Source organism: Elephas maximus, chromosome X, assembly GCF_024166365.1.
Source record: "Elephas maximus indicus isolate mEleMax1 chromosome X, mEleMax1 primary haplotype, whole genome shotgun sequence".
In the NCBI taxonomy this organism is placed as follows: domain Eukaryota; kingdom Metazoa; phylum Chordata; class Mammalia; order Proboscidea; family Elephantidae; genus Elephas; species Elephas maximus.
Genome location: NC_064846.1, coordinates 20,754,689 through 20,807,643, shown reverse-complemented (window position 1 = coordinate 20,807,643; position 52,955 = coordinate 20,754,689). Strand labels below are relative to the sequence as shown.

General features: G+C 42.1%; 1 protein-coding gene across 1 annotated transcript; it reads left to right on the top strand.

Annotated features, from left to right (window-relative positions):
- The first annotated feature begins 25,250 nt into the window (after nucleotides 1–25,250).
- On the top strand, nucleotides 25,251–51,686 carry LOC126069275 (zinc finger protein 75D-like). The gene is made up of 4 exons (XM_049872450.1): nucleotides 25,251–25,586; nucleotides 35,389–35,919; nucleotides 36,378–36,504; nucleotides 49,632–51,686. The coding sequence occupies exons 2-4, from the start codon at nucleotides 35,506–35,508 to the stop codon at nucleotides 50,339–50,341; spliced, it is 1,251 nt and encodes a 416-aa protein (XP_049728407.1). The 5' UTR covers nucleotides 25,251–25,586; nucleotides 35,389–35,505; the 3' UTR covers nucleotides 50,342–51,686.
- The last annotated feature ends 1,269 nt before the right edge of the window (nucleotides 51,687–52,955 follow it).

The window sequence follows — 52,955 nt, the reverse complement described above, 5'->3', positions numbered from 1 at the left end:
AAGTGCTTGACTACTGGCCGGAAGGCTGGCAGTTCAAACCCACCCAAAGATGCCTAGGAAGACAGGCCTGGCAATCTGCCTCCGATAGATAACTGAGGTGAGGGGAGTTAATAGAAATGGCAAATATACAGTGACAAAAGTCAATCATGCTAATGAAGGCAATCCTCAGTGAGCATTTCTACTCCCTCTTGATGATTTCCCATCCTCTGGATGACCTGAAAGGAGCCCTGCTTAAGCACTTGGCTGCTAACCAAAAGGTCTGCACCCACCAGAAGCTCCGTGGGAGAAAGATACGGTAGTCTGCTTCTGTAAAGATTATGGCTTTGGAAACCCTATGGGGCAGTTCTACTCTGCCCTTTATGATCACTATGAGTCCGAATCAACTCAGTGGCAGCTGGTTTTGGTTTGGATAATGTCTTAGTCATCTAGTGCTGTTATAACAGAAATACCACAAGTGGATGGCTTTAACAAAGAGAAATTTATTTTTTATCACAGTCTAGGAGGACAGAAGACTGAATTCAGGGTGCCAATTCCAGGGGAAGGTTTTCTCTCTCTGTCAGCTATGGGGAAGGTCCTTGTCATCAATCTTCCTCGGTCGAGGAGTTTCTCAGCACAGGGACCCTGGGTCCAAAGGATGCACTATTCTCCTGGCTCTTGTTTCTTGGTGGTATGAGCTTCCCCTGTCTGTCTGCTAGCTTATTTCTTTTGTATCTCAAAAGAGATCGACTTAAGACACAACCTAATCTTGTAGATTGAGTCCTGCCTCATTACTATAACTGCCACTAATCCCACCTCATTAGCAGCATAGAGGTATGATTTACAACACAATGGAAAATCACATCAGATGACAAAATAGTGAACAATCACACAATACTGGGAATCATGAATTAGCTAAATTGACACATTTTGGGGGGACATAATTCAATCCAGAACAGATAACTTGACAGGAATCCCTGGGTGGTGAAAATGGTTAAGTGCTTGGCTACTATCCGATAGGTTGGTGGTTTGAATCCGCTCAGAGGTCCCTCAGAAGAATACAGTTCTACTTTGACACATGGTTGCCATGAGTCAAAGTCAACTTGACGGCAACTGATTTTTTGGTTTGGACAACTTGACAAGTTTCCTCCTAAAAAAAAAAAAACAGCACACTCTTAATCAGAGGAAGTCTTGAAGACACTCCTGAAACAAAATGTGTCATTTCGGCAACCAGTTGCAGTGCAATGATTTGGAGCAAATCTACTTATCAAGATCCACAGAGAGCAAGTTTAAGACTTGCATATTGATACTGCATAAGGCACGAAGAAGGGGTAGTGGAGTCTGCGTAAATATTAAGCAATGACCTTTCATTTGGAAGTTAGAAGCAATATCTCACACAGGCTTTTATGCATTTAAAATTATTTCTCTGGGTTCTAAGGTGCAGGCAGATTGTAATGGGAATAAATAGTATCATGATCCCAAAAACTGGAAAAAAAAAAAAAAGATCTACCAGCAGAAAAAGAAGTTACTGCCCCAAGTAGATGGCAATTTCAGAATAACAGGACAATAATTTAACAATTTTAGATTTTAAAAATAATGTCTCTACCACGATTATAAAAACTCAAGAAAAGGTTTAAACACAGAAGAAAATATTGTTTGATGGTTATGAGGCTGGGGAAGGAGACAGAGGGGAATTGACTAGACAGTAGGCAAGAATTACCTTAGGTGAAGGGAAGGACAACACACAATACAGGGGAAGTCAGCACAACTGGATTAAACCAAAATCTTAAGAAGTTTCCTGAACACAACCAAATACTTCAAGGGACAGAGTAACAGGGGGAGGGGTCTGGGGACCATGGTTTCAGAAGACACCTACGTCAACTGGCATAACACAGTTTATTAACAAAATGTTCTGCATCCCACTTTGGTGAGTGTCATCTAGAGCTTTAAAAGCTAGTGAGGGGCCACCTAAGATGCATTAATTGGTCCCAACCCACCTGGAGCAAAGGAGAATGAAGAACACCAAAGACACAAGGTAATTATGAGCCCAAGAGACAGAAAGGGCCATGTAAAACACAGACTCCATCAGCCTGAAACTGGAAGAACTAGATGGTGCCCAGCTACCATCAATGACTGCCCTGACAGGGAACACAACAGAGAGTCCCTGATGGAGCAGGAAAAAAGCGTGGAGCAGAACTCAAATTCATTTAAGAAGACCAGGCTTAATGGTCAGACTGAGACTAAAGGAACCCCAGAAGACATGGCCTCTGGACTCTCTGTTAACCCAGAACTGAAACCATTCCTGAAGTGAACTCTTTGGACAAAGATTAAACTGGACTATAAGACATGGACTAAATGGGCAGCTCCTGTCTGGAGGCGAGATAAGAAGGCAGAAAGGGATAGGAACTGGTTGAATGGATACCGGAAATCTGGGGTAGAAAGGAGGAGTGTGCTGTCACATTATAGGGATAGCAACTAGGGTCACATAACAATGTGTGTATAAATTTTTGTATGAGAGACTAACTTCAGCTGTAAACTTTCATCTAAGGCATGATAAAAAAAAAGTCTCCAAATATCATCATGACTTTAGAGGATGTTTAGTTAAAATTCTAGTTTTAAATGCCCACTGAGTGTTTAAATTACTAATAGAAGGAATATGTACGATCCCAAATAAACCAAGTTCTTTGTAACGAAACCATTTTAATAAAACATGCAGTCCAGAGATACCAAACCCATTGCTGGTGAGTCAATTCCGACTCACAGCGACCCTATAGGGCAGAGTGGAACTACCCCATAGAGTTTCCAAGGAGTGCCTGGTGGATTTGAACTGCCGACCTTTTGGTTAGCAGCTGTAACTCTTAACCACTACGCCACCAGGGTTTCCTCCAGAGGTACAGAGGTATATTAAAAGACGGTTTTGGTAACAGTTCCCTTGAAAATATGAGCACAAATGCCCAAAAGCAGTTGAGAAGTTTGCTTCTGCTCAAACAGAATGTACTGGAGAAATTTTTTCATCTTGCAAATATGTAAATTGATAACTTACATTTAATTTTCCCTTATCTTTATTGTAAAATCTTGTATATCAAAGTTACTCTTACGTGAATTACTTCTTATTTAACAAAATTTCTTAGTATAAAATTGTAGCCCCTTAACCTCAGAGAAAGGCCACTAAAAATTAGACTTCTTGTTAGGTGCCGTCAAGTCAGTTCTGACTCATACTGACCTTTTGTACAATATAATGAAACACTGCCTGATCCTGTGCCATCCTCACAATTGTAGTTATGCTCCTTAAGGGCTTTCCTCTTTTTCACTGACCCTCTACTAAGCATGATGTCCTTCTCCAGGGACCGGTACCTCCTGATAACATGTCTAAAGTACGTGAGACAAGTCTTGCCATCCTCACTTCTAAGTAACACCCTGGCAGTACTTCTTCCAAAACAGATTTGTTCATTCTTTTGGCAGTCCGTGGTATATTCAATATTCTTCACCAACACCATTATTCAAAGGCATCAATTCTTCTCTGGTTTTCCTTATTCATTGTCCAGCTTTTGCATGCAAATGAGGTGTCTGAAAATACCTTGGCTTGGGCCAGGCACACCTTAGTCCTCAAGGTGGTATCTTTGCTTTTAACATTTTTTAAAGAGGGCTTTTGCAGTAGATTTGCCCAATGCAATAAAACCTGTTGCCGATGAGTTGATTCCGACTCATAGCGACCCTATAGGACAGAGTAGAACTGCCCTATAGGATTTCCAAGGAGTGCCTGGTAGATTTGAACTGCTGACCTTTTGGTTAGCAACGGTAGCTCTTAATCACTACACCACCAGGGTTCCCAATGCAATACTTCATTTGATTTATTGACTGCTGATTCCATGGGCATTGATTGTATATCCAAGTAAAATGAAATTCTTGACAATTTAACAATATTTTCTCCATTTATCACGATGTTGCTTATTGGTTCAGTTGTGAGGATTTTTGTTTTCTTTATATTGCGGTGTAATCTATACTGAAGGCTGTAGTCTTTGATCTTCATCAGTAAATGCTTCAAGTCCTCTTCAACAAGCAAGGATGTATTTTCTCCCTATCGAAGGTTGTGAATGAGTCTTCCTTCAATCCTGATGCCCCGTTCTTCTTCATATAGTCCAGCTTCTTGGACTGTTTGCTCAGCATACATATTGAATAAGTATGGTGAAAGGATACAACCCTAATATACTCATTTCCTGATTTTAAACCATGCAGTATCCTCCTGTTCTGTCTGTTCAAACAACCGCCCCTTGATCTATGTACAGGTTCTTCATGAGCACAATTAAGTGTTCTGGAATTCCCACTTTTTGCTATGTTATCCATAATATGTTAAATTCCACACAGTCGAATGCCGTTTCATAGTCAACAAAAGAGAGGTCTTGTCTGCTTTCATCCAAGACCCATCTGACTTCAGCAATGTGCTCTTCTGAATCTGGATTGAATTTCTGGCAGTTCCTGTAGACGTACTGCTGCAAATGCTTTCGAATTATCTTCAGCAAAATTTTACTTGCATATGATATTAACGGTATTGTTCGATAATTTCCACATTCTGTTGGATCACCTTTCTTTGGAATGGGTACAAATATGGATCTCTTCCAGTTGGTTGTCCAGATAGCTGTCTTCCAAATTTCTTGGCATACACAAGTGAGCACTTTCAGCATTGTATCCATTTTCTTTAAACATCTCAGTTGGTATTCCATCGATTCCTGGAGTCTTGTTTTTCACCAATGCCTTTAGTGCAGCTTGAACTTCTTCCTTCAGTACCATTGGTTCTTGATCATATGCTACCTCCTGAAATGGTTGACTGTTGACCAATTCTTTTCAGTACAGTGTCTGTGTATTCCATCTTCTGTTGATGCTTCCTGTATCATTCAATTTTTTGCCCATAGAATCCTCCAATACTGCAACTCAAGCCTTGAATTTTTTCTTCAGTTCCTTATAACCAACCTAATTTTAACCTGAATATATATTGCTCTTTCACAAAATTGCCTTCTCAACTGAGTTTTCCCTTTCCCTGGGAAATATGTTTCCTTCTGAAATGGATTCTTTATCTTGTGCTGCAGATTTAGTAAGCAATTTTCCGTCATTAAATCTATCAGTAACAAGGTTTATTATCTTGCATTTAGAATTTTTCCACTCTGAAATGTATGTTGTTAGGTGCCATCAAGTCAGTTCCTACTCATAGTGACCCTAGGTACATCGGAACAAAACAATGCCCAGTCCTGCGCCATCCTCACAATCATTGTTATGCTTGAGCCCATTGTTGCAGCCACTGTGTCAATCCATCTCACTGAGGGTCTTCTTCTTTTTCGCTGACCCTCTACTTTACCAAGCATGATGTTCTTCTCCAGGGACTGGTCCATCCTGATAGCATGTCCAAAGTACATGAGATGAAGTCTTGCCATCCTCGCTCCTAAAGAGCATTCTGGCTATACTTCTTCCAAGACAGATTTGTTCGTTCTTCTGGCAGTCCATGGTGTATTCAATATTCTTCTCCAACACCATAATCCAGAGGTGTCAATTTTTCTTCAGTCTTTCTTATTTATCATCCAGCTTTTGCATGCATATGAGGTGATTGAAAATACCATGGCCAAAATCTTTTTATATTACTTTAGCTTTAAATAGAATTTAGATCTTTCAAAAATTGTTGATGAAGTATGTATGAATCTTACTCAACAAACCCCTGTTCCAGAAATATAATTTTAATTTCTTAAGTGAAACCTGTTTGTTTCCAGTATCCATCCTCCTGAGCTTGCAGGAAACTTTCTCTCAGTGGTTTGAAGATTACACTCACCCCTGTGAGCAGGCCACAGCACCCCAGGCCTTGTGCAGTGCTTTTTGAATCTGACACAGTGCCAAGGCTGGAGGTGAGTGTCCAACATGGCCTCAATTCTTGGCTCACTGGAGAGGTTAAGGGATGTGCCCAATGTCACAAAGCTGGGACTGAAAAACAGACAGCCTGTCTCTTGAACTTGTGCTTCTAACCACTTCTCTATGCAGCCTCATTTTACTTTGGGGAAATGGCAATCCCTCACCCCACCATTACCCAGAGGGGTTGGGGTTTATCAGTTTGATTCATTCATGATGGCAGATAAAGATGCTCCATCATGTTTGTTTATCTGTATGTTCTGCCTCCCAGACCACTGTGGTTACTCTGAGCAGCCACAGTTTCTGCTGGGGTAGCAATTAGTCTGGGCAAGGAAGGAGAGGGAAGAAATTCATCTAATTTTTCTGATTCTTGGAAGAGAGAACAAGGAAGGAGAGAAAAAATGCTCTCTCCTTCCCCCACTCTTGTTCCGTAAGTCCTAAGACATGATTGGTTAAGCACCAAGAGGAGTCATGATGACTCACAATGGCCTTCAGAACCTTGAGACCACACCTGATGTCAAGCTCCAAACACCGGTCACTACTACCTGGGTTACTTCTGATTCAGGACTGAATACGGTGAGTGGGAGGTGCTGGAAGAGAGGGCAGATATTACCCATGGATAGCATCTGTTTATCTACTCCCTAGATATGCTATTCAGCTATCTTGACCTCAGAGCTCTTCCCTGGCTCATGAATATCTCTCTGCTAAACTTCTCCTGTGTGTACAGTTAACAGCACCCATTTCATTTCGACAGGTTCACTGGGGTTGGGATTCAGTGATTTTGGGCTCACGATCCAATCAGAAATGTAGTTCCAGGTAGGATTCTTTACTCTTCCTGGATCTCCGGATCCAGCCTTGGCCATGCTCTGAAATTACTGCTTTTACAGTGCACAATTCACATCATAAATGGGGTGTTTAGTCATAGAAATGTTGTTCGTGAGTAGTCGTACTTCTCGTGCTATATTATCCTCCAAGTCTCTGATATAAAACAACTCTCTTTTTCACACTAAAGTGTGACCCATGTGGGTATTATCTAGAAATAGGATGTGGATTTTTACAGGATGTCAGAGAGATGACATGCGATCAGGGCTTTGTCATTTTACTAGTACTGTTCTACTGAGGCTCTAACATGACTACTATGATGAGATGTGACATATTCCCCACTGATTGCCCTACTATGGTCAGTCTCACATGGCAACTGAAGAAATCGAGGCATGGAGGTCTGTGAGAAGGCTCCAGATCACACATTCCCTTTTTTGAGTGGCAGAGAAGGCTCAATCATTCAGGTTACCTCCTTCCTCATATACGACCATGTAAAGACACTCTGAAATCTGTGTCCTATGTCTAAAACAGATCAGAGAGGAATGAGAATCATTATTAGTATATTTTATTAACCAAAGGAAGTGTCAAAACTGTCTCTCTTCTTCAGGGATTGTCCTCTTAGAAAAACCAAGGTAATCACCTACGAAGCAGGTCGAGACAGGCTGGAAGATAAACGTTAAACACATAAAATATAGACTTTATATTTCTCTCTAATAATTAATTAGGAAATATAAACAAAATATTCAACTCACATTGCTCATAAACATTATAAAACACCTACCAATATGATTACCAAAAATATAGGGAAAACGCATGTGAAACTTTTTATGAGCTTCCTGTTTATACACTAAAAGAATACAAAATATATTTTTTTTCTGGAAAGGAAGACTAATTTTTGAAATGATATCAATTCTTCCCCAAATTAATACATGAATTCAGCATAATCCCAATCATAAATCAGAAGATTGTGTGTGTGTTTGCGTGGAGTTGGATAACTAGATTATAAATTATCCTGAGTAAATGTGAGGGATTATCTGAGAGGTTGTCATATTAGATATCAAAATCTACTCCATAGGATTTGAAATTGAAACTTGAATTAATGGAACAGAATACAGATTTTAGACATAGACTCATGTATATATGGGAAGCAAAGAACTGCTAAGGTTGTCATTTCAAATCAGATGATGCCCCAAAGCAAACTCTTATGACTCTGTGTGTGTGTGTGTGTGTGTGTGTGTATGTGACAGAGAGAGAGGTAGGGAGGTCAAAGTGCAGAAGGCACTTCTGGGGCTACTTAGTATCTCCCCTACAGGTAATTTTGGGTTTCATCATCTTTTTCAGGCTTTTTCTGTTGTATTGTCTTCCTGAAATCATCTGTGAAATCAAGCAATAATGGATAAAGGACACTTTGAAATGAGTCCCAGCACGTCCGTACCAAGTATCAGGAGGAAGGCAGACGAATACTTAAAACCCAACCTGGCCCCCAAAAATGTGGTCAGCTTTTTACTTGGTAGACAACTGGGGAGACACAGGAATGATGCAGACGTGGCAAAGTGGTTATGGATGCTGACTCTGGCAATGCCAGGATCAAGTTGGCCATTGCCGAAATAGCATATGACTTACCCACCTAAGGATTATGAAAAATCCACGAAAATGTTGTGGATCAACAAATCCTTCCCTTAATGAGACCATTAAAATTGAAACTGTGTCTTCATTTCTTCTGGTTTGATGTGTTTTTTTATTTTTTGCCTACGTAGTCTCTTTACTTTTGATCCATCTCCGTTCTCCCCAAAGGCATCAATCACGTGAACTCTGGCTACTCACCCTCAAGAGGGTATTTACTAACACTGCGGAGTCTGGGGGAATTGGAATTGAGAGGGGCCCTCTTTAGAAAAACTGGAAGGTCTCCTGAGTTTACAAGAGGAAAATGCCCTGTACCTCAAATTTACTAGGGGAATGCAGGTTCATGGAGGCCACTTGGTCTCCATTTGTCTCTCTTGAGGTTTGGGGGAGAGTGCAGGCAGAAGTCAGAATTATAAATAAGAAATTTAAAATTAGAGTGGAAGAAAGAGACAGAATGAGAACAAATTGGCTGGAAGTCTCCTAAAGGGAGTTCTCTAAGAGATCTACATGGAGGCCATATATCGGGGAAGTACCATGAAAGCTCCCACCAAGATAGAAAAAGTTAGATTTAAACAGTTATTACAAACTGGGAGAAAATATTTGCAAAACACATATCTTATAAAGAACTTGTAAGATAAACAAAGAATTCTTAACACTAAATAATAAGAAAACAAATAACATGATTACAAATGGGCAGAAGATCTGAATAGACACCTCACCAAAGAAGATATAAAAAAAAAAAACCCAAAAAAGCAAATAAGCATATGAGAAGATACTTAACATCATCATGTCATTAAAACCCATTGCCTTTCGGTCGATTCCGACTCATAGCAATCCTATAGGACTGAGCAGAACTACCCCAAAGGGTTTTCAAGGCTGTAATCTTTAGGGAAGTAGACTGCCATATCTTCCTCCTGAGGAGTGGCTGGTGGGTTCATACTGCCGAGCTCTCTGTTAGCAACCACGCCCTTAACCGCTGCACCACCAGGACTCCTTAACCAAAACAAAAAAAAACCCTGTGGAGTTGATTCCGACTCATCTTGACCCTATAGGACAGAGCAGAACTGCCCCATAGGGTTTCAAAGGAGTGGCTAGTGGATTCGAACTGTCAATCTTTTGGTTAGTGGCTGAGCTCTTAAGCACAATGCCACCAGGGTTCCTTTATACCTATTAGGATGGCTAAAATCTAAAACCCTGACAACACTAAATGTTGGCAAGCATGTGGAGCAACAGGAACTCACCCATTACTGGCAGGGATGCAAAATGGAAAAGCCACTTTGGAACACAGTTTGGCAGTTTCCTACAAAGCTACACACAGGCTTACATATGATCTAGCAATTGCACTCCCAGGTATTTACCCATATGAATGAAAACTTATGTCCATACAAAAACTTGCACAGGAATGTTTATAGCAACCTTATTCATAATTGCCAAAAATTGGAAGCAACAAAACTGTCCGTCAATAGGTAAATGAATAAACAAACTGCGGTACATAAAAAGAAATGAGCTATCAAGCTACAAAAAGCCATAGAGGAACCTTAAATGCATATTGCTAAGCAACAGAAGCCAGTATGGAAAAGCTACACACTGTATGATTTAACTATATGATATTCCGGAAAAAACTAAAGTATAAAAACAGTAAAAAGTTCAGTGGTTGACAGGAGATGGGGGCGGGGGGCAAGGAGTGTTGAATACGTAAAGCACAGGACATTTTAAGGGCAGTGAAACTATTCTGCTTGCTCTTGCAATGGTGGTTACATGATACTATGTAGTTGTCAAAATTCACATAACTGTACAAAAAAGAACTATGTAAACTGTGGACTTTAATTATTAATAATGTATCAGTATTGGTTTATCAAGTTTAACAAATGTGCCAAAGTAATGCAAGAAGTTAATAACAGGAGAAACTGTGTGCAGGGGGAAGAGAAGGTATGTGGGACTACCTGAATTTTCTGCACAATTTTCCTCTAAACCCGAAACTGCTCTAAAAATAAAGTGCATTAAAAAAGAGATATATAAATGGACCATATCTCACAATGTTAAAACCTACCTGACAAGAATAGAAAACGATAATAGTTATGAAAGAAGTACCAGCGGGCCAGAAAACGGTTTAAAACTTTCAGGGACCATTGTTCCTGATGTAGCGAGGTTCCTGACAGAGACCAAACTGCCTGTTACACAAGGAGGATCCCCACAAGCCCCGGAATGACACTCCAACCCCCTTCCCGGGCTGGGCCCCAGCAAGGCCAAGAACACACCACGCACACGAGTGGGGAGACCGCTCCGCCCCTGCGAGCCAATATCCACCAAGCTACCCCGGAACATTCTGAAACCCACATTTGGCGAAGCCGGGACACAAAGTCGCTGCACTCTAAGCAGGCTACCTCACTTCCACGTGACGAGGCATTTCCGGGGCACCTCTAAGCTTCCGGCGGCATGAGGACGAGGCGCTATTTAGTCTTGTTCGCTTTCAGGGCTGATCTGTTGTTAGAGACTGGGTCCTCCTGGCCGTACAGGACCGGCGGCACACTTGCTGAGTGGCTGGGCTGAGACTCCATAAGGAGAGGGGGCGGAGTCAGGAAGAGGGGGGTTGTCATGACGTCGCCGGAAACGCACCTTCCCTTCCGGGTTGGGCTCCGGTCTACCCACCTAGACACCGGAAGTGTGCGTTGAGGTAGGGTTCCGGAGGGAGAGAGGGGTGGAGGTGGAGAGCAGGCGAAGATTTTCCGAGGGTCTCGGACTCTGGAAGCCTCAGAGTTTCGCTCACCAGACGTAAGCCTAAGCCGTCGCGCTCTTTTCACACACCGCCTCCCTGAGCGGTGCAGAGGCTGAGAGCTGTGTTCCCCAGAGCAGCGGGGAGGGGTGGCGAGTTTGCAGTTGTGCCAGAGAAAGAGGGAAGTGGCCTCCACGGATGTCAAAGCTGTCTGGAGGTAACCAAGAAGCTGACTTTCCTTTGGATTCGGTCAGGAGACCCCTGAGAGACGCCGGCCGGTGCTGCCATTTGCAGCCTTTGGGGCAGCTGCATGGCGGGGCAGTGGGCGTGCAGGTGGGACACAGCCATTTTCAGGAGAAGTTGGCGTCCTCATTGCCTGGAGGCAGGTCCTGAGCGCCAGCGGGAGCTGTCCTCAGGTCCTGCAGGCACTTCTAACCTCCTGTTTCTATCCTATGAGCAAATATAACCCAGGGTTGCTGCTGAAGCGCACTCGGAGGTTCCCCCAGCGCTGTGTGCCCCCAGTGCACCTGTGGTCGGTCCAGAAAGTGTAGCGAATTCGCGGTGGGGAGGTGGGGGCGGGGTGGTGGTCCTTGGGGTCTAGGACAGTAATGTGCACCACTGCCCACAGAGTAACTTCCCTGGTCCCGCTGGCTTATGATATCATCGGAGAAAGGATCGTGTCAGCCTCAGAGACGTCAGCTTGTGCTGACAGCAAAAACATAGGAAGTGGAAGTGGCCCTATACCGCTTGAGCCGGGGTGGGCATCAGGAACCAGCATTTTTTTTTTTAAATATCCCTGTCATACTTGAAGGAATTGTGTTGCCATTCTGTTGGATCACTTCAGGAAAAATGTGACTCACGAGGTTACCTCATCCTTGCTTAGAAAAAGTAACCCATTCTGAGTAGAACCTTAATCATCATCAACTCTCTTTCTCTCCTACTTTAGGCACTGAAGTGTGTGTGTATCTTGTAAATAAAGGCCGGCTGTAGTTTTTTTTCCAGTAAAAGTACACAAAAAATGCAAAGTACAGGTGCTTTCATCTGTACGGTGCCTTTATATGTCTTGTGAAACAAGTGCCAGAGAAAAATGATGAGGATGTGGTTGCTTAGTTGGGGCACTTGCCAATAGAAATAAGGCTTCTGTTTCCCTTATTACTTTCCTTCTATTCTGATGGCACTGTCTCAGTTCTCATGTCAGTATTAATACAAGAAAGAAAGAATGTAAGCTGCCCTACCACCATGAAGGCTTCCATCTGCACAAGAGGATGAAGGGGCATAGAGGCCCCCTGCCCTCAATAAAGACAAAAGACGCAGAAATTCAGATATACCCAATTTCATCCTAATTGTTCTTTGACTTAACGAAGATGGTACAGGAAACACACAGTTAAGTCTTTGGATGATCTCAAAGTTCTTATTAGCCAGTGAGTTCCAGTTTACTCACCCACAGACCTTTTCCTGAACTGTAAAAAAAAAAAGAGTCAAGATGAACATTTGTCTCCTCTGAGCTGTGCTTTGTTTCAAATTGAGCAATAAAGAGAAGGAAAGAAGTGTAAATCCTGAAGTAATCTATCATCGTGAGTGTTCTAATATTTGGCAGTTGATTTTAAAGGGAAAGCAGACAGGACCTTTTTTGTTCATTTTCCTCTGATAATAAAAAAAAGATAATAAGTAGCAAGTAAATAGGGGCCATATGGCTTTTTTTAAAAAAAGTATTTTGTGTTTTTGGTGAAAGTTTACACAGCAGATTAGGTTTCCATTTAACAGTTTCTACACAAGTTATTTAGTGACATTGGTTATATTCTCATTGTTTTCCATTCTGGTTGTTTTGTTCCCAGTAATCCAGTGTCCTTGCCCCCTTACCTTCTTGTTTTAAAGTAATTTGTTGACCGTTTGGTCTCATGAAAGATTTTTAAGGGAGCGCAGTGCTCATGGGTGATTTTTTTTTTTTTATTTTGTGAGCCAGTCTGTTATTCAGCTAAGAGATGACCTCAGGGGACAGTTTCAGTTCAAGATTTAACGAGTATCTCAGGGCAATAGTCTCAGTCCTCCAGTCTCAACTGGCCCAGTAATTCCGGATTTTTTAAGAAAAAATTTCAAATTTTATTTATTTTGTTGTTGTTGAGAGTATACACAGCGAAACATACACCAATTCAGCAGTTTTTACATGTACCATTTAGTGACATTGATTATATTCTTTGAGTTTTGTAACCATTCTGACCCTCTTTTTTTGAGTTGTTTCTCCCCCATTAACAAATTCACTGCCCCCTACGGTTCCTCGTTAATCTTTATAGTTGCTATTGTCACTTTGATCCCATATAGATAGTTCTTAAAAGAGTAAAATGCTCAAGGCAGACATTTTTTACTAGTTAAGCTAAACTATTGTTTGGTTTTAAGAAGACTCCAGGGGATATTTTTGGTTTAAGGTTTGAAGATTATCTCAGGACAGTAGTTTCAGGAGAATTTGACATTCCGTTCTGCATTTCCCCCTTTTGATCATGATTCTATATGGACTCTGATCAAAATGTTCAGAAATGGTAGCTGGGCACCATCCATTTATCCTGGTCTCATGGCAAAAGGGGGGACTTATTCGTGGAGGCAATTAGCCACACATTCCATATCCACCTCCTAATTTTTTGAGAATGAGGCTCTTTTCCATATTTTTCTCCCATTCCATGAGGATCCTTCTGCTGTGGCCCAGATCAGAATGATCAATAGTGGTAACCGGGCACCATCTAATTCTTCTGGTGTCAGGGTAGATGAGGTCATAGTTCATGTAGACAGTCCTGTAGACTAGTTTCTTCTCGGAGTCTTGTGTTTCCTTCTATCTCTTTTGTTCCAGATGAGTAGAGACTAGTAGCATTGTGTTTCCCATCACAAAAATAACAAGTGTCAACTACCTAGAAAGTGATCCCCCCTTCCCCCCCCCATCTCTGGTAACCTCCAATGAATTTTTTTTATGTATATACCCATTCCTGTCTTTTTATAAAAGTCAGATCATAAAATATTTGTCTTTTTGTGAATGACTTATTTATAGCCCCGGTGGTGCAGTGGTTAAGAGCTTGGCTGCTAACCAAAAGTTGGCAGTTCGAATCTACCAGCTGCTTTTTAGAAACTGTATGGGGCAGTTCTACACTGTCATATAGGGTCTCTATGAGTCAGAATTGACTCGATGGCAATGGTTTTTTGTTTTTGTTTTTATTTCACTCAGTGCAATGTTCTCCAGATTTTATCCATGTTATTAGATGTTTTAAGTACTTGTCATTGTCCTTTTTGATGCGTAGTATTCCACTGTATGTGTGTACCACATTTTGTTTCTCCATTCATCCATTGATGGGCACTTAGGTTGTTTCCATCTTTTTGCTATTGTAAATTGTGCTGTAATGAACACAGGTGTACATATGTCTGTTTGTGTCTTTGCTATTAGATCTGTCTTACGTATGTAGTGCTGCTCTAACAGAAATACCACAAGTGGATGGCTTTAATAAACAAATTAATTTTCTCACAGTTAAGGAAGCCAGAAGTCTGAATTCGGAGTGTCAACTCTAGGGAAGGCTTTCTCTCTCTGTCGGCTCTGGAGGAAGGTCCTTGTCTCTTCAGCTTCTGCTTCCCCGGTTCTGTGGAGATTTCCATGTGTCTTGATGTCTGTCTTACCCCATCTCTGATTCTGCTCACTTGTTTAATCTCTTATATCTCAAAAATGATTGACTCAAGATACACTTTACACAAATACTATCTCAGTAATATAACAAAGACAATCCATTCCCAAATGGGATTATAATCACAGGCATAGAGTTTAGTATTTACAGCACATATTTTGGGGGTACCCAATTCATAACATTCCACCTTTGGCCCCCCCAAAACTCATGTCCTTGTCACATGCAAACACATTCCCCCCATCACATCATCCCAAAAGTCTTAAATCAATTCCAAGTCCAAAATCTCATCTTCTGAATCATCTGAATCAAAATGGGTGAAACTTTAGGTATATTCTTTCCTGGGGCAAAATTCCTCTTCCTCTGTGAACCTGTGACATCTAGAAAACAAGTTATGTTTCCAACGTACAATGGTGGAAAAGGTGCAGGGTAGACGTTTCTGTTATAAGTGGGAGAAATTGGAGGGAAAAGAAGGGATAACAGGCTCTAAGCAAGTCTGAAACCCAGCAGGACAAATTGCATTAGTTTTCAAGGTTTGAAAAGAATCCTCTGTTGTCTGAGACCATCTGGGCAATGGTCCTGCCCTCCAGACTCTGAATTTTGGCCATGCCGTCTGGATTCTAGGTAGAAGTCTCTCAGCCCTGGGCTTTAGCTCCACCTCCCAGGCCCTCTGGGACAGCACCTCTGCTCCCTCAGCTTTAGGCAGCCTCATTCTCTAGTCTATTTGAGTGGCGACCCCACCCACTCGGCCCTGGCAGACCCTGTTCTTCTGCCCCTTGGGCATGACAGCCTCACCCCCCAGAGTTGGAGTTCAGCCTCATGCCGTAGGCACACCATAACAGCAGAGCCACACTCCAGAACTGAGTTAGCGAAGTTCCAACTCTTTGAAAACTAGGTAGCTGTGGTCTCACACTTTGGAATCCAGGAGACCATTGCCTCACCCACTGAAACCAAGAAGGCACTGCTTCCGCACTCCTTCCAACAGGTCTGCTAATCTCTGAGCTGCTCGAGGGATGGTTCTTTTCTTTTCTTGGAGGACAACAGGTGTAGCTCCTTTGGCCTGTTTCCTGCCTGTAGAACAGGGCTTCAAACTGTTTCAAACCAGTTCAGTCATGGCCGAATTTTAAAAATCTGGGTGAAGTGGAACAATAAGCGAAATGGAAAAAATTATGGGTAGAAGCCCTTTAATGGGCTTCTCACAAGAGGCATAGTGAGCCCTTTCAGGAGCCTGAGGCAGGAGATTGGATTATTGCCAGGACTGTGGACAGTGACACACATTCAAAATAGCGTGCCATTCTTGAGTGGGACACCACTGTTTCCGACTCTGCTAGTCAAGAGGTTTGCTTGCTATGCAACGTGCACGCTGCCCTTGTTTTTTAAGGGGGAGGTTCAGTTTATAGCTGGGCTTTGACCTGTAATTTTTCCCGTTCTACTCATCATTCTGCTTCACCCATATTTTAAAAATTCGGGTGTCAGGGGACAGTGCCAACAAGGAAAGACCCTCACTGTGCGTCCTGGCAGATAATCCGAAGAACTGACACATAGCCCTTTCCAGATTTGTACGTTTATTCTGGGAAACTTACTGACACGGGCAAGCAGCTACTCTCCAGTGGCAGCTGGCTGGAGTATTTTCCGCAACCACCTAGCGAGGGACCCAAGCTTATATACCATTCCAGCTGGGACCAAGGCTCATTGTTTTCTCCCGCGTCCTTGGGCAGTCAGTGTTCCCAGGGACTTCATATCCAGGCCCAGATGTTTTCCTTCTTGTTGCTAAGGCATTCCTTGGCCTTGGCCACGGGCCCAGTTATGCCACTCCCGGCCTTGTACCTTAACCCAAGTCCATCCCGAATTCATCCCCAGCATCCTTCGGGGAAGAGCAAAGCTGATTCCATTAGGGAGGGGATGCATATAGCTGAATAGCATTACCCTGCAGTCCACCCCTGCATACCCTCCTAATGTCCTCACAATCTTACCGTCCCCTCTTCTGCGATAGCCCTCGGACTTGGTATGCAGAGGAGCACTGCAGAACCAGACCACATACTCAGTATAACTAGCAACACAGGAAAAGACATAGTAGTAATAAGAGTCCCAGTATCATCCAGAAGCCTGTCTGCCAGGCGGACAGGAGGGATTGCAGCCGGCTGGAGATGGGGTCAGCGGTGTCACGTTTGATAGCAGAGATGTGTTGCTTCAAGTCCTGCAGAGCCAAAGACACATTTTTAGAGGCATCAGGGCTATACATGCAACATTCAGTTTTTATCATGGCACAGGTGTCACCCTGGGTGGCAGTCAGAATATAATAAGGGCCATCCTACTGTGAAGGATGACCTTCTGTATTTGTTGAGTCTCCCCATTCAGAAGGGTGATAGCCCACCTGGTGTTGTTAAGTGCAGCTGTGGTGTGTCTGGCTAGCACCTCTACCTGCCACTCCACATCTATAGTGGTGGCCTGGGGCGAGAACAGGGACAAGGGGCAAACCACCATGATGTGCGCTGGTATCTGTGCTGGGCTGTTACAGTTTGCCAATTGCTGGGAACACTGGAGAGGGTGATGTAAATATTAGCAGCTATGTACACCTGCCCCCAGGTGCAGCAGCCCACCCAGTTGAAGGGCAGTTATAGCCACCCATGGAAGCCATATGTCCAGAGCCACCCCTTGGGTGATGGGTATGCCCCTACACATTGGCTTTGCTTTTGCTTCCTTAACCAACTATTGGCAACAACTAGCAGGGTTCTAGCACACTGTTGTCAGGGGTCCAACCCATCACTCTGAGGGAACAAGAGGTATCAGTCCTGTTCCAATGCTCCAAGTAAAAGGGAACTTGGCCCTTTATAAGAACTTGCTTCTACTTGCAGTCGGGCCTTACTCCAACATGCTGTACCTCTCTTCTGCTCCTCGCAACAACTTGGACCAAAATCCCAGTGGCACTGTCTTGTTGCTTTGCTGTGGCCACAGGCCCTACCCATACACCTTGGGGTAACGGGCTATGTCTCATTGGCACGGATGACCTTGTCTTAACACTCCTAACGCCTGTATTTGTTTTACAGTGACTTTCACCTGCTGGTAGGCCTCCTCTTCCTTTGTCTCTGAGTCCCACACTTCTCCTTTTTTTGCATTCTCTGTCTCTCTTCTTACACCGTCACTTTCTAGAACTCTCCCCAGTTTCACTTGTCTCTCTCTCACTCATTCTCTTCCCCTTTAGCTCCCCCTGTTACTTTCTTATCCAATCTTTTTGTTTCTCTTTCCTTCAGTCTCACTTCCTTTCTTCACTTACCCATATAGGGGCCGTAGGATGTGGGCTACATGGGGTATGAAGGGGTGCTAGTACCCCAGGAGCCCGACAGTTGCCTGTAGTTGCTTCAGTTTCCGCGTGGGGGTAGGCTTGGACTTTATCACCGCTTCAGGCATCACATGCCTCTTACCCGACCAGATAACACCCAAGTACTTGACTGACAAACCAGGCCCCTGCGTTTTTCCCTCATTCACTACCCTTCCCCACAACTAGAGGTGTGTGACTACCTCACCAGCTGCCATCTGCAAAGAAGCAAATGAGTCGGAGGTCAGCATGAGATCATCAACATAGTGGAATACGGCCACCTCAGCAGGGGAAATTCACTGCTTGAGGTCAGTGGCAACCATGTCATGGCATATGGTGGGACTATGCAGGTACCCTTGTGGGAGCACAGTGAAAGTCCGCTACCTCACCTCCCAACTGAAGGCAAACTGGTCCTGGCTGTATGAGTGTAGAGGGATGCTAAAGAAAGCATTAGTCAAGTGGTAAGTGCCCAGTGCCTCCCCCATTTGCCCCATCATTTGTGTGATGTTGGGTACAGCTGCAAACAAGGGGGGAGTCACCTTTTTCAATTCCCAGTAGTCTACCGTCATTCTCCAGGAGCCATCCAGCTTGCGCATTGGCCAGACAGGACTATTGAAGGGGCTCTTGGCTGGTCTCAGAATCCCTACTGGGTGTAGCTCCTGCACAGCCTCAATGATTTTTTTGGTTCCTGCCAGGGAAGCTGTACTGCTTTAAGGGCCATGACCCGAGCTGGGGAGTGCAGCTGCACGGGGACCATTTAGCATTACCTTGTACTACAGTTTTTATGGCTCTCACTTGCAGGTGGAACTCACCAGAGGTCTGCAGCTCCAGCCCCAACAAGATATCTCTGCCCAGAATGTACTCCGGTATTGGGGCTATATATACTTGGTGGGCCTTTGGGGGTAGCCTTCCAATCTACATACAGCACTAGTTTGATTTGGCACACCCTGATGGCCCCACTCCCATACCCATCAATAGCTGTTATGGCCCTTTAAACCTATCTGGGTTATCATACATCAGGGTGCATTCTGCTCCAGTGTCCACCAAAGCCAAAACACATTGCTTGTTAGTGGGGGTCCAGTGTATGATTATTTCAACGTGTGGCCTCCAGTACCCTGTCACCCAGTGGAGGGCTTCCTGCACCTGCAGTGCACCTTGGCCACACCTCTAGTTGAGGGGTGAGGAGACTCCCACCCCTCAGCAGGGGAGCCATAGGCTTGGCCTCCTCTTGTGGGCTCTGGTCAGTGCCTTTGTGGAACCCAGATCTTTTGTCAGGAACAACTCTACACCAAAGAACCACATTTTATAGAATAGACAGTTTGATCAAACATACGGCACAAAGAAGAAATATCCTTGCAGGGAACTGCTGCACTGAGACCCCAGATTGCTTGTCTGAGATGCATGGTCCAGGCTGGGGTTGTCTTGTCCCCTCCCATCAGCCATTGAAACCTGTCCATTGAAGTGCTCCCTTGCCCCTATGTCTTGGGGTGATAAAGAGTGTGAAGAGTTCATTCGAGATCCAGTGGAAGCCTCTGTATAGGATAAAAAGCCCCAATACAATTTACCTGCTAAGAACACCCTGGCCTGTCGGCTCAGGAAACTGTCCCTGCACAGGTTTTAGCCTTGGCCAGGGTCTCGTAGGTGGGTCAGCTTTCCTGTGCTTCCCAGCATTTTCTGATGACAGTGGCAGTCCATGGGCGTAGGCCCAGCCTAGGACGGTGTGTGAATCTCCGTGGACGGTCCTCTCTTAAATCCAGGAGGTGGTCGATTATACATCTCTTTGCTCTGGAGCAAACAGTGCTGCAGCCTCTGCAGTCAGCTGGTTAAGACCAGTCTCCTCGTTGACTGTTCTCCACTCTCAGCATAGGGGCTTTTCTGATGACTACCCGCACACGTAACAAAAGCTTCTCAGGAGCAGAACTGATTTTGTTATTTTTTTTTTGTCCAGATGTCTCATCTCTGTAGGGGCTTGCATTATATGTCAGTCCGAGGGTTGTCAGTGGCCAGACTGAATGGACAGGCTGTTAACTATAGCCCACGTCACAGTTCCTTGTGGCTCTCTAAAAACAGCCCTAACTGCAGCAATTCCCATCAGGACTTGGAGGCAAAAGTTTACAAAGGTGTGCATTAATACATCAACATCATCAGTATGTGCAATAAGGATTTGTAGTGGCCCCAAGGGACTTATCCAAAGTCAGGCTGGGGCAAGTGTCTCAATGATAGTTACCTCAGACCCAAAGTATACCTCACTGGACTTTAATTGTAACACAAGGCCTTTGCTCCTCACTGGTGACAATCTTAATTATTGCTGAAACAAGATCTGGGAGAAGTTGGTAGAGCCCTCACTCATTTGTGGAGCCACGCCTCCACCACACCAAGTGCAAGCATGGGTCCAGCCCAGTTGCCTGGTAACCTGGAGGTGGGCCCCCCTCTTTTAGATTTCCCCTTACCATTGCAGCTGCAGCTAGATTGCTGTTCAATTATCTTGGCAGGGACAGCTATCAGAATTCTGAGGTCTCTTCAAGGTCACTCAACACAAACTATCTTGAAGGGATTTTTACTCTTTGTTTTTTTTTTTTCTTTTTTCCCTGCTGTTTTAACTCTTGCTTTGCGCTGGGTGTTACAGGGTATTCTCAGCGCCAGGGACCTGTTCATCCCCTCCAACTAGCTCCAGTCCCGTGCTCTCCCAACTGAGCTAGCTGGGCTCTGCTGGCCACCTGGGATTTCTTCCACAGGAAAGCATACAGGCCAGACCTCCCCACATAGAGGTTGCTGGCCACCCCGGGATTTTCCCCGCAGACACCTCTTGCGTCCACAAACGGGGCACTAATGTTTCAGTGGAGGAGGAATATGCTGCCCGCAAGTCCTCCAGCTGCAGCTCTGCTTCCAGCTGCCTAATTAGGGCCCTAGCGGCTGGCTCCGCATCAGACGCCCCTCTCAATGCTGCCAGTGGAAGCCACCCCACATAAGCCGCCTCAGCAGGGCAATCTGGCTTTTGCTTTGGGGCCTCCCATGAATACCGCCATGCCCACAACAGCGGCCACGCAACTCCCACAACCTGAACACGAACAGCCTTCTTTTCTTTCTGAACATGTAAAGACTCTAGTAACTGCAACAATCCCTGTGGCGTTTTGGGGGCATCCCCATGCTCACGCACAGGTCCCCAGGCATCAACAGCCTGGGCTGGTGGTCCCAGGGCATGCGTCCCTGGCCACCCTGGGATCTCCCCCAGCAGAACCCGCTTTTCCCTGTGCATCTGGGAAGGCCTGGTGTGCCCTTCGGATCCTGCCGACCATGCCACTAGTTGGGGGATAGCCCCAGCGAGGGAAAGACCCTCACTGTGCGTCCTGGCAGATAATCCGAAGAACTGACACATAGCCCTTTCAAGACTCATGTTTATTCAGGGAAACTTACTTACATGGGCAAGCAGCTGCTTTCTCCAGTGGCGGCTGGCTGGAATATTTTCCGCAACCACCTAGCAAGGGACCCAAACTTATACACCATTCCAGCTGGGACCAAGGCTCATTGTTTTCTCCCACGTCCCTAGGCAGTCAGTGTTCCTAGGGACTTCACATCCAGGCCCAGATGTTTTCCTTCTTGTTGCTAAGGCATTCCTTGGCCTTGGCCGCTGGCCCAGTCGTGCCACTCCCAGCCTTGTACCTTAGCCCGAGTCCATCCCAAATTCATCCCCAGCACACTTCGGGAAAGAGCAAAGCTGACTCCATTAGGGAGGGAGTGCATATAGCTGAATAGCTTTACCCTACATTGGGTCTGTTCAAGTTTTGCTTGGACGTGACTGAACCAGGGGAAACTGGTTCAAAGCTCTGCTGTAGAATTCCAAGAGGTGGACAGCATTCTCTCCTTTTGTTCTTTCTCTGACCACTTAACTCTAAACTGATGGGGTTTCTGCTGTGGTAATTGATTAGATCCATCAGTCACAAGTTTAATCTCATTACCAAAAGATTGTGTAGCTATGTCCTTGGTGAAAATTCTAGGACACGCGGCCTTAGTTTGTACAGCAGAATTTTCCAAATCTTTAAGTTTTGCTTTCTTTCTGCGCATTTCATTTTTAAGTCCATCTCTTTCCTCTCAAATTTTACTATAAGCAGGAAGAAGAAACCACATGGCCCCATTAAAGTCTTGCTTAGAAATCTCATCAGTCAGAAATTGAAGTTCATCACTTACAAGTTCTACCTTCCACCAAACATTTAAACGTACTTCAGACAAGTTCTGTGCCACTGCATAAAAAGCGTCACCCTTCCTCCGTTCTCCAATCACATATTCATCATTTTCTTTGAAGCTTCCCCAGAAGCACATTTCACATCCACGTCTCTGGCAATATTCTGATCCTGGCACCGTGTGTATTCTCTAAGATGATAGAGACTTTGTAGCTCTCCTCACCTCCTTCTGAGCGCTCACCAGAATTACCTTTGATGTCCATAATTCTACCAACAGTCGCTTCAAGGCAATCTAGGCTTTAACTGTTAGGCACCTTAAAACTCTTCCAGCCTCTACTCATTACCCAGTTCCAAAACCGCTTCCACATTTTGGGTATTTGTTAAGAGTATCACCCCACTCTTCAGGTATCAAGTTCTTATTTAGTACTGCTGTAACAGAATTAGGTGGCGTAGTGGTTAAGTGCTATGGCTGCTAACCAAAAGGTCGGCAGTTCGAATCCGCCAGGCACTCCTTGGAAACTCTATGGGGGAGTTCTACTCTGTCCTATAGGGTTGCTATGAGTTAGAATCGGCTCGACGGCATGGGGTTTCGGGGTAACAGAATTGGAAACCCTGGTGGTGCAGTGGTTAAGAGCTATGGCTGCTAACAGAAAGATTGGCATTTTGAATCTACCAGGTGCTCCTTGGAAACCCTATGGGGCAGTTCTACCCGTACTATAGGCTTGCTATGAGTCAAAATTGACTCTATGGCAAGGGTTTTTTCTTTTTTTTTTAATAACAGAAATACCACAATTGGATGGCTTTAACAAACACATTTTTTTTCTCATGGTTTCGGAGGCTTGCAGTCTGAATTCAGGGCACCAGCTCTAGAGGAAGACTTTCTGTCTTTGTCTTCTCTGGAGGAAAGTCATTGTCTCTTCAGTTTTTACTTCCTGGTTCCTTGGAGATCTCTAAGTGTCTTGGCATCTATCTAAGCCCATCTTTGCTTCTGCTTATTTGTTTAATCTCTCTTAAATCTCAAAAGAGATTGACTCAAGATACACCCTACACCAATCCTGTCTCATTAGCATAACAAAGACAGCTCATTCTCAAATGGAATTACAACCACAGGCATAGAGGTTAGGATTTACAACACATATTTTGGGGGACTGTTGGGGGACAGCCCCAACAAGGAAAGACCCTCACTGTGCGTCCTGGCAGATAATCTGAAGAACTGACACATAGCCCTTTCCAGATTCATAAATTCAGGGAAACTTACTGACACAGGCAAGCAGCTGCTCTCCAGTGGCGGCTGGCTGGAGTATTTTCCACAACCTCCCAGCAAGGGACCCAAGCTTATATACCATTCCAACTGAGACCAAGGCCCATTGTTTTCTCCCACGTCCTTGGGCAGTCAGTGTTCCCAGGGACATCACGTCCAGGCCCAGATGTTTTCCTTCTTGTTGCTAAGGCATTCCTTGGCCTTGTATCTTAGCCTGAGTCCATCCCAAATTCATCCCCAGCATGCTTCAGGGAAGAGCAAAGCTGATTCCGTTAGGGAGGGGATGCATATAGCTGAATAGCATTACCCTACAGTCCACCCCTGCATACCCTTCTAATGTCCTTAGAATCTTACCACCCCCTCTTCTGCAGTAGCCCTTGGACGTGGTATGCAGAGGAGCATTGCAAAGCCAGACCACATGCTCAGTATAACCAGCAACACAGGGAAAGACATGGTAATAAGAGTCTCAATATCACCCAGAAGCCTGTCCGGCAGGCGGATGGGAGGGATTGTAGCCAGCTGGACACAGTGTCAGCAGTGTCATGTTTGATAGAAGTGTGGTATTGCTGCAAGTCCTGCAGAGCCAAAGACACATTTTCAAAGGCTTCAGGGCTATACATGAAACATTCAGTTTTTATCATGGCACAGGTGTCACCCTGGGTGGCAGTCAGGATGTCAAGGGCCATACTATTCTGAAGGATGACCTGTATTTGTTGAGTCTCCCCATTCAGAAGGGTGATAGCCCACCTGGTGTTGTTAAGTGCAGCTGTGATGTGTCTGGCTAGCACCTCTACCTGCCACTCCACATCTATAGTGGTGGCCTGGGGCAAGAACAGGGACAAGGGGCAAACCACCATGATGTGCGCTGGTATCTGTGCTGGGCTGTTACAGTTTGCCAATTGCTGGGAACACTGGAGAGGGTGATGTAAATATTAGCAGCTATGTACAGCCACCCCCAGGTGCAGTACCCCACCCAGTTGTGGGGCACTAACGGCCACCCATGCAAGCGATATGTCCAAAACCACCTCTTGGGCAGTGGGTGTGCCCCTGCACATAAGCTTTGCTTTTGGTTCCCTAACCAACTATTGGCAACAACTAGCAGGGTTCTAGCACACTGTTGTCGGAGGTCCAACCCATCACTCTGAGGGGACAAGAGGTATTAGTCCTGTTCTGATGCTCCCAGTAAAGGGGAACTTGGCCCTTCATAAGAACTTGCTTCCACTCGCAGTCGGGCCTTATACACTGTGCATTACTTTCTTCAACATGCTGTACCTCTCTTCCGCTCCTCACCACCACTAGGACCAAAATCCCAGTGGCACAGTCTTGTTGCTTTGCCGTAGCCACAGGCCTCACCCGGGGTAACAGGGTATGTACATTTGCCACGGCTGACCTTGTATTAGCACTCCTAACCAAACCAAAACCAAAGCCAGTGCTGTCGAGTCGATTTAAACTCACAGCGACCCTATAGGACAGAGTAGAACTGCCCCATAGAGTTTACAAGGAGGACATGGCAGATTCGAACTGCTGCCTGTTTGGTTAGCAGCTGTAGCACTTAACCACCACACTACCAGGGTTTCCATAGCACTCCTAAAGCCTGTGTTTGTTTTACAGCGACTTTTGTCTGCTGGAAGGCCTCCTATTCCTCTGTCTCTGTCTCTGTCCCACACTGCTCCTTTCTTCACATTTTCTGTGTCTCTGTCTCTCTCACTCATACTCTTCCCCTCTAGCCCCACATATCACTTTCTCATCCAATCTTTTTGTTTCTCTCTCCTTCAGTCTCACTTCTTTTTTCACTGACCTAGATAGGGCCCATAGGGTTTTGGCTAAATGAGGCTTGAAGGGGTGCTAGTACCCCCAGGAGCCCAACAAGTGCCTGTAGTTGCTTCACAGTTTCTGGGCATGGGTAGGCTTGGACTTTATCTATCACAGCTTCAGGCATTACTTGCCTCTTCCCCGACCAGATAACACCCAAGTACTTGACCAACAAACCAGGCCCCTGTGTTTTTCCCTCGTTCACTGCCCATCCCTGTGACTGGAGGTGTGTGACTACCTCACCAGCTGCTGTCTGCAAAGAAGCAAACGAGTCGGAGGTCAGCATGAGATCATCAATATAGTGGAATACGGCCACGTCAGCAGGGGGAATCCACTGCTTGAGGTCAGTGGCAACCATGCCATGGCATATGGTGGGACTACGCAGGTACCCTTGTGGGAGCACAGTGAAAGTCCACTACCTCACCTCTCAACTGACGGCAAACTGAGTGTAGAGGGATGCTAAAGAAAGCATTAGCCAAGTCGAGCACAAAGTGGTAAGTTCTGGCCGTCTGAGTGTAGAGGGATGCTAAAGAAAGCATTAGCCAAGTCGAGCAAAAAGTGGTAAGTGCCCAATGCCTCCCCTATTTGCCCCATCATCTGCATGATTTTGGGACAACTGCAAACAAGGGAGGAGTCACCTTATTCAACTCCCAGTAGTCTACCATCATTCTCCAGGAGCCATCCGGCTTGCACAGACAGGACTATTGGAGGGGCTCTTGGTCAGTCTCAGAATCCCTACTGGTGTAGCTCCTGCATGGCCTCAGTGATTTCTTGGTACCCACCAGGGAGGTGGTAACTGCTTAAGGGCCATGACCCGAGATGGGGAGTGCAACTGCACAGGGGGCCATTTAGCATTACCTTGTACTACAGTTTTTATGGCTCTCACTTGCAGGTGGAACTCACCAGAGGTCTGCAGCTCCAGCCCCAACAAGATACCTCTGCCCAGAATGTATTCCGGTATCGGGGCTATGTACTCGGTAGACCTTTGGGGTAGCCTTCCAATCTGCAGCCCTAGTTTGATTTGGTGCACCCTGATGGCTCCACCCCTGCACCCATAAATAGCTGTTCATGGAACTTTAAACCTATTTGGGTTACCATACATCAGGGTGCATTCTGCTCCAGTGTCCACCAAAGCCAAAACACGTTGCTTGTTAGTGGGGGTCCAGTGTATGATCATTTCAACATGTGGCCTCCAGTACCTTGTCACCAGCGGAGGGCTTCCTGCACCTGCAGTGCACCTTGGCCACGCCTCTAGGTGAGGGGTGAGGAGACTCCCACCCCTCGGCAGGGGAGCCATAGGCTTGGCCTCCTCTTGTGGGCTTTGGTCAGTTCCTTTGTGGAACCCAGATCTTTTGTCAGGAACAACTCTACACCAAAGAAACACATTTTACAGAATAGACAGTTTGATCAAACTTACGGCACAAAGAAGAAATCTCCTTGCAGGGAACTGCTGCACTGAGACCCCAGACTGCTTGTCTGAGATGCATGGTCCAGGCTGGGGTTGTCTTGTCCCCTCCCATCAGCCATTGAAACCTGTCCATTGAAGTGCTCCCTTGCCCCTATGTCTTGGGGTGATAAAGAGTGTGAAGAGTTCATTCAAGATCCAGTGGAAGCCTCTGTATAGGATAAAAAGCCCTGATATAATTTACCTGCCAAGAATACCCTGGCCTGTCAGCTTGGGAATCTGTTCCTGCACAGGTTTTAGCCTTGGCCAGGGTCTGGTAGGTGAGTCAGCTTTCCTGTGCTATCCAGCGTTTTCTGATGACAGTGGCAGTCCATGGGCGGAGGCCCAGTCTAGGACGGTGTGTGAATCTCCATGGACGGTCCTCTCTTAAATCCAGGAGGTGGTCGATTACACATCTCTTTGCTCTGGAGCACATAGTGCTTCAGCCTCTGGAGCCAGCTGGTTAAGACCAGTCTCCTCGTTGACTGTTCTCCACTCTCAGCATAGGGGCTTTTCTGATGGCTATCCACACACATAACAAAAGCTTCTCAGGAGCAGAAGTGATTTCGTTATTTTTATTATTATTTTTGTCAAGATGTCTCATCTCTGTAGGGACTTTGCTTTATATGTCCCAGGGACTTCACGTCCAGGTCCAAATGTTTTCCTTCTTTGTTCCTAAGTCATTACTTGGCCTTGGCTGCTGACCCAGTCATGCCACTCTCAGCCTTGTACCTTAGCCTGAGTCCATCTCGAATTCGTCCCCAGCATGCTTTGGGGAAGAGCAAAGCTGATTCCATTATGGAGGGGATGCATATAGCTGAATAGCGTTACCCTGCAGGGACACAGTTCAATCTACAACAAGATATCTTGGGTATATACCTTGAAGGAGAATTGCTAGAGGATAAGGTAGTTCTATTTCTAGTTTTTTGAGAAGCACCGTACTGTCTGTTTTTCATCGTAGTTGTACCATTTTACAATCTCTCAAGCAATGGATAAGGGTTCTAATCTCTCTCATCCTCTCCAGCATTTGTTTTCTGTTTTTTTTTTTTTTTTAAATCAGTGCCATTTTAGCAGGGGTGAGATAATATCTCATTGTGGTTTTGATTTGTATCTCTCTAATGGCTAATTGTTGTTCTTGTCAGGTGCTGTGCAGTTGGTTCTAACTCATAATGACCCCATGTACCATAGGACAAAACACTGCCTGTTCCTGCACCATGCTCAGAATTGTTATGCTTGAGCCCATTATTGCAGCCACTGTGTCAATCCATCTCATTGAGCATCTTCTTTTCCACTGACCCTGTACTTTACCAAGCATATTGTCCTTCTCCAGGGACTGATGCCTCCTGACAACATGTCCAAAGTATGTAAGACACAGTCTCGGGATCTTTGCTTCTAAGGAGTATTCTGTTTGCACTTCTTCCAAGACCGATTTGTTCGTTCTTTTGGCAGTCCATGGTATATTCAATATTCTTCACCAACACCACAATTCAAAGGCATCAATTCTTTTTTGGTCTTCCTTATTCATTGTGTAGCTTTTGCATGCATATGATGCGACTGAAAATACCATGACTTGGGTTAGGCGCATCTTAGTCTTCAAGGTGACATCTTTGCTCTTCAACACTTTAAAAAGGTCCTTTGCAGCAGATTTACCCGTGCAATGTGTCTTTTGATTTCTTCACCGCTGGTTCCGTGGGTGTTGATTGTGGATCCAAGTAAAATGAAATCCTTGACAACTTCAATCTTTTCTCTGTTTATCATGATGTTGCTTATTGGCCGAGTTGTAAGGATTTTTGTTTTCTTTTATGTTGAAGTGCAATCCATACTGAAGGTGGTGGTCTCTGATCTTCATTAGTGAGTGCTTCAAGTCCTCTTCACTTTCAGCAAGCAAGTTTGTGTCATCTGCATAATGCAGGTTGTTAGTGAGTCTTCCTCCAATCCTGATGCCCCATTTTTCTCATATAGTCCATCTTCTCCAATTATTTGCTCAGCGTACAGACTGAATAGGCATGGTGAAAGGATACAACCCTGATGCACACCTTTCCTGACTTTAAACCAGGCAGTATCCCCTTGTTCTGTCCGAACAACTGCCTCTCGATCTATGTAAAGGTTCCTCATGAGCACAATTAAGTGTTCTGGAATTCCCATTTTTTGCAATGTTATCCATAATTTGTTTTGATCCACACAGTCTAATGCCTTTGCATAGTCAGTAAAACACAGGTAAACATCCTTCTGGTATTCTCTGCTTTCAGCCAGGATCCATCTGACATCAGCAATGATATCCCTGGTTCCACATCCTCTTCTGAAACCAGTCTGAATTTCTGGCAGTTCCCTGTCAAAACACTGCTGCAGCCATTTTTGAATGATCTTCAGCAAAATTTTGCTTACGTGTGATATTAGTGATAAAACCCATACCAAAACCCACTGCCGTTGAGTCGATTCCGACTCATAGTGACCCTATAGGACACAGTAGAACTGCCCCGTAGATTTTCCAAGGAGTGCCTGGCGGATTCGAACTGCCTACCTTTTGGTTAATAGCTGTAGTACTTGACCACTATGTCACTAGGGTTTCCATATTAATGATATTGTTCTATAATTTCCACATTCGGATGGATCACCTTTCTTGGGAATAGGCACAAATATGGATTTCTTCCAGTCAGTTGGCCAGGAAGCTGTCTTCCATATTTCTTGGCATAGACGAGTGAGCACCTCCAGCACTGCATCTTTTTGTTGAAACATCTCAATTGATATTCCATCAGTTCTTGGAGCCTTGTTTTTTGCCAATGCCTTCAGAACAGTTTGGACTTCTTCCTTCAGTACCATTGGTTCCTGATCATATGCCACCTCTTGAAATGGTTGAACATCAACTAATTCTTTTTGGTATAATGACTCTGTATATTCCTTCCATCTTCTTTTGATGCTTCCTGCATCATTTAATATTTTCCCCATAGAATCCTTCACTATTGCAACTCGAGGCTTGAATTTTTTCTTCAGTTCTTTCAGCTTGACAAACGCTGAGTGTGTTCTTCCCTTTTGGTTTTCCATCTCCAGCTCTTTGCACATGTCATTATAATACTTTACTTTTTCTTCTCAAGCCGCCCTTTGAAATCTTCAGTTCTTTTACTTCATCATTTCTTCCCTTTGCTTTAGCTGCTCGATGTTCGTGAGCAAGTTTCAGAGTCTCCTCTGACATCCGTCTTGGTCTTTTCTTTCTTTCCTGTCTTTTCAGTGACCTCTTGCTTTCTCCATGTATGATGTCCTTGATGTCATTCCAGAACTCCTCTGGTCTTCGGTCGCCAGTGTTCAATGCATCAAATCTATTCTTGAGATGGTCTCTAAATTCAGGTGGGATATACTCAAGGTCATATTTTGGCTCTTGTGGACTTGCTCTGATTTTCTTCAGTTTCATTTTGACCTTGCATATGAGCAATTGATGATCTGTTTCACAGTGGGCCCGGACCTTGTTCTGATTGATGATAATGATCTTTTTCATCGTCTCTTTCCACAAATGTAGTCAGTTTCATTACTGTGTGTTCCATCTGGGGAGGCCCAAGTGTACAGTTGTTGTTTATGTTGGTGAAAGAAGGTATTTGCAATGAAGAAGTCATTGGTCTTGCAAAATTCTATCATTTGATCTCCGGCATTGTTTCTATCACCAAAGCCATATTTTCCAACTACCAATACTTCTTCATTTCCAACTTTTGCATTCCAATCACCAGTAATTATCAATGCATCCTGATTGCATGTTTGATCAATTTCAGACTGTAGCAGCTGATAAAAATCTTCAATTTCTTCATTTTTGGCCTTAGTGGTTGGTGCATAAATTTGAATACTAGTCGTATTAACTGGTCTTCCTTGTGGGTGTATGGATATTATCCTATCGCTGACAGTGTTGTACTTCAGGATAGATTTTGACATTTTTTTTTGATGATATATCTCCATAGATACATCCCAACTCCCTGAGGGACTGAATTGCTGGGCTGAGGGCTGTGGGGACCATGGTCTTGGGTCTAGCTCAATTGACATAACATAGTTTATAAAGAAAATGGCTTACGTTCTACTTTGGTGAGTAGCGTCTGGGGTCTTAAAAGCCTTTTAGCAGACAGAACACTGGTCTCACCCCTTCAGAAGCAAGGAAAATGAAGAGAACTAGATACAAGGGAAAGAGTAGTCCAAAGGGCTAATAGACCACATCAACCCTCCGCCAGACTGAGTTCAGTACAACTAGATGGTGCCCAGCTAGCACCACCGACTGCTCGCCAGGAATCACAACAGAAGGTCCTGGATAGAGGCGGAGAAAAGTGTAGAACAAAATTCTAACTCACAAAAAAAGACCAGACTTACTGGCCTGACAGAGACTTGATAAACCCCGAGAGTATAGCCCTCAGATAAGATTTTAACCCAGTACTGAATTCACTCTTGAGGTTCACTCTTCAGCCAAAGGTTAGGCAGGCCCATAAAACAAAATGAGACTAAATGGGTACACCAGACCACGGGCAAGGATGAGAAGGCAGGAGGGGACAGGAAAGTTGGTAATAGGGAAACAAGATCAAGAAGGGGAGAATGTTGACATGTGGGATTGGTAACCAATGTCACAAAACAATGTGTGTATTAATTTTTTAATGAGAAACTGATTTGCTCTGTAAACCTTCATGTAAAGTATAATTAAAAAAAAAGACTGTTGTAAGTGAGGTTCATGGTAACTGGAATACATTGTAAGTTGGGGACTACTTGTATTTTGTTAAGTTGTTATGATCCTTTTTATCTTGTTTGGCTATGTTGCTATGTCTCTAACTTAGTTTCTTATTTTGGTTATTTGCATCTTCTCATTTTTTTCCTTTGTCAGTGTAGCCATTGGTTTGTCCATTCTATTGATCCATTCAAGAACCAGCTTCTGGTCTTGTTGATTTTTTCTATTGTTTTTCTGTTTTCTACTTCATTTACTTCTGCTCTGATGTTTATAATTTCTTTTGGTAGCTTTGATCCTCTTTTGCTTTACCTTTTCTATTTGTTTGAGTTGTAGGCTTAAATTATTGGTTTTGGATCTTTCTTCTTTTTTAATTCAGACATTTATTGCTATAATTTCCCTCAGAGCACTGCTTTTGCCATGTCCCATAGGTTTTGCTATGTTATGTTATGTTTTCATTTTCGTTTGATTTTGAGTATTTTTTAAATTCACTTTTAATTTCTTCTGTGACCCAATAGTTTTTCAGCAGTGTGTTATTTAGTTTCCATGTGTTTATTTTTTCTTACTCTTTCTGTTATTGATCACTGTACATGCTCTGTATGATTTCAGTTTTTAAAAATTTGTTGAGGTTTGCTTTGTGACCTACATTCTGAAGAATGTTCCATGAGCATTAGAGAGTGTGTATTGTGCTGCTGTTGGGTGGTGTGTTCTATATATGTCTGTTAGGTCCATTTGGTTAATAGTGTTATTCTGATCTTGTATATCTTCATTGATTTTCTTTCTAGTTGTTCTATCTATTGTCAAAAGTGGTATATTGAAATCTCCTACTATTGTGGTAGATCTCTCTATTTCTCTTTTTAATTCTGTTAGAGTTTGCTTTATAAATTTTGGGCCTCTGGCATTGGGTACATAAATATTTATAATTGTTATATTTTCTTGGTGAATTGCCCCTTTTATCATTCTATAATTTTTTTTGTCTGTAATAATGGATTGTGACTTGAAGTCTATTTTGCCTGATATTGCCACTCCTGCTCTCTTTTGGTTACAGTTTGCTTGGTATGTTTTTTTTTTTTTTTCATGCTTTCATTTTTAACCTATGTATGTCTTTGTACCTAAGGTACATGTCTTGTAGACTACATATTGATGGGTCATTTTTTTTTTTTTAATCAATTCTGCCACTCTCTGTCTCTTGACTGGAGCATTTTATCCATTTACATTTGGTGTTATTATCAACAGGGAAGAACTTACTGCAGCCATTTTGTTACACTTTTTTTTTTGTGGTGTTTGTGGTTTCTTTGTTCTTTCTGTGCTGAGTTCTTTTGTATATGGAATTTTTTTCCTTTGTTTTATTATGAGCCTTGATGGTGCAGAGGTTAAAGCATTCGGCTGCTAAGTAAAAGGTCGGTGGTATGAACCCACCAGCCACTCTGCAGGAGAAAAATTTGGCAGCCTGCATCCATAAAGATTTACAGCTTTAGAAGCCCTTTTGTACAGTTCTACTCTGTCCTATAGGGTTGCTATGAGTTGGAATTGACTTGATGGCAATGGGTTTGGTTTGGTTCCTTTATTATTGTTGTTTTTGTGTTTACTGAGTCTTTTTGTTCTTCTTTGTTTTAGTAGATAGATTTATCAGTTTTCTTTGTGGTTACCTTAACATTTAGATTTAAAATCCTATATTTAAAAAAATCTTTTTTATCTTTAGCCTCAGCTTTTTCACCATGTGGAAGTTCTAAAACTACACCATTGTATGTTGGAGTCCCTGTAATCAATTTTATAACTTTTTTTTTACTATTGTGATATCTTTACCTGGCTTGGTATCTCGTGATGCTGTCATGTGTCTTTATCTCAGGTCGTTGTCTGATGCCATTGGTTTTCTCTCTGAACGGCTCCCTTTAATATTTCTCATAGGGCTGGTCTGGTGGTTATAAATTCCTTTAATTTCTGTTTATCTGAGAATGTCCTAAGTTTGCCCTCATTTGTGAAAGACAATTTTGCTGGATATATAATTCTTTGTTGACAGGGTTGTTTTTTTTTTTTAATTTCAGGGCTTTGTATAAGTCATCTTATTACCTTCTTGCCTGCATAATTTCTGACTGGAAATCAACATTTGGTCTTATTGAGTCCCCTTTGAAGGTGATATTTCACTTTTCATGAGCTGCTCTTAAAATTCTTTCTTTGCCTTTAGATGTGGAAAGTTTGATCATGATATGTCTTGGTGACTTTCTCTTGAGGTCTATCATATATGGGGTTCATCGAACTTCTTGGATGGAAATCTTCCCGTTTTCATGATTCTTGGGAAGTGTTCTGCCATTATTTCTTCAAAAATTCCTTCTGTACTCTTTTTTTTTTCCTTTCTGTTCTGGAATTCCTAATTTGCATATATTATTTCTTTTGGTGGTGTCCCACATAATCCCTAGGGTTTCTTTGTTTTTCTTCAGTCTTTTCACTGTTCCTCATAAAAATTAATATCAAAGTTTTGTCCTCCATTTCATTGATTCTTTCTTCCATTGTTTCAATTCTACTTCTGTATCCTTCCATCAGTTGTTTATTTCTGTTATTTTATTGTTTAGTTTCCGAAATTCTAGTTATTTTGGTAAGGATTCTGTTTCTTTATTGAGTTTGCTTTTTTCTTCTAAACTTTCTTTCTCTGTTTTCCTTGATCTCTTTGAGGAGCCTTAATACTAGTTTTTTTTTTTCTAAGTCTTTGTCAGGTAGTTCCACTATCTGTTCTTCCTCAGAGAGCTGTTCTGTCTTTTTATTTTGTTCACTTGTTTGAGCCATCTTTTCCTGCCTCTTCATATGACTTGTAATTGACTGCTGTCTTTGAAACATTGCCATTTTATTTTATTTAATTATATATGTCTTTATGGATTGTACATTTGTCATTTTTTCCAGTTGTTGCTCAACTTTTTAATTGTGCTTTAGGTGAAAGTTTACAGCTCAAGTTAATTTCTCATTCAAGAATTTACACGTATTCTGTTTTATGACATTGGTCGCAATCCCTGCAATGTGATGCCACACTCCCCCTTTCTATCCTGGCTTCCCTGTGTCCATTCGACCAGTTTCTGTCCCTTCCTGCCGTCTCATCTTGCTTTTGGACAGGAGTTGCCCATTTGGTCTCATATATTTGATTGAACTAAGAAGCACATTTCTCACGTGTATTATTTTTTATATTATAAAAAAAGAAAAATTACAGGCCTGTTTAATCTTTGTATGAAGAGTGAGCTTTGGGAATGGTTTCAGGTTTGGGTTAACAGAGAGTTTGTCATTTTTATCTACTTTTTTGTTTGATAAATCAGGAACTTAGTTGTTTTCCTTTCTCTTTGAATTGTCCACCTTCCTTTATATTACCTCAGTTGCTGTTGTTTTATGATATTGGTCTATGTATGACTTTGGTGCTGCCAGTTGGCTGGGTGTGATTTCCTCTCTCACATGTGGGTATAGTGGGTCATACACCCACAGGGGTCCTTTGTTGTTAGGCATGTATATCTTTCCTTGGATGATTGCATGAAGGTGCAAGAGTAGGTCTCTTGCCTGATGTGAGGTGCCATGTGTCGAGTGGTTAGGAACTTGAGGAACAGTGTGGACCTTCTGCATTGGCATGAGCAGTTAGTACAGCCATTCATTTCTTTCCAGATTTATCTACTCGGCATCACTGCTTCCTGCTGTGTTTCCGTGAAGTTACCTCCCTGGGCTCTTCACTGATGGATGCTTCTTGTTGCTGTCCCCAAATGACCATGCCATAACAGCTGGCAGTCTGGGTTCAGACAATCTGTGAATCTCAATGTTCTTGTTATTTTCATTCTATCTCTCCTTCCAATCAGTGCTCGGTCCAATTCTTCAGGCTTACGATTGATGTTCAGGGATCTGAGGTCGTTATTTGTTATCTGTTTTACTTAGTTTCTCAAGTCTTTGTTGTAGGGGAATGTTCTAGTGCATCAGTCTAAGCCACCATTTTAGCTGGAACCTCCTATGGCTTTCTTTTTGACATGTACTATTTTTTCTGCCCTCCCTCAGTATCCTCATGAAGAAGACCTTTTCACTGATTTTGTACCAAACCTGAAGGGGCCTCAGTTGTCAAAGGTGGTTCCAGCAGATTGTCACACACAGGAGTAAAATTATTCCTAGAGCAAAATGATGATGGGAGTTCTCAAGGTGGCTGCATGTTGGTGGAACCCCCAGATGAGGTCTGTGTTGGAGACTAAGGGATCTGTGAAAGAGAGCTCCAGTGAGAGTAAGAAATTCACCCCACAGACAAATAGTCTCGATCCTGAGAGCTCTCGCCAGCACTTCCGGAGCTTCTACTATCCTGAAGCAGTTGGACCTCTCCAGGTTGTCAGCCAACTTCAGGAATTATGCCGTCGGTGGCTAAGGCCAGAGATCCACTCCAAAGAGCGGGTCTTGGAACTACTGGTGCTAGAGCAGTTCCTGGCCATTCTGCCCAGGGAGCTCCAGACCCAGATACAGAAGCATCATCCACAGAGCATCGAGGAGGCTGTGGCCCTGGTCCAACACTTTCAGGGAAAATCTGATCAAAGGAGGAATGAGGTGAGAAGAAAGATTCCGGACATATACAATGAAATAGGATACAGGTGGGACTACTGGGGAGATGGGCAGTTCATGAGGAATGAGATGGATATTGGGTCACTCTTCTATTGTTCCCTTAGGACAGCTGAGACTGGCCCTGAAACCATAGGTCCCCAGCATAGTCTTCCACAGGTTTAGGATCTTTTCCTGTTGCCCATGACCCACACTGCCCAGCAGGTGCTCTGAGGTGTATTCACCCCGGGTACTGTCCCTAAGCAACCAGGCTTGGCACAGTGGGGATTGGGCATCTCCCATGCTGTTTACTCTGATCCCTCTGGCTTCTTCCTTCATGGCTACTCTCTCTTTTTATCATGTACTGTTACTTTCTTCAGTGTGTGGGCTACCATACAACTCAGAGATGATGGTTGGACTACTTGTGTAGTAGCAAGTACTGACCTAAAGCCCATTCTCTTCTTTAGAGTTTGTTGACCTTTGAAGATGTGGCCCTGAATTTTTCCCAGGAAGAGTGGGAATTATTGGACCCCACTCAGAAGGTCCTCTACAACGAGGTGATGCAGGAACTCTATGAGACTGCCATCTGTCTTGGTAAAGATTCACTCTTTCCTTTGTGTAGAATTTGATTGTTCTATTCTGTTCTCAGTTTATGTAGAATATATCCCTGTGAGAGAGTCCCACTCTTTGAATAGCTGATTGTTTTTTAAGAACTTGATGGTGTGGGGAAGGGGAAAGATGTATCCAGACCACCTGGAGAGTGTTTCCCAAATACACATGCTCCACTTCCTTATTCTAAATAGAATTGTTGATCTACCCCCCTCTTCTGCCCTGCAAACATACCCCTCTCCTGTCTTTCCTATCTTAGTAACCGGCACCACCATTCACCCAAACGCTTAGGTCAAAATCCTCATTGTCGTCCTTTGTACCACTCTTTCTGTCACACCCCACAACCAGTCCCTCAGCAAGCCTCCTTAGTTCTACCCTCAAAGTGTATCCTGAATCCAACTATGTCTCATCCTTTTCCACTGTTACCTACCTAGTCTAAGCCACCATTATCTCAAACCCAAGTCAACAACAACAACTCTCCACCTGGGACCCCTCTGCTTCTGCTCTCAACTTTCCATTCTGTTTTCCACACAGGCAGCCAGAGTGGTCTCTTACAGATATAATCAGATCATGAGCTTTCCCTGCTTTGAACCCTGTGATGCCTTCTCTTCACATTCAGAATAAAATCCAAACTCTTTACCGAAGTCCACAAGATCCTACTTGATCTGTTCCCTACTTCCCTGTATACCCTCTTCTCCTACCATTCTCTCCCATACTCAGCCCTGTTTAGCTGCAGTGACTTTCTTGCTGTTTCTTGAACTCACTAACTCATTTCTTCCTTCCCACTTCCTCTCCCTGGCACACTTACACTCCACCTCTTCACATTTCTAAACTTTTTCCATTCTTTCAGGTTGCTGTTTGAATATCTCTTTATGTAAAATAACTCCACCCCAAACCAGTCACTATTCTGTTTTTACCTTACTTCAGTGTCCTTCAAAACATTTCTCACTTTCTGACATTATTTTATTCATTACTTCATTTATATATTCATTGTCCCTAGATTCTGAGTCTCCCAATAGAACGTAAGTTCCATGAGAATGGCAGACTTTATCTTCCTCACTCTTATTCACTGCTCTCCCCAGAATCTAGAGCAGTGCCTCATCCACTATAGACACTCAATACGTATTTATGGGATGCCTGAGTGACCACCACCCAGAGACCCATAGTTTGAAAAATTGCTCAAGTGATTCTGGTCTGTCCCCTCCACTAGGATGTGAACCAGTGAGCTCTAGGGAATGTTACAAATCTCTCCTAGCCAGTACGTCATGCTTAGATGCTAAATAAATTCAGTGTAATTATTGTAGGAACCAGTTGTCCATATGTAACCCAATTACAGACCTTCCAGCTGGTTCCACTGGACCTGGCCTCATTCAGCACAAGAGTGTGTATTCCTAAAGCATTAATAAACCAGAACATATTCTCTGCCACCTCTGGAGCTTAGTTTCCCTGTGGTCTAAACTGGGTGTTCCTGGTGACAGAAGATAGACAATATATACTGGATTCCCATATCTTTTTCATCTCTACACCTTAGATTTGTTTTTTAGCTCTCTCATTGTATATTCTCCCACAACCACAGTAGAGTATATTCTAGATAATCTATCAAGAGTTTACCCGTTAAATCGCTTGGGTTAAAAAAAAAAAAGTTCAAAAGGGTCACTGTCTTCCTGAAATAGTCTGGAATTAGTGGACCAATTCACTGTTAAGATGGCAGTCCACAGCCTTAAGATTTTCTTCTCACAGCATTATGTTTGTACCCTAATTCCAAAACGTTCTGTTTTGAGCAAGGGAAAGAACCATAGATCCAAGGTCTTCAAGAGTACAAAGACAATCTTGGAGAATAACTTAGAGTTAAATGTACACATGTGAAGAACCTTATAAGGGCTCAACTTTGGAATATTCTGTTCCTGTATTTCTTAATTGAAATTTTTATTTAGATAATTGTAGCCTCACATTTATATATAAAATAAATAATACATAGAGGACCTGTGATGGTAACGTTTTAGAAAACTATATTATCGCAGCCCACTTATTGATACTGATATTGATATACAATCCACACATCTTATTCAACTACTATGAAAATGAGGAACACACAATTTACAAAGAAAAACGTCTCAGCACAAAAAACTAAGTGGAAAAATGAAATTGTCAACAACACACACAAAAAGGCATCAAAATGACAGCACTAAACACATACTTATCTATAATTACGCTGAACGTAAATGGACTAAATGCACCAATAAAGAGACAGAGAGTCTCAGACTGGATAAAGAAACACGATCTGTCTATATGCTGCCTACAAGAGATACACCTTAGACTTAGAGACACAAACAAACTAAAACTCAAAGAATGGAAAAAATATATCAAGCAAACCAGAAGCAAAAAAGAGCAGGAGTAGCAATATTAATTTCTGACAAAATAGACTTTAAAGTTAAATTCACCACAAAGGATAAAGAAGGGCACTACATAAAGATTAAAGGGACATTTGACCAGGAAGATATAACCATATTAAATATTTATGCACCCAATGAAAGGGCTGCAAGATACACACAAAAAACTTTAACAGAATTGAAAAGTGAGATAGACACCTCCCCAATTATAGTAGGAGACTTCAACACACCACTTTCGGAGAAGGACAGGACTTCCAGCAAGAAGCTCAATAGGGACACCGAAGACCTAATTGCTACAATCAACCAACTTGACCTCATAGACTTATACAGAACATTCCCCCCAACAGCTGCAAAGTATACTTCTTTTTCTAGCGCACATGGAACATTCTCTAGAACAGACCACATATTAGGTCATAAAACAAACCTTTGCAGAATCCAAAACATCAAAATATTAACAAAGCATCTTCGCAGACCACGAGGCCATAAAAGTGGAAATCAATAACAGAAAAATTAGGGGAAAAAAATCAAATAGTTGGAAACGGAACAATACCCTGCTGAAAAAAGACTGGGTTATAGAAGACATTAAGGAGGGAATAAAGAAATTCATAGAATGCAATAAGAATGAAAATACTTCCTATCAAAACCTCTGGGACACAGCAAAAGCAGTGCTCAGAGGTCAATTTATATCAATAACTGCACACATACAAAAAGAAGAAAGAGCAAAAATCAGAGAACTGTCCCTACAACTTGAACAAATAGAAAGCAAGCAATGAAAGAATCCATCAGGTACCAGAAGAAAACAAATAATAAAAATTAGAGCTGAACTAAATGAATTAGAGAACAGAAAAACAATTGAAACAATTAACAAAGCCAAAAGCTGGTTCTTCGAAAAAATTAACAAAATTGATAAACCATTGGCCAGACTGACGAAAGAAATACAGGAAAGGAAACAAATAACCCAAATAAGAAACGAGATGGGTCACATCACAACAGACCCAACTGAAATTAAAAGAATCATATCAGATTATTACAAAAAAATTGTACTCTAACAAATTTGCAAACCTAGAAGAAATGGATGAATTCCTAGAAAAACACTACCTACCTAAACTAACACAATCAGAAGTAGAACAACTAAATAGACCCATAACAAAAAAAGTGATTGAAACGGTAATCAAAAAATTCCCAACCAAAAAAAGCCCTGGTCCGGACGGCTTTACTGCAGAGTTCTACCAAACTCTCAGAGAAGAGTTAACACCACTACTACTAAACGTATTTCAAAGCATAGAAAATGACAGAATACTGCCTAACTCATTCTATGAAGCCACCATATTCCTGATTCCAAAACCAGGTAAAGACATCACAAAAAAAGAAAATTACAGACTTATATCCCTCATGAACATAGATGCAAAAATCCTCAACAAAATTTTAGCCAATAGAATTCAACAACATATCAAAAAAATAATCCACCACGACCAAGTGGGATTTATACCAGGTATGCAAGGCTGGTTTAATATTAGAAAAACCATTAATGTAACCCACCATATAAATAAAACAAAAGACAAAAACCACATGATCTTATCAATTGATGCAGAAGAGGCATTTGACAAAGTCCAACACCCATTTATGATAAAGACTCTCAGCAAAATAGGAATTGAAGGAAAATTCCTCAACATAATAAAGGGCATCCATCTATCTATCTGTCTATCCATCCATCCATCCATCCATCCATCCATCCATCCATCCATCCATCCATCCATCCATCCATCCATCCATCCATCCATCCATCCATCCATCCATCCATCCATCCATCCATCCATCCATCCATCCATCCATCCATCCATCCATCCATCCATCCATCCATCCATCCATCCATCCATCCATCCATCCATCCATCCATCCATCCATCCATCCATCCATCCATCCATCCATCCATCCATCCATCCATCCATCTATCTATATTTATACAAAGCCAACAGCTAACATCACTCTAAATGGAGAGAGCCTGAAAGCATTTCCCTTGAGAACGGGAACCAGACAAGGATGCCCTTTATCACCGCTCTTATTCAACATTGTGCTAGAGGTCCTAGCCAGAGCAATTAGGCTAGACATAGAAATAAAGGGCATCCGGATTGGCAAGGAGGAAGTAAAATTATCTCTATTTGCAGATGACATGATCTTATACACAGAAAACCCTAAGGAATCCTCCAGAAAACTACTGAAACTAATAGAAGAGTTTGGCAGAGTCTCAGGTTATAAGATAAACATACAAAAAGCACTTGGATTCCTCTACATCAGCAAAAAGAACATCGAAGAGGAAATCACCAAATCAATACCATTCACAGTAGCCACCAAGAAGATAAACTACTTAGGAATAAATCTTACCAAAGATGTAAAAGACCTATATAAAGAAAACTACAAAGTACTACTACAAGAAACTAAAAAGGACCTACTTAAGTAGAAAAACATACCTTGCTCATGGATAGGAAGACTTAACATAGTAAAAATGTCTATTCTACCAAAAGCCATCTATACATACAATGCACTTGCAATCCAAATTCCAATGACATTTTTTAATGTGATAGAGAAACAAATCACCAACTTCATATGGAAGGGAAAGAAGCCTCGGATAAGTAAAGCATTAATGAAAAAGAAGAAGAAAGTGGGAGGCCTCACTCTACCTGATTTTAGAGCCTATTATACACCACAGTAGTCAAAACAGCCTGGTACTGGTACAACAACAGGCACATAGACCAATGGAACAGAATTGAGAACCCAGATATAAATCCATCCACATATGAGCAGCTGATATTTGACAAAGGCCCAGTGTCAGTTAATTGGGGAAAAGATAGTCTTTTTAACAAATGGTGCTGGCATAACTGGATATCCATTTGCAAAAAAATGAAACAGGACCCATACCTCACACCATGCACAAAAACTAACTCTGAGTGGATCAAAGAACTAAACATAAAGACTAAAACGATAAACATCATGGAAGAAAAAATAGGGACAATGTTTGGAGCCCTAAAACAAGGCATAAACAGAATACAAAACATTACCAAAAATGACTGGGAGCTCCTAAAAATCAAACACCTATGCTCATCTAAAGAATTCACCAAAAGAGTAAAAAGACTACCTACAGACTGGGAAAGAATTTTCAGCCATGACATCTCCGACCAGCGCCTGATCTCTAAAATCTATATGTTTCTGTTAAAACTCAACCAGAAAAAGACAAACAACCCAATCAAGAAGTGGGCAAAGGATATGAACACGCACTTCACTAAAGAAGATATTCAGGCAGCTAACAGATACATGAGAAAATGCTCTTGATCATTAGCCGTTAGAGAAATGCAAATTAAAACTATGATGAGATTCCATCTCACTCCAACAAGGCTGGCATTAATCCAAAAAACACAAAAGAATAAATGTTGGAGAGGCTGTGGAGAGATTGGAACTCTTATACACTGCTGGTGGGAATGTAAAATGGTACAACCACTTTGGAAATCTATCTGGCGTTTTCTTAAAAAGTTAGAAGTACCATACAACCCTGAAATCCCACTCCTCGGAATATACCCTAGAGAAATAAGAGCCTTCACACAAACAGATATATGCACACCCATGTTTATTGCAGCTCTGTTTACAATAGCAAAAAGCTGGAAGCAACCAAGGTGTCCATCAACAGATGAATGGTTAAATAAATTGTGGTATATTCACACAATGGAATACTACGCATCGATAAAGAACAGTGACAAATCTGTGAAACATTTCATAATATGTAGGAACCTGGAAGGCATTATGCTGAGTGAAATTAGTCAGTTGCAAAAGGACAAATATTGTATAAGACCACTATTATAAGATCTTGAGAAATAGTATAATCTGAGAACAACACATACTTTTCTGGTTACGAGGGAGGGAGGGAGGGAGGGTGGGAGAGGGTTATTTACTGATTAGTTAGTAGATAAGAACTACTTTAGGTGAAGGGAAGGACAATACTCAATACACAGAAGGTCAGCTCAACTGGACTGGGCCAAAAGCAAAGAAGTTTCATGGATAAACTGAATGCTTCAAAGGTTAGCGGAGCAAGGGCAGGGGTTTGGGGACTATGGCTTAAGGGGACTTCTAAGTCAACTGGCAAAATAATTCTATTATGAAAACATTCTGCATCCCACTTTGAAATGTGGCGTCTGGGGTCTTAAATGGTAACAAGTGGCCATCTAAGATGCACCAATTGGTCTCAACCCACTGGAATGAAGAACACCAAGGTCACATGATAACTATGAGCCCAAGAGACAGAAAGGGCCACATGAACCAGAGACTTACATCATCCTGAGACCAGAAGAACTAGATGGTGCCCGGCCACAACCGATGACTGCCCTGACAGGGAGCACAACAGAGAACCCCTGAGGGAGCAGGAGATCAGTGGGATGCAGACCCCAAATTGTCATAAAAAGACCAGACTTAATGGCCTGATTGAGACTAGAGGAATCCCGGCGGTCATGGTCCCCAAACCTTCTGTTGGCCCAGGACAGGAACCATTCCCGAAGACAACTCATCAGACATGGATTGGACTGTACAATGGGTTGGAGAGGGATGCTGAGGAAGAGTGAGCTACTTGTATCAGGTGGACAGTTGAGACTGTGTTGGCATTTCCTGTCTGGAGGGGAGATAGAAGGGTATAGAGGGTTAGAAACTGGCAAAATTGTCACGAAAGGAGAGACTGAAAGGGCTGACTCATTAGGGGGAGAGTAAGTGGGAGTATGGAGTAAGGTGTATATAAGCTTATATGTGACAGACTGACTTGATTTGTAAACGTTCACTTAAAGCTCAATAAATATTATTAAAAAAAAAAAAACAAAGGTGTCAGTTCTTCTTAGGTCTTCCTTATTCATTGTCTAGCTTTCACATGAATATGATGCGATTGAAAATACCATGGCTTGGGTCAGGCGCACCTTAGTCTTCAAGGTGACACCTTTGCTTTTCAACACTTTAAAGAGGTCCTTTGCAGCAGATTTGCCCAATGCTATGCGTCTTTTGATTTCTTGACTGCTGGTTCCATGGCTTTTGATTGTGGATCCAAGTAAAATGAAATCCTTGGTGACTTCAATCTTTTCCCCAGTTATCATGATATTGCTTATTTGTCCAGTTGTGAGGATTTTTGTTTTCTTTTTGTTGAGGTGCAATCCATACTGAAGGCTGTGGTCTTTGATCTTCATCAGTAAGTGGTTCAAGTGGTTCTCACTTTCAGCAAGCACGGTTGTGTCATCTGCATAACGCAGGTTGTTAATAAGTCTTCTCCAATCCTGATGCCCCACTCTTCTTCATATAGTCCAGCTTCTCAGATTATTTGCTCAGCATACAGATTGAATAGGTTTGTTGAAAGAACACAACTCTGATGCACACCTTTCCTGACTTTAAACCAGACAGTATCCTTTTGTTCTGTCTGAACAACTGCCTCTTGATCTATGTAAAGGTTCCTCATGAGCACAATTAAGTGTTCTGGAATTCCCATTCTTTGCAGTGTTATCCATAATTTGTTATGATCCACAAAAATACCTTTTCATAGTCAATAATACACACAGGTAAACATCTTTCTGGTATTCTCTGCTTTCAGACAGGATCCATCTGATATCAGCTATGAGATCACTCTTTCCACATCCTCTACTGAATCCATCCTGAATTTCTGGCAGTTCCCTGTCAATATACTGTTGCAGCCGCTTTTGAATGACCTTCAGGAAAATTTTGCTTGCATGTGATATTAATGGTATTGTTCGATAATTCCCACATTCAGTTGGATCACCTTTCATGGGAATAGTCATAAGTATGGATCTCTTCCAGTCGGTTGACCAGGAAGCTGTCTTCCCATATTTCTTGGTATAGATGAGTGAGCACTTGCAGTGCTGCATCTGTTTGTTGAATGATCACAATTGATAATCCGTCAGTCCTGGAGCCTTGTATTTTACCAACGGCTTCAGTGCAGCTTGGACATCTTCCTTCAGTACCATCAGTTACTGATCATATGCTACCTCTTTAAATGGTTGAACGTTGACTAATTGTTTTTGGTATAATGACTCTGTATATTCCTTCCATCTTCTTTTGATGCTTCTGGCATTGTTTAATATTTTCCCCGTAGAATCATTCACTATTGCAACTCTAGGCTTGAATTTTTTCTTCAGTTCTTTCAGCTTGAGAAATGCCGAGCGTGTTCTTCCCTTTTGGTTTTCTAGCTCCAGCTCTTTGCATGTGTCATTATAATACTTTGTCTTTTCATGCCACTCCTTGAAATCTTCTGTTCAGTTCTTTTACTTCATCATTTCTTCCTTTTACTCTAGCTGCTCGACGTTTGAGAACAAGTTTCAGAGTCTCTTCTGACATCTGTTTTGGTCTTTCTTTCTGTCGTGTCTTTCTGGTTATCTCTTGTTTTCTTCATGTATGATGTCCTTGATGTCATTCAACAACTCATCTGCTCTTTGGTCATTAGTGGTCAACACGTCAAATCTATTCTTGAGATGATCTCTAAATTCAGGTGGAATATACTCAAGGTCGTATTTTGTCTCTTGTGTTGCTCTGATTTTCTTCAATTTGAGCTTCAACTTGCATATGAGGAATTGATGGTCTTTTCCACAGTCGGCCCGTGGCCTTGATCTGACTGATGATATTGAGCTTTTCCATTGTCTCTTTCCACAGATGTAGTTGATTTGATTGCTTTGTTCCGTCTGGTGAGGTCCATGTGTATAGTCGCCACTTATGTTGGTGAAAAAAGTTATTCGCAATGAAGAAGTTGTTGGTCTTGCAAAATTCTACCATTCGATCTCCGGCATTGTTTCTATCAGCAAGGCCATATTTTCCAATTACCGATCCTTCTTCTTTGTTTCCAACTTTTGCATTCCAATCACCAGTAATTATCAGTGCATCCTGATTGCATGTTCGATCAATTTCAGACTGTAGAAGTTGATAAAAATCTTCAATTTCTTCATCTTTGGCCTTAGTGGTTGGTGCATAAATTTGATAATAGTCATATTAACTGGTCTTCCTTGTAGGGTATGCATATAATCCTATCACTGAGAGTGTTGTATTTCAGGATAGATCTTAAAATATTCTTTTTGACAATGAATGCACCACCATTCCTCTTCAAGTTTCATTCCCAGCATAGTAGACTATATGATTGTCCAATTCAGAATGGCTGATAGCATTCCATTTCAGCTCACTAATGCCTAGGATATTGATGTTTATGTGTTCCATTTCAGTTTTGATAATTTCAAATTTTCCTAGATTCATACTTCATACATTCCAGGTTCCTATTATTAATGGATGTTTGCAGCTGTGTCTCCTTATTTTGAGTCATGCCACATCAGCAAATGAAGGTCCTGAAAGCTTGACTCTATTCACGTCATTAAGGTCGACTCTACTTTGAAGAGGCAGTTCTTCCCCAGTCATGTTTTGAGTGCCTTCCAACCTGGAGGGCTCATCTTCCGGCACTATATCAGAAAATATTCCGCTGCTATTCATAAGGTTTTCACTGGCTAATGCTTTTCAGAAGTAGACTGCCGGGTCCTTCTTCCTAGTCTGTCTTAGTCTGGAAGCTCAGCTGAAACCTGTCCTCCATGGGTGACCCTGCTGGTATCTGAATACTGGTGGCATAGCTTCCAGCATCACAGCAACATGCAAGCCCCCACAGTACAACAAAGTGACAGACACGTGGGGTTTTTCAAATTTAGTTGGGCATATTTGTCTGTGTCAATTCCTGAGTTCTCTGTCCTAATTCCATTGGTCTTTTTGTCTATCCCTTCGGCAATACTGCCCTGTCTTGGCTACTGTAGCCGTTCCATAAGTCTTAGTATTGGGTAAAGTGATTCTTCCCACTTGATTCTTTGTCAAGATGGTTTTAGCTATTCTAGGGCCCATACTTTTCTATATAAATTTCAGAATAAATGTATGTCTACAAGAAACTTTGCAGGCATTTTGATAGGTATTACATTAAACCTATACATCAGTTTGGGGAGAGTTGACATCTTTACTATGTTGGGTCTTCCTATCCACAAACACGATATGCCTCTCCATTTATTTAGGCCTTTGGTTTCTTCCATCCGTTGTTTGTAATTTTCGGCATTCAGCTCCTCTACATGTTTTTTAAAGTGTATGCCTAAGCATTTCCTTTTTATTGGAACAATTGTAAATGGTATTGTGATTTTAATTCTGATTTCTGCATCTTCATTTTTCATGTATTGGTGTTATCTGCATCTTCATTGTTTGTGTATTGGAATTCCATTGAATTTTGTGTTTTGAACTTGTATCCTGTGACATTACTGACCTCACTTATTAGTTCTAGGAGGGTTTTCCTTTTTATAAATTTCTTGGGATTCTCTATATGGACCATTGTGTAATATGCAATGCTTTCCATTTCTTTAGCTTGTGTATGGTGAATAAGAGTGTTGGGAGCAGACATCTTTGCCTTAGCCTTGACCTCAGCTTGAAACCATTTAGTATTTCACCATTACAGTTGAAGTTAGCTGTAGGTGTTTTGTTGATGCTCTTTATCAAGTTGATATTATCATCCTCTATTCCTAACTTAAGACATTTTATCATGAATTAATGTGGGATTGTGTTAAATGCTTTTTCTCTGTAAATTCATATAAGTGTATGATTTTTTAGCTTGTTGTTAGAGTGGAATACATTAATTTTAAATGTTCACTCAGCCTTGTGTTCCCAAAATGCAAAATCCCATTTGATCATGGTATATAATTCTTCTTATGCATTGTTGCATTCCATTCACCAATATTTTGTTAATGATTTTTGCATCTATGTCATGAGAGATATTGATCTGTAGTGTTTGTTTTTGGTACTATCTTTGTCTGGTTTTGGTATCAGGTTCATATTGGGCTTATAAAATGAATTGGGTAGTTTTTCCTTCTCTTATGTTTTCTGGAGAAGATTGTATAAAATTGGTGTTGATTCTTTAAATGTTTTGAAGAATTCTCCATTGACACCATTTGTTCCTGAATATTTTTTTCAAGAAAGTTTAACTATGAATTCAATTTATTTAATGGTTCTGGTGTTGCTTAGTTCACTTATTTCATATTTGTTGACTTCTGGTAGTTTGAAATTTTCAAGAAATTGGTTCATATCTTCTAAGATATTAAATATATGATAGTAAAGCTTGTTGTAAAATTTGTTAATTATTTAATGGTTGCAGGATGTGTTTGATATCTTCTATTTCATTCATGATACTGGTGATTTATTTCTTCTCCACTTTTTCTTTTCTCTCTTGCTAGAGACTGATATGTTTTATTAATTCTCTTCCCTCACCTCAAACAGCAGGGTTTTTCTTTCATTGATTTCTCTGTTTTGTGATATCTGCTGTGAGCCTTAGTATTTCATTTATTCTACTTGCTTTGTGTTTATTTTGCTCTCCTTTTTCTAGTTTTTTGAAGTAAGAACTTGGGTTATTAATTTGAGGCCTTTCTCCTTTTCTGATGTAAGCATTTAGTGCTATAAATTTCCCTCCAGGTCCTGTTTTTGAGTTGTATCCCACATAATGTGATATATTGTAATTCATTTTCATTCAGCTGTATTTTTTAAAATTGCCTTTGAGACATGGGTTATTTAGAATTACGTTGTTTCATTCTTATATGTTTAGAGATTTTCCTGTTGTCTTCAATTACTGATTTGTAGTATTGATCAGATTACCTTTTTTCACTTAAGTTGTGATCTTCTTGGTTCTTCATCTGATGTGTGATGATTTTTAGATTGTATACTGATCATCTTGTCTGTTATGTAGGAGAGACTGAATCTTATTTAAATCTTTTATTTTAGCAGGCAGCCACTTTGTTTTAGCTTATCATGCATGTTCTTCCCTAATATTGTGGCCATGAGTCCAATGGCAGTTTAATTTTCAGAGCCTTTGCAGTATTATTTTGGTCTGCTTGGTTTATCTGGTACCAGCACAGGGGTTCCTACTGGTCCTTGCTGGTGCTTCCTGACAGGGTGGAAGATGTTTTCGCAGGCCAGGCCACTGAGCATCTCTTGGTGGGGAAAGGTAGTGTCAGGCCCAGATGGATGAGATGCTTCCTGAGCTGGGCCGTTTGTTTTGGCTAGCTCCCTCATGCAGGAACTGCCTCCCGGCCCTCTTGTCTCTTATTGGAGAAATGGAGTCCCAGGCCTTGATATGTGTATGTCCCTTTTGCTAGTTCTGCCCATACTCCGTGGTAGCTTTCGACTGGGGATTGGGAGTCTCAGGCCCATTGTGGAAAGAGAATACTTCTCCTGCCATTTTCTCTAAGCAGGAGTCCAGATAGATTCCCTTTGCTGGTGGTGTTGGGCTTGCCTGACATTGTCATAGGGGCCCCCATTTGGTCCAAGGGAGGAATGAAACCACCTGGACTGTATTCTCTTGTTAGTTTGGGGGTCGGGAAACATTGAATCTGGGTTGCCTTCTTCTGTTGGGAGCTGGCATATTCTTCTTCTAGTCCTGGGGTCCCAAACCAGTTTGTCTCCTTATTACCACTTCTAGAGTTCTCCTTTGTTTTCTCTTCATTATTTCCTGGGTTTGCAGTAATGCTTAGCTGAGAGGAGCAGGGAGAAATGGATCTGTGCCATCTTGTCTAGACAGACTAGAAATTACTTGTTTATGTATTTTTAAAAGATTAGTTATCGTGGGATTTTGTCTCCAGTTCTGTGGTTTTCTTGCACTGGGACACACATGATTGACTCTTCTGTTTTTTCCAATAGGGTTAAAGCTCCAAAATGACACTGGAAATGATCAACCTACATCTCTTTCTGAGGTAGAAATACAAGCACTGGGAGGCAAAATATCAAAAAAGGTCGAAGTGAAAGCTCCCCGGAAAACAGCTGGCAAAGAAAATCATGGTGGTACAAGCATGGTGAGGAAACAGTGTCAGAATTTTGCAGGGAAGAAAAGAAGTAAACAGTCAATGTGTAAACAAGAGGTGCTGAAATGTATGGATCTTCATAACAAAGACCACACAGGGGAGAAACCTTTTAAATGTCAGCAATGTGGGAAAAGCTTCAGAGTGAGTTCTGACCTTACTAATCACCAGAGAATTCACACTGAGGAGAAACCCTATAAATGTCAACAGTGTGATAGGAGGTTTCGATGGAGTTCAGATCTTAATAAGCACCTAATGATACACCAAGGGATAAAACCACATAAATGTTCATGGTGTGGGAAGAGCTTCAGTCATAACACAAATCTCCACACACACCAAAGAATCCACACAGGAGAGAAACCCTTTAAATGTCATGAATGTGGGAAAAGATTCATTCAGAACTCCCATCTTATTAAACACCAGAGAACCCACACAGGTGAGCAGCCCTATACTTGCATCATATGCAAGAGAAAATTTAGCAGGCGGTCAAGCCTTCTTAGACACCAGAAACTCCACAGGGCAAGGGAAGATTGTCTTGTGTCCCCAGTCTGAATAAAGTCGTTATATGGAGCTTGACCCTAGAAAGGGTGAAAGAATATGAAATCATAACTCATCAATGATAGGACTCTCATTACTGGGAGATTACGAGATGTTAATGCCATGCTTCACTGAAAGGAATCCAAGTTGTGTGTCTCATTCAGCATTGTATCATCAGTGCCTAGCACAAGACTGATACATATTGAGGTGTTTATAAATAGATGGATGAAAACATATCTATCAGATATCTATACCTGTATATTTTATCTGTGTGTACATATATCCATTCATCCATCCGTCCATCCATCCGTCCGTCCGTCCATCCATCCGCCCGTCCATCCATGTATATCTGAATACTCAGAGGTTTCCCATGCTCATTGATCTATATTCTTCAAGTATCAGGTCCTTGGGAAATATATGATAGCCGTTAGGACCTCACATAGTTCTCTACCAGGAGAGATGGAAGAGAAGAGTATTCAGGTCCCCTGAAGGGAGCTCAGAGAGAATTACTACGGCGGGGGCAGTTTCTATGTCTATCTTTTTATCTATAGTAACAGTCAAGGCCAGTATGTAGGGAAATTTACTCTGGAACAGGAAGAAAATATTCCCTTTTTGGTCCAGGAGAAGCACCTCACTCTAGTTACCTCTCCCCCCAGCATCTATCCGCATAATATCTGCTGTCCAGGAATTCCAAGCAGCAAAGGCCTGAATGCTAAACCAGATCTAGGGACCTTCTAAGCCCTTGATGTAGCTCCTTCTACTGATCCTCTCAACGCTGAGATATAGAAAGAAATGATGAGGGAGGAAGTCTGAGCCCTCATCCAGGTAACCATCTCTTTGTAGAAAATGCAGAGCAGTGGTAAATGGCCTTTCTTTGATTTGCATTATGTGAACTGGAGGCTTTGAAATTGGTACCGCACTGCTCCAGGTCTGAAAGGGGGCTCATTTTTATGGCAGCTTAGCCACTGCTCCATACACCTGACTGCTCTGTGGAAAGATCTGAAGGTTCTTCAAAACTGTTATTTATTGAGAATGGCAAGGATAGCTCTGTGGCTCTGTGGCCTCAGTGGACATGTGATAGCAGGAGAAAACTTTCAGAAGTGTCAGAGCAAATGAAAGCATTTGGCCTGTAGTGATAAAAAATGATAGCCCCAGTCAAAGTCAGGAAAGAGGGAAACTGTGTTCTGGTGTTGGTGGCTTTTTTCTCTTCTCCATCCACCTCAGTGACTATCTCCTCTGAAAAGTCAATGCGGTATTAGGAAAAGAGCAGGGAAGTTGGAACATGTGGACATATATCTGCTCTGTCAGTTTTGCATTTATGATGTTGGTCAAGACTTTTGTTGGTTAGTATTTCATACAGTTTAACTTCCTTTTTTTTTGGTTTTCTAATCTTTAATAAAAGTAAAAAATGAATGCAAAAAGAACACAATGTTGAAAACTTAGTCTGAATGTGAATCTCACTAGATGTTCAAATCTGGTAGAGTTCAAAGTTTGTTCATACTATTTTACAAACCCAAATCACTTTGGTTCATACACTTGCTATTAATTATTGGCAAAGAAATCCTTCAGATTCACATTTTTTTGGCTACATTATTTCTAACAGAGATTTCCAGCTGAAGAGAAAAAAATACTTATTGTTTGCACATGATCAAGTATATTTTAAAGATTCATCCACTGCTTTCTTCTAATAACTTGGTTTTTCGTAAAACGCTGACATGTTCACTGAAAAATTTTTTACATAACTACTCATTTTCTATTTCAGAAAATTTATAAGGGGTCATTCCAAAGTTCAGAATGATGCATTTTCTTTTAAACAAATTTCCTTTAAAACAAATTAGGTGTAGTATCATAAGATTTACCCCCAATATATCTTTCTCAAAACAACCCAGCAAGGATCATCATATAAACAAAATCAAATGCATACATCAATACTCACAGGCAAGGTACTCTAAATTTCCATTCTGCTGACTGGTGACTTTTATTTAAAAGGAAAGTCTTTTAATCAAGCCACTGTAACAGAATTTAAAACAAACCAAAAACATTTAAATTGCATAATACAGAAAGGTAAATTTGTAAGTAAAAATTAAAAGTATACTAAAACTACAAAACGAGTATCTCAAAGGACAGGGTTCAGTGGAAGTGCAACAATAAAGTCACTCTGCAGCCAAAAGAAATTACTGCTAAATTTTGCCTTCATGCAGCACTGAAATGAATGCAGAACCCCTCTCTTTAACATCCCATACGTTAAAAAATATATATTTTAAGAGAATAGAAGGCTCAGATTGGTTTTCATATACATTGCACTTGAAGTTTAAGACCCAACGCTTGCAAATTAGGTCTGAATGGTCTAGGTCATTAGATGAATACATTGTGCTCAGCCAATATAATTGACTATTTAGAAACACCAAATGTTTAATGTGACATACGCACTGTTTTTACAAGGCAATCACAGACGCAAATTCTATAGGGCTGTGAAAAAAAAAGTTATCTCTATTCTGGAGTATCAAAGAAATCATTTTGGCTCACTAAGACTCTACAGCCCTGGGTTTTTTTAAGACTGAAATACATAGCAGAGGTGTATTCACTTTTAGGTGATTACGGATTTTGGATACAATTTCATAAACTCAGT

Excerpts from the sequence above, each read along its gene's own strand:
- LOC126069275 (XM_049872450.1), top strand. The coding sequence starts at position 35,506 with ATGATGATGGGAGTTCTCAAGGTGGCTGCATGTTGGTGGAACCCCCAG. Across the intron at positions 35,920-36,377 it reads CTGATCAAAGGAGGAATGAG|AGTTTGTTGACCTTTGAAGA; the intron begins GTGAGAAGAAAG and ends TCTCTTCTTTAG. Across the intron at positions 36,505-49,631 it reads TGAGACTGCCATCTGTCTTG|GGTTAAAGCTCCAAAATGAC; the intron begins GTAAAGATTCAC and ends TTTTTCCAATAG.